Raw genomic sequence first — 72,089 nt, forward strand, 5'->3', positions numbered from 1 at the left:
AGATTTGTGCGGGGAAAAAAAATAAAACAACTCTCTATCAGACTTGTCCTATAGGGAAATGACCCAGGGGAGTTTTCTTCCTTACTCTTTTTCTTTTTTTTTTTTTTTCCCCGCTTTGATTCGCAGAGCTCTCTCGTTCCCCACTCTCACGCACGCACGGTGCAATGCACTCTGTGCAGTGTGCCTGGCGACGCAAGTTTTTCACGGCATGGAGTTGCAAGCCTGGCTGCGAAATGCCTCGTTTCACCCAGCCCTTCTCCAGGTAGCCCGCTTATAACGATCCTTTCTAAAGCACATCGAGTTTCAATACCTGCTTCTTCAGTTCCCCGATATTATCAATTTCCCGGCGTAAGCTCACCGGGGAATAAACTCACCCGGACCGAACACACGTGTGTGCTTCAGGCAGCGGGCTCCCGTTCCCGAGCGGTGCACCACCCCGAGCCGGGCCGCTCGGTACCCTCGTCCCCCGGGGCTCCCAGGTACTTTTTCCCCGGTGCCGCCGCTCTCCCCGGCTCCGCTCCGGGGCTGGCACCTCCGCTCTCCCCTTCCCCGCTGCGAACCCGCGGCTGCGATAGCGTAGGGTCGGGAACGGGTGCCTGCGTTTCCCTGCTGACAATTGACAGGACTGTGTTCCTCTGATTTATTTATTTTTTCCTAAGCCAGGGGCGCTCTGAAGGACAGTTTTTGCGGCGCCTGTTGACAAACAAGCCGTGCGCTACCTGATAGCGTGAGTCCGGTTGTTGCCCAGATGTCTGAACACCTCTCGGGGATATCAGCGCCGTTTGCAGGACAGCTTCCTCCGATGGAAGCCGGCAGGAAGGTGCTGTCTTCCTCCCCAAGCCCGCTTTGCGCCTGTTGGTGCAGCACACGGAAAGCCTTCGGAAAACACGGTGCCACTTTCCCCGCAACAGAGAGCTCTTTAAGCGGAGGAGGGCCGCATTTTTCCCCCTTTTTTTCCTTTCGTTACTTTTTAAATTTTCTCTCGAGTCCATACCTCCTCTAACTGCCCTGCCTTGTGTTTGTTTCACAGCGGGGTGCTCCGGCAAAGGGACGAGCGGGGCGTCGGGGCCGTGCGGGCACCCGGAACAGCTGCTGGGCGCTTCCCCGCACCGTGCCGCTATTACCGCACGCTGCGGTTCTGTTTCCTGCGGTAGGAGAGGTGCGTTTGATGCTGATATTTTTCCTCTCTTTATTTCTAGGACTGAGTGTTTTTTTTTCCCCGTCTAGCAGGAAAATCTCATAAACCCACGGAAAAAAATATATATATATGAACAACACCTAGAATCCCCTAAAACACCTTTTTTTTTATCTCCAGGGACATTTGGGGTGGGGAGGGGGGGGTGCGCGTCCCCGCACGTCTCCCCCGGGCGCGCCCCCGAGGGGTCAGAGGGCGGGCGCGCACGGGGAGTAGGGGGGTGTGTCCGCGTCGCGGTGACGTCACCGCCCGCTTCACCAATGGTCGTCCGGGAGCGGGGAGCCGGCAGCCAATGGGAGGCGGGGCGGGTCCGTGAGTGGCATTAAGGGCGGGCTCGGCCGGGGCTGGGGGAGAAATGAAGTTGTGCTAAAAGGCTTTTAGCCGGAAAAGAAGTTATTAGGGCATTTCTCAGTCGCAATTAGGGCTTCTTCATTAAGCCCACCCCCACCCAGTATGTGAGAGGGAGAGCCGGGCAGCCGATAAAGGGGCGGGAGGCGGCAGCGCCCGGCTGCCTGCCGGCGTGGGGAGCCGCGACGGGCACCGACCGCGCCCCCGCTGTTAATGAGCCAATTAAAGAGGGGTCCGCACCCTGGCACGGCTCGCCGCGGGCTGCCCTGCGCGGGGACAGCAGGTAGGTTCAGGGGGCCCGGCCTCGGGGGGGAGCGCAAAGAGGTGCGAAGTGAGGAGCGAGGCTGGGCTCTCCCGCCGCGGGTGGGAGGAAATAGCGGCAAAAGCCCTAAATCGGCTGGAAAAACGCGAGAGGAAACTGCTGTGGCAGAACGCGGCTGCCCTGTGCCGGGCTGCGGTCGGCAGCGCGTCCCTGCTCCAGGAGGGGAACAGCGAGGGCACCGGGGATTAATACAACAAACAGAAAATCGGGGAAATAAACAAACAACAAAAGCAGATAAGGGCACTTGGGCTGAGTTTTAAAACTGATTGTCGGTATTATTTCTGGAGGCCGCGGCGCTGAGTAGCGTGCTCACCCACCACCGCTCTTCTTCCCGCAGAGGCTCCTTACGAAGCCGCCCGCGGAGGCCCCGTTCCGGCAGCGGATCGCGGGAGGACCGGGATTACCATGACCCACTTCGAGGAGAGGCGCTGTCCGCGATGAGCAGGAGCAAAGGCCCGAAGCACCTCGTTTGGCTGCGGCGTCGAGTCACGGGCTTGTAGCTTTTTGTTTTGTTTTGTTTTTCCCGTAGTTGCTTGGAGTCTCTGAGCTGCACTGGATAAATGCCTTTTCCCCACGAGTGACTTTTCAGAGAATATACGTTCTTTTGAAGAACACCGCTCTGCTCTTCGGCACTTTGTTCCATTTCACCGAGCGGTTTCTCTGGGCGGCGGCCGTGCTCCAGCCCGATGCTCTGGGACATGAACCGCAACTGAGCGCTTCCCTCCCACCTTTGGATGAAGCTCCGGAGCTTAAATTGTAGGAAGGAAGGGGGAAAAAAACACGATGAAAGAGAAGTCCAAAAATGCTGCCCGGACTAGACGGGAGAAAGAAAACAGTGAATTTTATGAACTGGCTAAATTACTGCCCCTGCCCTCGGCCATCACCTCCCAGCTGGACAAAGCATCCATAATCAGGCTCACCACCAGCTACCTCAAGATGCGGGTAGTTTTCCCAGAAGGTAGGTGGGATGCTCTTCCCCGTGCTCCCCTTCCCATCCAGGTGCCGCTTGGGCCGGGCTCTGGGGGCCGGGTGCGCTCTGCTGCTGCTTCTCCCTCCCGTGAATGTTGTCGCTCCGTGGGTGTGACAGATCTGCTGGGGGCTGAGGGGCTTCTGTCAACACAGAGCCGACAGGAGGTTCTCCGTTCTCGTCCGTGCGATGGGCATCACCGCAAGGCAAAAGGGGGCGATCCCCCCCAATTTATAGCCCTACGTGGGAGAGCTAATATATGGGTAAATATTTACATAAGTCTATGCAAAGTCCTAAAGCCTTAGGTGCGGTGCGCAGGTATAAGGCCGACAGTGTTTAAGGCAGGCACAACGTATCGCGTTATAAACCCGCTGTGTCCCGGCCTGAAGATCGCTGGGGCCGTCTGAGGGCGTGAATCGATCTCGGGAAATTTTCACAGAATTAGTATATTCGGACGCATTCAAGCCCCAAAACGATGCGAGCAGAGGGCCTGGAGCGAACTTCACTTTGACTTTCACTGGGAAGAGCCGGGAGTCGCGTCCCCAGCCCAGCTGCTCCCGATGTGACGGGGCACTGAGCCGCCTCCTGGGGTGCCTGGAGGGGCTCCAGAGAGAGCAGAGCGAGCGTTAAGGGGCCGGGATGAAGTTCTGCTCTGCTCTCGGTCTGTCGCTTTTGTGAGATGTCAGGAAAACAAATTCAGAACGATTCACGCAGCTTTTATTTAGATTGAGGGGTTTTCTGCCTGGAAGAAATAGTAGTGAGAAAGAAGACTGGGGGGTCTGGTCTTTGTTTTTAGATAAATCTTAAAAAGAAAAAAAAAAGTTACCCTTTCGTTGAAATGAACGGGTGCATAAGAAACCCGATAATACGGACTTTGCGTTTACCTCGGGTCTGACGGTAGTGTTTTGCGAACCCAGAGAGGGCACGGGGTCTGTCCTGTTTTTTTCTGTTTGTTTTGCTTTTAAAACCCGATTCAGACCGGGAAGGAGCGGTCTTAACTCGACTTTTTAAAGGTAAATATTCGGTCGGGCCTGGAGGCGGCCCCTCCCCAGCGCTGTGCGAATACAGAGAGCCAAAGCCATGGCAATCTTTTCCAACATAGTGTATCCTGCAATCGCTTCTTTAAGCAACGGTATCTCTGAGTAACTTAGAACCGAAGAACGGGATAAGTGGGAGTTGTAACACCTGAAACCTTGAGGGGGGGGGGGGGGGAAGGAAAAAAGGAAAAAGTGAAAACTCTCTTGAAACCACGTTGCTGTTCTGTGCGATCCGCCCGCAAGGAAACTGAGCTGTCCTTTCATACTGTCAGCGCGCACTTTATAAAAAGAAAGCTACGGCCAACTCCGCTGCCCGCGCTGTTCCTAAAAGGATTATTAGCGGTGATCTGTCAGCTCCCGCCGTCTCAGCGGGCCGCCTTCCTGCGTGATTCCGAGCGGCTCTCGTCAATTACCGCCGCCGATGCAGCGGGGCTGTTTGATCAGAAGAAGCATATGGTGTTGCTTGTAGGCTGCGAGTAATCACGGGCGGAGAAGAATGGCCGGGCCCCGTCCCGGGCGGCAGCGCGGGATGCCTCAATGCCCCGGGGAGCCGTGCGGCGGGGGGCGCGGGGCCGGGGCAGGCAGCTGCGGCTTTGAGCCGGGAGGCGGAGAGTGGCGGCGGGACCTCCTCGGCCTCGCTACGGGGGAGCTGCGAATGGAAAGAAGCGGCCGCCGAGGGGGTGGCCCCGCGGTGCCGTCCGTGCTGGGGGGTCGGAGCGGCTCCGCAGGCACTTGCCAGTATCTGGGAGGCCCTCCCTCCCAGCTCGGTCGGGGCGCGTAGAGGCAGCCAGAACCTGCGGAAGGCAGTAGATGCGACAGGGGACGTTCTGCGGTTTTCCCGGGGAGGGCAGAGCTGCGAGAGCTGGGGCGCAGCCCAGAGCCGGCCGAAGGCGGAGGAGCGTAGGCTCGGCCGAGCGGTGCGGCTCCGCGGCGGCCGACCCGGAGCTTCCCTGAGCGGGGCCTGACTGGAAACGGTGGGAATAAGTGTACAGAACGACATAAGCTCCTCTGCGGAGGAAGTATCGGTGGGCGTCCGCGCGTTTGTACGTCCGAGGGGCTCCTATGCACGAAGGAGGCGGGTGGATGCCAGGGTCACTGTGAAAACAGGAGATTTCTGTCAGGGAAATGCCCGCGGTGCCACGCAGCCGCTCAGCGCCGTTTGGTTTCCGTTTCACTGTCGGAAATCGCGATGCAAAGCGGTTGGCACCGGGTGAGCGCGGGTGTGAGGGAGCGCAGTGCGGAGTTTCAGCTGCGGCTCCGCGATTCTCTCTAAGGAGTGAAACATACCTGGCTCAGGCCCGGCACGCCATTCCCCTACCCCGAACATCCCGAGGAAACTGGCAAAGATTAAATGTGTCCGATGGCTGCTGCCTGGCACTGGCCGGCTGCTGAAACTCCTCTGGCTCAGAAGGAGAGAGCCCGTTTGCTTAGGGCTGGCTTTGGGAAAGATAATGTTGAGAAGATCTGCTAGACAGCTGAGAACGGCGGAAAGAGATTTTTATTGAAGGGGGGGGGAAAAAAAGGAGAGATAGAATGAGAAAAAGATATATACCTTCCTACACCTTCCTAATAAATTCAGTCCTGTGTTAAAGTTCACGGGAAAAAAAAATCCCCAAAATGTCAATGTAACAGTGAAGGCGAAGAACGTAGCCTCAAAATTTGATGGAAATAAATCCGGGGGCGAAAATAATTTTTTAAACCTAAAGATGCGATTCCTATAAGCAGTGGGGTAATTCTTTACTGGCCCTTGCCGGTGTCCAAAAGTGAAGGCGGAAAAAAAAAAAAAAAAAAAAAAGGTGACGCTATGTATACATATATATTTAATTAAAGAATATTTCCAGGGTCCTGTTCTCCTCACCCGAATAAGCAGCTAAGGACTGTTTGCTTTTCCGCCCTATGAAGACCGATCGCTCCCACGCAGAGGCGTTCGCTTTCCCAGACAAAAGCAGCGGCCGCGTTTACGTAAACTTTCGCCTAACATTTCTATATTGAATCTTTATCTTGTTTTATTTTAAAGGGGGGGAGGGCGGGAGGTGGGGAGGGGAGACGAGCTGGAAAACAAAATCCGTTTCCCACGTGGATAGGTGATTTAATGCTGTTTTTCTTTCTGCTAAGGGAAATGATTGAGCATTGGGTTTCAGCGGTGATTTTCGTACAGAAGTTTTTCTCATTTAAGCCGCAGTTTACTCTGCCCGGTATCTCTCTGTGCTTAAGTCGAGTTTTGATGTGAACTTAAAATGTGAAGTGCAGAACTGAACTCTTAGAGTGAGAGTTGGCAAAGGCGCTGTTACGGGGGGATGCAATCAGATTTTATTGACAAACCCCTCTCCCTTCGTAGGGCTGCGTTAGTGCCGAAGGACGTTTTCAACTTGCGTGCAAATAGCGCAAACCCTTTCCTCCAGCGTTTGCTCGGAAAAAGCGATATTCGAGTTTGCGTCTTCCCTAAAACCCAGAAGTATGTGGCGCTGGAAATTTTGCCTTTTTTTTTTTTTTTTTCCCTCCATCCGCTGTGGGCACGGCTCCGTTTGTTTGCATTTCGGAGGGCAGCTCCATTACCCCCCGTGTGTGCCAAAACGCTGCGATTTCTCTCTGGCGCGGCGAATCGGTGCTGCTTCCACGGCCGCTCCCCCACCGGGGCCGTTTGTTCAGGCAGCAGAACCCTGCCTCCCTCTTACTATTATTTTTCTAAAGGAAGCGGGACGCTCGCTTCTATCCGCTTCAAACGAACGCATCTGATTTACCGAGATAATAAATCTTGACGAAACTTCGCTAATGGCATCCGCAGGCATGAGCAGCGTTTTACTTTTTTAAACGTCGCCGCTTCTGTTCCATCTGAACCCTCCGACGGCGGCTCTCTCCCTCACGGAAGCCTCATTTGGCAGAGATTTGGAGTTATCATTAACCACCGCCTGTTAAATTAAGTGAGAAATCGGCCTTGCCGGGCTCCGGGCTGGGTGCCTGGCGGTGGCATAGCGCGGGCTGCTGAACGACACCGTTCCTCGAGGCAGCCTCGCTGCACGCTGCCCCTCCGCCTTTGCAGGGAGGCTGTGACAAAAGGCGGCGGAGCTGCCCTCGGCCGGGGCGCCCCGAGGTCTCCCCGCTGCCGGAGGCGGCCTTCCCTGGGGAACCCCGAAGCCTGGATCCTCCTGCCTGAGGCTTGGGCTGGGTTCTGCGCTGAGTGCTTTTGGAAGGAGGGAGGCCGATGGCTCTGCCGTTGTTTCCTCCACCGTGAATTCGGATCGCGCTGAGGTTGGGGTAATGGTGGTAGCCACTTGGAAACGCTGGCAAATCAACGCCAAGAGGATGAGAGCTCGCGTCTCCTGTCCTCCCCCCCCCTCCCATCCCCCTCCCCCGCTATGGATAGACAAAGGAGACTATCGAGGTTGGGGTCGGGGCTGCTCTGCGAATGCTCAGGGAGGGACTGGGGACCCCGAGACCCGCTGGGCTTCCCATCGCCTCCCGGAGCCTTCCGCCTCTGCGTCTCGGCCCAATTAGCAGTGACTGAGCGCAGCCCCGCTTGCTTGGGACGTAGGGGCGTTCGGCAACGATATCGCGATGCCAGCCAGTGCCTCCATTGGCTGCTGCCATGAGGGCTCGGAGCGGCCCAGTGGGGCGGGGAGGCAGTGTCCCAGCGGCAAGGAGCAGCGGCGTTGGCCGTCGGTCCGTCCGTGGGAGGCGGCTTGCCCGGCGCTGGGCGGGATGCGCACGGGGGGGAGGAAGGCTCTTCCACCGGGCTGCCCGGTGCTGTCCTCCTACCAAAGAGAACGAGACGCTTTCTGCCACTTTCCTCGCTTTTAAATGCGGGAAAACGGCGATTTCCCGCGGGGAAGCGCTGAAAAAGTTATGATTCAGCACTCGCGGACCGAACGGCACCGGCACACTTTCAGCGCAATTTGAGCGCAGTCTCGGAGCGCTCAGTTCAGTAACGAGCGTTGATAGCAAGCCGAGCAAAGCCTGGCTCTAATGCCGCGGCTATTTTATTTTGTCACTTATTTATTTATTTTCCTTTCATTTTCTTTCTTTCTTTCTTTCTTTCTTTCTTTCTTTCTTTCTTTCTTTCTTTCTTTCTTTCTTTCTTTCTTTCTTTCTGCCTGTCTGTCTGTCTGTCTGTCAGTCTGTCAGTCTTTCTTTCAATTTTTCTTTCAGTCTTTCTTTCCTCCTAACGGTGGACATCTTCTAGGACGAATTGTTTACCTTCTCAGGAAAAAAAAATCTTCGAGTGGAGGAGGTTGTTAGATAGGAGCCTATAATCTATATCTTATTGAGAGTGTAAAACTCATTCCGAAAGAAAAGCTCGATCCATTTATTTTTGCTGCTTGCAATAACACAGCTGGATGATGCCTTGAGCTTGCGCTGCACGATTACTCATCATTCATTCGCCAAGAACCGGCCTAAATGATGCCTGTGGGATTAGGTCAATTTTAGTGGATCTACTTCGCCTCATTTGGTTACTAATTGGTTTCTTGTTTTATAAATCGAAATCTCATTTTCAGGAAATTACAAAGCCCATGCAGCCAGTCCATTGAGGTAATCCGTGGGTCGGGAGCATTTAAATGGAAATGGTTCGACAATGCATCAAGTATTAAGCAACAGTAAAACTTCGCCTCCGTTTCCACGTGAAATGCGAGCTCGCGAGCTCCTTAGATCCATAATAGATACATCGCTTCTAAGGCTACTTATGTAAATATGATAAACCAGACCCCGGCGGGGGAGGGGAGAAAGCAATTTTTATCTACAAAGGTTAATGTGGCATATCTTGGAAATCTTCCAAAATAGATTATGTTTTGCTTTGTCTTCGGCCACTTTAGCTGGGAAAATCCCTTGCCTAAAAACGGTTTAGTTATCCTTTCCCGCACAAAGCTGCTTGTTTCTATTCCAAAGCCATTATTCCGTTGGCTCTCCAAATTACAAGAGAATCTTTAGATCTTGTTTCCAGCGTAATCCTGAAGCAAAAGGGAGAGCTGATTTCCTTGTTTTGTTTTAAATAGACAATCAAAGGATTTGAGGAATTTTCTGCGGTAGGTCAAGTGCAAGATAGCTCAGTTTGCTCCCCGAAAAAAGGAAATTGGATGTTAAAGCGAACGGACGGGGAAAAAAAGTAATAATAAAAGGGGAATATTAATGGAGGGGTTTTCTCGTATAATCTCCAAAGACAGTATTTAAAGGGCGTCCGGAGAGCCCGCAGATCTGGGCTTGTCAGTGAAGAGAAGTAGTAGGCTCGAAAGTGCTGAAACGTCTGGGAAACGAGAAGCGTCTCGAGCGTTAGGGTTGCCAGAAGCTGGCTCAGGTAGACAAGTGAAAATGTTTAATTATGAAACATTAACAGCCGCAGCCAAACAGCGTGAGATTTCCAGCCGAAGCATAAAGAAGAGCTCAGTGCTCCGTGAAGAACGGCGTTCCCGAAAGAAGTTAACCTGTAATGTTGACGAGCTGTTCATTAACCCGCAGAGGTCGGGTTGTTTTCCCTTCTAGAAGGAGAGTAATTACAAGCCGTAAACTCGGATTAATAAACAACTTAAATCCTAGGCGAGGAGCGCAGCTTTAGCCCAGAACAGGGAAACTGTTATTCAGATTTCCCTTCGAGCGGGGGAAGCTCACAAGGAGCGGCCTCGACAGGGCGTCCCGGAGTGTGGGGGAAGCAAAGATACTGCGATTTCTCGTCTCCCTTTCCCTGGAAGCCGTGCGAGATGTGTCAGCTCCTGATAGACTTCGGGGGGGTCCCTGGTGGGGGACAGATGTGCCCCCGGGCAGCCCCGCTGGGTAGGGCGGCAGAGCGAGGGCACTTCGGGGGAGGGAGGAGAGCCCGGGCGCTGGGCACAAGATCACCGGGTCCCCGTTAATTGGAGCGGAGGTGTTAATGGGAAGGACCCTGTCTCCCTCTGGCACTCGGCGCGGGGTACATGCGGGCGGGGGCTAGGACGGAAGGTGCTGCTGGCTTCTGAGGGCCGTGGGTTAAGGAGAAGGGAGAAGCGGTGAGGAGGTGGGAGAGGAAAGGGCCGCCCGGGATGCCCTCTCCGTTCGGCTCGCTCGGGTGTACAGCCGAGGTGAAGGCTCTCGATACCAAGGGATGCCCGCTCTGCCCGCTGCCGCTCCGCGTGGATATCCCCGAAGAAAGGGGGCTCGCCTTCCCGAGCCCGCTCTGTAGGGGCAGATCTGGCCTTCTCCGGCCATCAATCAGCATTTCTGTTTGTTTGGATGTTTTTTCCTTCTTGCTTGATCCTTATTTAATGGCGTAAGCTTAAAATGTTTTAAACGCCCCATTTAAAATGATTTCAGCAACAACGTTGTTAAAAAGCGTTGCCCGTAAATAGATTTACTACGGCCGAGTAATTTTCCTGTGGCTCTTATTCCTTCTCACTTTGCATAAAACGAGCGGAGCCTGAAGCACGGGGCAGGTCCGGGGAGGTCCGTCCGGGGGGGGGGGGCTGGGAGGCAGCACACGCCCCTGGGCGCTCCCTTACCCACACTATGCAGCCAAGGGCCGCCCCGAGGGGCCTCTTTGTCGGGCACGCTGCTTCGCCCGGGTCTTAGGAATGAACTTCTCCGTTAACTAAAAATAGGTGTTTATTTCCCGCGGGAGTTTAGCTTAAAAACAACAACAAAACACCAAAGAGGCTCTTCTGTGCAAGGAAATCACACCCTCGTTTTTCAACGATTGTATGTATACCTGTTTTAAAGCGAGTTCGAACAAAGATATAATCATAAAAAATAAATAAATAGGAGAAAAGTTCTCTCCAGCAGGCCAACAGGAGAGAGTTTGTCACCTCGTCACTTTCCTTTCTCTGTGTGTCTTAACTGAACAGGACTGGGAGAAGCCTGGGGCCACTCCAGCCGCACCAGCCCGCTTGATAACGTCGGACGGGAGCTGGGGTCGCACCTTTTGCAGGTACCGCTCTGGAAACGACTGCCACGCGGTACTAACGATTAAAGAAATCAGTCCCTCTTCTGAGCTTTTAATTGCCACCGTGACTAATTTTTAACCGTTCACGTGTTTAATTAAAAAAAAAAAAAAAACGTGGGAGGGGAGGGACGGGACGGACGGACTCCTTTGCACAAACGCAGTTCAGGTAGAGGAAGGAATATTAGAGTTACTGTACCCATGCTTTGTGTGTGTGTGTTAGGGGGGGGGGGTTGTGTGGGCTGTGACACGTCCTTAATAGGTCGGAGTCTCTTCTACTCCCTCTGCACCCAGAAGCCCCATTTCCGTCTTCTGAAAAGCATCTGACAAACCGTCCCGTCCCACACGGCCGTTATTTACCCCGCGGGGAGGCTTACACTCCCCTCGCTTGCTTAACAGGGGCTAACATCCCGGGGAGTTAGAAACGGGGTGAGAGCGCTCGGGAATTCTCGGGTGGGCATAGCCACGGCGGGAGCTCTGCGGGATGCGGGGTCACGGCTATAGAGGGGTCTTGCCCAGGGCTCCGTTTCCTTCCAGCTTTCTGAATAATCTCAGCCCGAAAGGGAATACGTCTTGTCTAGAATAAGCCCCTGGAGGACGGTACTTTATGTGTCGGTCTGTCTGTGTCCATCTCTCTGTCTGTTGCTCCCTCTGCCGACCCTTTCCCCAGACGCTGGACGGTTTCATATTCGTGGTGGCTCCGGACGGGAAGATCATGTACATCTCGGAGACCGCCTCGGTGCACCTGGGCCTGTCTCAGGTAGGCTGGGGGCTGGCGCGGGAGTGCTGTGCGGGGGGGCACTGGCGAAGAACGCTCCCCTTCCTCCTCTTCCCCCTTTCCTCCTTCTCCTCTCTCACAGGTAGAGCTGACCGGCAACAGCATTTACGAGTACATCCACCCCGCCGACCACGACGAGATGACGGCGGTGCTTACGGCTCACCAGCCCTACCACTCCCACTTTGTGCAGGGTAAAGCGCGTCCCCCCTACGCCCCATCGTCCCGTGTGGATGTGGAGCCCTTCCCGCGCCGCTCACCGCCCCTCTGCCTCCCCTCTCCTCAGAGTACGAGATCGAGCGGTCCTTTTTCCTACGGATGAAATGCGTACTGGCCAAGAGGAACGCGGGGCTGACCTGCGGGGGCTACAAGGTGGGTGCGGGGGGCACGGCCCCGCCACGACACCCTGGGAGTGGACGGGGATTGAGCGCCCGGGGCTGGCCCGGCTCGGCGCTCCTTCATGTGGCCCTGAGCTGGAGACGTTGTGACACGGTGTAGCGCAGAATAAGGAAATGTGTTGGAATAGCTCCAGGAAGAGACGCTTAAAATAGACAAATGAGGCTGGAAGTGCACAGCAGCAATATGCAGGGAGGAAACGTACCTAAATCTATGCCTAAAGATGCGTTCTGGATCGTGTCTGCTCTGTCTGTGTAATAGATACATCTTATCCATGTGACACACGCACACATGTAAATTCTCTCACACGCATCCACTCTTCATTACAGAGCTGTGACCGCCTTGGCACTTCCTCGTCTTCCCTTTGGAGAAGAATCATAAAAGCGTAGTTAGGAGGTGGTCCAAAAACCACTTAAGTCAGTGGAAAAAAAAAGAAAAGAAAATCTTGTTGACTTTAACGGGCCTTAGATGAGAGTTGAAGTTCCGTATGAAAAAAACCCCACATCCCAACCCAAGGGAAAGCAGAAAGATGGGGGTGGAGTGAGGGTGGTGGGAGGGGGTGGGGGCCCGGGCAGCGAAGTTCACAGCCCCCACGCCCCATGCCCAGCAGCTGTGTGTCCCTGCAGGTCATCCACTGCAGCGGGTACCTGAAGATCCGCCAGTACAGCCTGGACATGTCCCCTTTCGACGGCTGCTACCAAAACGTCGGTTTGGTCGCCGTGGGCCACTCGCTGCCGCCCAGCGCCGTGACGGAGATCAAGCTGCACAGCAACATGTTCATGTTCCGGGCTAGCCTGGACATGAAGCTCATCTTCCTAGACTCCAGGTAGCTCTGAGGCTGCCTCCAAATCGATTCCTCACTCCTTCCCCTACCACCACCCGGCCCCTCCTATCCTCCCCCCCGACTGATGTTGGCTGCTGTGTCCTCGCAGGGTGGCCGAGCTCACCGGGTACGAGCCCCAGGACCTGATCGAGAAGACCCTTTACCATCACGTGCACGGCTGTGACACCTTCCACTTGCGATGCGCTCATCACTTGTGTAAGGATCTGCGCTCAGAGAACCTCACCTCGCTTTCTCCCTCCGCTAAAGGGCTTTGGATGTGTTAGGATCCACCCCTGGGCTGGGGGGAGAGCGGGCAGCACCCGCGGCGGGTGTGAAAGGAAGGAGAGGCCGGAGGCTGAGGAACTGCAGGCTCGGAGCTCCATCCCCCCCCCACGATGGAGGGGAGCGGCCACGGCACAGGGAGGCAGCTTTCACCCTTCGGCTTCTCGTTGTAGAACAAGAACTCCCCTCGCAAACCCTGAACGTTCAGTTCGTTTCGAATCTCGCTTAGGAAAAAGCCTTTTTTCTTGCTCCGGAAAGGCTGTGCCAGTGCAGTTCAAACACTTCTGTTCCCCTTCCATCGAGTCTCACAAATCTTATCTGCACGGCTAAATTTGCTGCAGCAGTGAGCCTACTTCAGAGCGCAGCTATTTATTCTATTTTGATATCACGATGACATTAATACATGCATAGATGTATAAAAAGGATATTAATTTCCGGTAAGTTTCCTTAAGGGGAACGTCAAGAGAAGAGATAAAAACCCAAAGCCACGTTGAGAGAATTCAATCTCGATGACAGTATGGCTGGGTGGGGGGGTTCACCCCCCCTCCTCCCCAAAACCCGCTGTGTTTGCCCTCGATCTCCCTGAAAAGCCTTAGTGATGGCGAGGGGGGAGGGGATGCCCGGGGCCATCCTTTCCTCATCCGTTTGCCACGCTCGGCTCTCCGCAGCCCTCCTGAGCCCCTCTCTCCCCGCTCTGTCCCGCAGTGCTGGTGAAGGGCCAGGTGACCACCAAGTACTACCGCTTCCTGGCCAAGCACGGCGGCTGGGTGTGGGTGCAGAGCTATGCCACCATCGTGCACAACAGCCGCTCGTCGCGCCCGCACTGCATCGTCAGCGTCAACTACGTCCTTACGTAAGTGCTCCGCGGGATGCGCCCGGCGGGGCGCGGGGGGGGGCACCTGCCGCGGCCTCCGGACCCGAGCCCTGGCAGCTTGGGGAGGCCGGGGCGGGGGGGGGGGAAGAGGGCACACGCTGAGCAGGGCGCTTACATCTAGATGAAGGCTTTCCGGGATTCTTTCCTTTCGGGAATGGAGATTTAGAGGTTTGGCACCCGCATATTTTCCTGCTCCCTCTCCCCTCCTCTTTTTTTTTTTTTTTCTTTTTACAGTTTAAATACACCCAGCATTAAATAAAATTTAATGCAGCATAAAAAAAAAAAAGAAGTTTTCACGTACGGAGTTATTTATACTCAACAAACAGGACATCTGTTTTTCTTTTCAAAAATCTGGGGTTTGAAGTTCTTAATTTCATCCAGAGTCTCTATCAAAGCTCCGAGGTTTCTTTTTTGTTCTTGGAGAGCGATCCTTACAGAGAACCACAGAGAAAGTTGGTGACCAGAAGGGTCAGGGAAACTTAACAAAAATCAAGATGAAATAGAATTAAGAGAAAAAAAATCAGAGGGATTGCTTAGGTACTGCATATCTCAACGCATCCCCTCGTACCTGGGGCTTGCCGGGCAGGGCTCCGGCCGTGCTGCTTTCATCGAGGCACTCAGGCCTGGGGAGGGGGGATCTCTTCTCTCTGAAGCATCTACTCTGGCCGCAGCCGCATTGCAATGCAGGGGCGAGCGGCCGGACCTTCCCAATGCTGCGGCAGAGGCAGCGCAGCAGTGTTTCCTTTCTCGGGTCCGCTCACGCACAGGTGGCGATCGCTTCGGCGGCCGAATTTAAGACGCGCTCCCCGAAATGCAGCGGCTCCTTACATTAAGTCTGAGCACCTGCACGAGGAGCTGCCCAGCAGGAAGTCAGTGCGTGGTAATGCCAGGATCCTAAAGGCAGCTTGACGTGCTAGGTTGGCTTTCTACCAGCAATTCCACGTACTTTTCCATAAGCACCTGAGATCAGCGGTCATTTCCCTTCCCTTTAAGAGCAACAGAGCGAACATAAACCCCTTATACCGCACGCCCCGAGCAGCTTGGGGCTACCGCGGCACAGCTGCTGCGCTCCCCGGGGCAAAACCTCTCACTCCTCCGGGGCGGCTGCGGGCATAGGGCCGGGCTCGGGGTGCGCTGCGGCGGAGATGGCTGCGCAGAAATAGAGCGGCTCCTCCGCCCTGGCCGACTTCCTGTCCTTTTGCTGGTCTTTGTATTTTTGTGCGTGCATGGGGGTTTTAGAAACAAGGTTATATTTAGAGCTGTTTTGAGCCGGAGTGACGTGTGGGAGGGCAGTGTGTGCTCTCCCGAACTTCCTCTCGGAGCTGCTTCGGAGCGAGGCTGCTTCTCATTGACTTGAATGTGGGGAGAGGGCAGAGCTGGAGCCCATCACGATCCATGGCTGCAACCGTCAGGGGCTGCAGGGGCATTCCGACTGCATGGAACCCCAATTCTGGTAGCGCAGGTTGGTTGAGGTCTCACCCGCTCTGATCACCTCTTCATTGGGGCTGTCCTGCCGCAAGGCTGAGCGCAGGTCATGTAGTGCTCAAAGTCTGCACGTGATTAAGGCACTTAACAATATAAATTCTCTGGCTCCTAAAGCTCCTTAAGGATGGCAGTGGCTCATTCTGGCAGCCCATGGCCAGCTGAGAGGTGTGTGGGTGCAGCTTTTGGCACAGCCCCTTGTGGTCTGCTGAACAGGCAGAAAAGAAAGGTGAACCTCTGCTTGTTGCCCCTCGTTTATGGGAACCGGAGAGAGAGAGTTTGGAAATGGTGAAGAGTCGCTCATGGGATTGCAGAATGGAATCTGGAAGGCGGGATGCCTCTCACAGTGGGTTCCTTTGAAAATAGGAAATGCTGGTGTTCAGCAAACTTGGATGAACATATCAAAAGGGCTTTCAGCTTTGGGTGGCATTTGACAGGTTCTTGAGGATGCTGAAGAGGCAGATGTCTGTCCCCTGGCATGGTGTTCTTCACTCAGGCAATGTTCTGCAAGACGTTCATTTGCTCACAGCACAAAGAGCTTTCTCTCACTCTGGGAGGAATGTGATGCTTCAGGCACGAGTGAACAGATGCTGGGTGGTACAGAGCCCTACCCGGCCTGGGGGACCTGTGCCAGTGGAGGCTGAGAGGCAGTGCCTTGCCTTAGAGCTCCCCTGAGCAATATGTGCGAGGGAAACAGAAAGAATGAGAAAGGGTTTATGAAGGACTCCTTCCCCAAACACTCATTCAGTTAAGAAAACAAAAAAGGGACCGTTTCCATTTTCTGTAAATTCTAAGCTCTGTGAAAGTGAATTCTAGAATTGAGAACAAATGTTTTCAATAAGTACATATACCAAACAGGATAGGTACGGTGGCAAGGGCATGTGAGCAACAAGAGGGAAGGTTATTTTTTGTGTAATCAGAGTGTGTCAAAAATTAATGTAAATGACCTTTAAGGGTTTCAGCATTTGCTCTTCTTTGTATTCTGCTTGGCATACGCAATCACAGACACAGAATATCTGTTTCTTTTATTTGTTCTGTACACACTCTAGCCATATTATTGATTATTAGCTGTGCATGTTTATCACATAAAGGAACTTGAGTATGAGTCAATTAATGGAGAATGTAACTGCTGAAGTTAAGTTTATATTTAGATGGCAAACAACCTTCCTTTAAACAAATGGGTAAAGCAAAGTGCAAATCCTTTGACTTTTTGAGCAAGAACAAATATTATAATAATTTGTCCCTAGAGAAATCTAAGGAAGCTTTCCTATATACATTTCCTCGTTCTTTTTCTTTTGAAAGAATAACAATAGCAGTACCATGTAGTGATAAAACCGCGTACCAATAAAATGGATTAGGTATTTAATTATGACTAATCTATGTTGATGATATAGTACACACAAGTTCCAGTTGCCCTCTTCACATTACATTGTGCATCTGGCTGATTAGAAGCACAAATTGAAGTATGCAATTCGTTTGAAAGATTATTTCACAAATAAATGCCATATTGATGAATGTTTCACATAATGATGTGGTAAATGCAATTTAGAATAAATTAACAGTTAATTGTATCTGCAGTCTTCATCATTAAATTATTACTATTTATAGCTTTGTGTACTATCAGATTTAAAATAGTTGCATCAACACTGTGATAGCATCCTGTGTGGTGAGTTGGACTTTGAAAACTCTCCTCCCTGGCATATTAAACAGGTTTTGGGGAAGTCATGTTTCAGATGGAATCACAGCTCTTCCAGTATTCTGGGGCAATTACAGTGAAATATTTCCATTGCTTTTCATAAACATCATCTTTTTGACCTATCTCTGGGACATCAGGGCTCACCTCTTTTGTTTCCTAGTCAATAGGAGCACCCATACATCATATTCCCATACCTCCAGGACCACTCTTCTTAAGCATTTCTCTCAAATCCACCAATTTGGATGCGTGGCAGAGTCCCCTCCTCAGCCCAAGGTACATGACTTGTATCTCTCAGGTGTGTGTGGAATGTGTAAGATAGTGAATAATCTGGGGAAGGTAATTCTGCGCACCCTTACTCATTTCATTAGAGGAATGACTCACACAAGTAAGAGTAGCTATCTACCTTTAATACTTGAGATAAGGCATGCTGACTTTACGCAGGTATTTTTTATTTTCTATTTTTTCCTAAAGTAGTTGTAAATAGTAGAAACAAATCTGACCTGCTGCTTTTCCCTTAGATTTCTCTGCGTTAATGGGAATTTCATCACTTCCTTAACTGTGCACAGAACTGAATCTCACCTCATCTGCTCAGTCTGCTAAGCATTTTTCCTAGGACTAGAAAGCCTTCCATCATTGACATGATTTAATTAGCAAAGTAAATATATAATAGAATTGTTTTAATCAGTCAAAATTCTCAAGGAGCACGTGCCTCAAAGAAAAAAGCATGAAAGGATTCCTCTTGAACTATTCAATGCAATATTCTGTTTGTTCACCATAGTTTTTATTACAGACTTGTCTCCCTGGAACACTGTTTATATATTTCTTGCAAATAGGAGACAGGCTTTTCCAGGTGTCCACAATACGCTTCTGCAGTTCTTCTTTGTTCGTGTAGTGGCTTTCTTAGCTACCATTTATTTAATTCACTCCAAATTTCTATGCTTGTATTTAAACCAGGTGACGGTAATGGCCAAGGCACTAAAACTGTATCCCAGTCTGCAGCCGCTGCTTTTTTGAACCAAGTTTTATTTGCTAGAGTGAGGATTAAAGGACTGCAGCTCAGATCCACAGGAGAGAACAAAACAGTCATTAGTTTAAATGCATGCCTACTGATGGTCTCAGGGAGCGTGAAATTCAGGACTACAAGGAATGTTCTGTATTCCAAGAAAGAAATGTGACTGGAAATGCTTTCTACTTCATCCTTCTCCCGTTCAGTGTGCTGGTTCTATGGCCTTTGGAAACTTGCAGCTTCCAAATGCTGAATTACAGATCTTGTAAAATGATTGTCTGGGGGAGAGACATGTTGAGCAGCAGATTTAGCAGCAATGGCTAAAGCAATTACTATTTCCAGCTGCCTGCCTTGACTCCATTGATGAAAGTTCCAGGGCCCACTACAGGGATTCTTACTCCTAAAATGCCACAGTTAATGGCTCTAGGTAAACTGCCACAGATTTCACTTTGCACAGAAGCACAGGACTGTGTCCTGGAGCACAGCTGTTTCTGCTAGAGAGAATGTTTGCACGTTATCCTTGCTCTGCCCCTCAGCACCTCGAATGGCACAAATGAGGCTTGTGAACAGCACGGGCAGCTCTGGGTGCCCATGTCCCTTTTTGCGTTAGCCCCAGTGCTCCTTCTACAAGGCACAGAGGTGGAGAGCACAGACTGTGGCACTGAGGGTTAAAGTCCATTACTCTGTGACAGTTCAGAGGGCTGAATGCAAGCAAGGCCATTGGAAGAGCATCCGATGGTTTTGCCACATCACATTTATATCTAGTCTATGAATTGTATCGGTGGCTGTGCAGAAGAAGCAGACCACGCAGCTAAGCTGCTTCCAAATGATTCTCTTCATCACAATCATGGAACACAGGCATAGACTTGGTTTAGTGATGGGACTTGGTAGATCAGAATGATGACTGGACTTGATGATCTTGAATGCCTTTTCCAAAAGGGATGATTCTATTATCCTCTCGATGTTCTGTGCACAACTGAATACTGGACTGGCTCCCACTCTCCTAACGGCAGCAGCATGTTCCTTCAGCAGTTTTACAAGCTCTGTTTCTGTTTCCTTAATCTGTTGCATGTTTGCTCTGTGCAGCATCTCTGTATTGCTGATTCTCATGTTGCTTCGCTGTAATTACCATGTGATGCAACAGGTGTGATAGGTTACTTAGCTGCTTCTGTAGCTAAGTTCCTTCTACATTAAGGCGCTCTTGCTAGCTCTTATTCATACACACACAAACACGGCATTTAGAAATATCCTAAATTAAGTGTTAACAAATAAACCTCTGTCTGTTCAACAGTGGCAAGTATCTGTTTAAAATCTAATTCTCCTTCCCTCACCTCTCTTTTGTACTTTACAGCATGGGCCAGGCTCCAGCACACATGTTCGTACTCAGTAGGTTACTTCAGAGGCAAACCCCTCACTTTGATGACACTATTTATGGAGGCAGGCATCGTTCTGTGTGAACAAGGGTACAGAGTCTGACCCCTCTGGAGGCTTGTGATGACTGCAGTCTGGAGTCAATCCCATGATCTTAAACACACTTGCACAATTTATTCCTCTTGTTGTTTTTTGCTGTTGTCCACTTAGTACAATTAAATCACAGAAGCCCTGATTTACTAAATAGCTTGAGCACATGTGCTGTGGTTTAATCCTGGCAGGCAGCTCAGCACCTCACAGCTGCTTGCTCACCCTTCCCTGTTGGGGAGAGAATCAGAAAGATAAAAGTGTGGGAACTCAAGGGCTGAGACAAAGACAGTAGAGATAAAGGTAAATCAAATGCTGCACACACAAGCAAGGCAAAACAAGGAATTCATTAACTATCTCCAATTGGCAGGCAGTTGTGCAGCCGCTTCCAGGAAAGCGGGGCTCATCGCGAGTAGGGGTTTCTTGGGAAGGCAAACACCACTGCTTTGAATGTCCTTCCTCATTCTTCTTTCCCTCAGATTTTATTGCTGAACGAGGCACCACATTGTATGAAATGTCCCTTTGATCAGCCTGGGTCAGCTGTCTCAGCTGTGTCCCCTCCCAGCTCCTTGCTGGATGGACACTATGAGAAATAGAAAAGATCCCAAATATGTGTAAAAACTGCACAGCAACAATTAAAACATCCATGAGTTATCAACATTATTCTCATCCTAAATACAAAATACAGCACTACTAGCTACTAGCAAGAAAATTAACTCTACCCCAGACAAAACTGGGACAACATGGCTGGCTCTAAACGTGCTTAGGCATAACTTTCAGTGCATGATTATATGCTTGTGTACTCTGTTTTGAAATAAATAAATAACTAAATAAAAACACAAAAAACAACAAACCTTAGGTGCACACTTAGAAATAAGAATATTTCTTCTCTTTGCCAAATAGAGATGGCTGGAAAGCTGTGTTCATTACTGTGTTGAATTGGGACTTAATGAAGAACAGCTGGAGTTTTTCAGCTACAAACCACTGTGTATAAATCTCGAGGGCAGCAATGTTGAAAATAACAGCTATTATCTGCTGAAGTTTCAGTGCAACTATGGAAACTCAAATGCCTGGTTAACTCAAGTCTGGCAATATCCCCTAGTATTGTGCAGCTACTTTGGCGTCACCTACAGTGAAGATCTTTATACTCATCCCCATGTCTACTCTTCTCATATCTGTGCTTTTGGTGAGAAAGCCAAAATGGAGAGCCTGCCCTGAAGGCAGCTTTGTTACGAGTAGCCTGTGGCTTTCAGTTCTCTCGGTACAATGTTTGGCAGCTTGTAGCTCAGACTGTTGGTACAGAAAACTCTCTGACTTAGGGCATGGTTAATGGAAATCCACCCAAAGGCATTACATGCTGTTTTTCTCTTGCTGTTTCCAAAGACTGCTTTGTACACAGAACAAATAAACAATGTTTAATGACTGTTTCACAAGGCATAACCAACTAGAATATTTGCTCAAATAAAGGATGGGTATGGGGATAAATAACCTGCTGGCTTTTTTTTTTTTTTTTTAGTTTTTTGTTTTGCTAGTGTTTGCAGCCAAACTGCTGAATATTGTTCCGCCAAACAGTTCTGTTGATCCTAAGCTGTGAGTAGGAGAGTTACAGTATCATCTTTTGAAAGATAATCAACCTCCTTAGTGATTTCTGTGAAAAACAGCAATGGGACTGCAGGTGTGGCTTCAGTTCAAAGTAAATTGTATACATGCAGCTGTGTAATTCAGCATAGGAATATGCAACTAGGGCTTCCATTATGTTATCTAACAAGTTCAAGAGAGCAGTAGGAGAGGAAGTGTACGGCACCATTAGCATAGGTATGATATACTGGATGATTTGCTGCAAATGTGCTACAGAAACGGTCACCAAAAGCACAATAAGTATCATCAATTATAATAAACTGAATCTGTTGCACAAATATAAATCAAAAGTATGGTTAGTTCAAGGACAGCTTACCTGTAGTGTTGATCCAAAGATCATTGTAGGTTGGCAGTGGAGCTAATCTGTATGTGTGCTGTGAACGTTTGTAAAAGAGCATAAAATAGCCTGGTCAGAGACTCTTCCAGGCACCTAGAAACCTTTGATAGATGTACATGCAAAGCAGTGAAAACAGATTGGCTAAAACCAGCTGTGGACCCCCTGCCTGTCTGTGACAAAGCAAGGACCAAGAGAACAAAGGTGCTAGCCAGATGATAGGTTTACATTTTATAAGAAGGTTGTAGATAGACGCTATCAAAAATTCTCTTTTTTGAATTTGATAGTTGTGAGTTTAAGCAGTAATTGTATTGTGGTTTAACTTACTGTGTGGCCCAGAGAGTCTAGGTAGTCAACCTAGCAAAGGTTATATTGTATAAATTTTAACAGTTAGTGGACTAATTTCATAGAATCATAGAACATCCCGAATTGGAAGGGACTGCCCAGGGGAGGCTGTTCCAGTGCCTGAGAACCTGCGGGTGACGAGCCTTTTCCGGATCCCCAACGTGATCCTCTCCTGATGCAGCTCCATGCAGTTTCCTCAAGTTCTGTCACTGTCACCAGAGAGCAGAGTTCAGCGTCACTGCTCTGCTCTCCTCGTGAGGAGTTGTAGGCCACTATGAGGCTTCCCCTCAGCCTCATTTGCTCTGGTCTGAACAGAGCTAGGGACCCCAGCTGCTCCTCGTACATCCCGCCCTCCAGAGCCCTTCACCACCTTTGTAGCCCTTCATTGAATGCTCTCTAACAGTGATTTATATCATAGCACGAAAAAAGTACAATGCATATGTTGAGGAGACCGAATCAGTAATTAGCAGGAAAATAACAAATGAAATGGAATACTGTGAGTTACCTTACAACCTCGTGATATCAGCTTTTCTGGCTGATGTTTAAAAGCTTAAACACATTATACATGATATGTCTATCAAAACTGGATCACCAAGACAGAGTGTGATATGAACAGAGTCCCAAACCCAAGCAAAAAAATAATGTGGATGAGCTTTGGCTGCAGGAGAGGTTTGGAAATGAGAAAACAGATTAATTTGTAAGTAAAAATAATAATAATAAAAGCAACAAAATCCCATTCTCTTCAAATGCTAAAAAAATACATATTATTTCTTGCCCTTCTTTCTTCCCTTACTTTCAAGATTCAGTTGAAAGGCATTCCTTAACATATCATGGTTACTTACTTTGTGGGCAGAGAATGGCACCTGGAGGGACAAAGTACTGTCCCTTGACTAAAGCTGAGGGACTCTAGACGAGTGAATTGGAAACACATTTGTCGCAGAAAAATCTTGCTTCTTCTCAAGAAAGTGAAAGCCTTATGACAGTAAAGGGCTAATCTGATGAAAGAGAAAGTGATCTCCTGCAAATGAGGCCTTCTCATGAAATGGGGATCCCAAACTGTCTTGGACTCAACATGCTTCTGCAGCATGGGACCAACTTGATCAGGAAAAGCAGGCTAGAATGATGGACAAGTATGTTATGAGGCATGCAGATAGGAAATTTGCCAAGAGGGAACTACCAGAATGAATAGTGAACCAATTTTTCAAGCACTTTGTTTTTTGTTAGATAAACTGTTCTCTGATCAAAAAAGCCTATCAGAAAGTCTGTCAAATGAGATATAATCCATCTTCTCAAAGAAGATAAATTTATCACAGCAAAGCTAGTTAATTTTTTGATGTGTACACTTCAGGATTTTAGGAAGGATCTTGCAACACAAGCTTTAATTGCGGGGAACACAGAGGAGCTGATCAAACATGAAATATCAATAGATTTACTGCAAACTGTTAGAAGTAAGAGCAACAAGTTTTCGGGACCACTCTTCATTGCACGGTTTTAAAGCAACTGAAGTATGGAATTACTGACCAACTATGGTATACGGTGTAACATAAGAACAGCTAAACAGGATCAGATACATACTGATGGTGACTGTAGCAAATACTTTGGAAAGAGATTTAAAATAGGACAAGCATGCAATAATGCTTCCCCAGCACTTTCTTTCAGTCTTCAAGAAGGTCAAATGAGTTCCTAGGCAGAGGTGACATCTTTGAATGTATTTGTTGTCAGTATTTTGTTGTGTTGATAGCCCACACTTCTTGCATTAGAAGGAAAAGTGAACAGCTGTTTTCTATATATTTTCTCTGTATCACTCACAGTTTACACCTCTTTCCTTTTCTGTTATCTCTTTTTCCTCTTAAGGAATCTCCTTTCCTGTTCCTCTTAGAGAAGCTGTTCCAAGACCATCATCCTTGCTGTCTCAATCTGAGGTTTTCAAATGGTGTGATTAGAGTATACAATATTCTTATCCAATCTTGTGCCATCACTTTAGTCACTGCCACAAAACACAGAATAGTCAATTTTCCTTTAAAATTTCTTTTCTGTTTCAACCATTTTTCTAGCCTAGAGCTGGTCTGAGGCTCTTATCTCTAAAACAGTACCTAGATTTTAAAGTGAAAACACCATTTTTGGTGTTTTCCTGAAAATTGTGAAGCTCCTTTTGGTGCTCACATTGCTTGCATTAGTGTACTATAGAACACTTCAAATTTAGAAACTTGTTATTTTATAATTTCTGCCAAAAAATCATCAGCAGTCTTTCTCAAATTCTTTTGTCTGAGCCTACCACACAGCTATATTGTACTATTTCAAATAATTCCTGCTCAGTTGGGTACACAATAATAATAGTACTACATGTATTCAGTCAAGTATTTTTATTCATAGAATACATCTCAAATTTATTTTAGCAGTTTAAATAAGTGAGTTTAATGTATATTTAGTCAAGCATTACACTAGTGAGGGCTTAAGCAGATTAGAAATAAATGACTCCAATTAAAGAACACGTCTGTGAAACTTGGTGTGTAATAAGCATGAATGAACTGTTTGCATACCAACAGTAAAGAAATCTTTAATTATTAACTATCTGGAAGAGGTTCAATCAAGGATTAATTGTATAGGACATAGTAAAAACATTTGCATTGAACACATGGAAATTTTGAAATAATAAAAACATGCCCTACATCAATAGTGACAGGAGTATTGCTCTCAGATAATGTGTTTTTTCTTTTTTTCTTTTTTTTCTTCTCTTGCATGTGCTAGACATGCAGCCAGGGGCAGCAGCTGAGATTTAGCTTAGTAACATTAGCTTCCATATGCATTGATAATGAGAGATTATTCCTTCAAACAAAAAATTGGTTTTATAGGTGAGACAGACAAAAATGCTGCACAAAAGAAGTGATTCCCACAGGAAAATATTTTTAACCTAATTTTTACAGTCGGAATTCAGAAAAATTAAGGTAGGGGTTCTCAGAAGTGATAAGATCTGGGCTAAATTTGACCCTACCCAAATTAGGAGTCCCATTGGCTGCCTTGAGGGTAAGCTCAGGCAAGTGCCAAGTGCTTTCAAAAACCCAGTGATAAATGATTTGCACAATGTGACACCAGCAGTTGATGGAAGGCTGAGAGTTCAATTCAGATCAACTGGCTACTAGAACAGTGTCTTAAAGGTGTCAGTGGCATTCAAGACATCTTTTTTTTTTTTTTTTTAAACACATATTAAGAAAATTGAGATGGGAAAGTCTACCCTATGTAACAGCAGTCTGTTGTACTGTTATCAGTTTGGCTTTCTCTGAAATAGACACGCTCTTACATGAATATATGAGAATTTATGTTTGTGTAGCATGAATTCCTGAGGGGATCCTCTGTACGTGTATGTGCAGATGCACTGCAGTGACATTGTTTTACATGGAATGGTTGAAAAGGAGTATTTGGAAGAAAAAAAGTCTGCTTAAAATTTAGTTTAACAGACCTTTGGTTTATTCAGAAATATTACCTAAGTGTTCAGGTGAACTTAAAGTAATGGGAAACTCCAAAAATATACAAAGAAGTCATTGCAATGTTTTAATCAAGGCTGACCCTTATGGAGATGAGTCATGGAGTTCTACAAGGTTAAACGTGCCTTCAGATAAAATGCTGCACTGGACTCTGTTCTTAACTGTTTTGTGGCCACCCAGAAAGGAAAGCACTGCAGGATATTCCCTTTAATTCCAACTGCTCATTATCAGGCAGATTATAGCATATACAAATCCTTATAATCTCCTGTCAAATACACTTCTCCATTTAGCGTGACATTTACTAAATATACACCAAACATGACTTCTAGATGATTGTGTTCCTGGGCATATTTAAAAGAAAGCACTCCCAGTATAAATGAATGTTACAGAACTAAACTCAGTTCGTCATATTTTATTTATTTTATATAAAGGTTTTTTGTCAGTGCTATATGTAACTAAAGATGATCATTATCTTTCTATGTAATTACCCTAGGATATCTTAGGCATTTTATTCACAAACAATAATAAATCCTTGGTGCATATTTTTATCTAGAAAATCTAGTAAATAAAGACCAATGTAAAAAGAGCTCCTTTTGGTGCCAGAGATGGCTAGACATGTGGTTGGGAATGACAAACTGTACCTTCTGACTGCTGAAAACTCTGCTACACCATGATTATCTAGAGACCAGGACATTTTATTTAACTCCAACTGACAGTTAAATGACTGCACTCTGAGACGAAAAACCGATCAGGGAAAATATAAAATTTCTCTGACAGTAGCTCCCTAGAAGATATCCTCAGGCATTTACATTACATGGTCTGAATAGGAAACTTCATGCTTCAATTTTCCTGAACGTATCAAATCCTTTAATTGAACTTCCTGGTTTGGATTGCTCTGTCTTTAAGAGCAAATACAGAAACATGATATAATGTACGTGAATCTCATGGCTGAAAAAGCTGTAAACTTTAAGTCAACAAGATGTAAACAGCTACTGTTGCTTATGCTATTTATGGGGATAAATAGGTGCCTGGCACTCAGCAAAGGGATCCGATATACAGATACTTCTCCAACTAGATATAGTGCTTAACCATTAGGTATCCTAGTAATAAACAACCACTTGAGAGATTTCTAGGGCGTCTTTCCAAATAATTTGGTGAGCTTTATGGGGCTATTGACTCAGTAAGTTTTAAGGAGGATCAGCAATTACTGATGGAAAAACTGAGGCACAGAGTATTTCTGAGGTCACACAACTGAACAACAGTGTAGTTTCATCGCTTCATAGCAGTGAACTTCAAGATTTTTTTCCCACTTCAGACTAGTGTCATAAAGTTTGATTTCTTATGTGAGTGAAGAGATGCATTGCTATTGTGATTGGTTCAGAAATATGATAAGGGGATTGCATACACTTCTCCTGACATGTCACATGGACAGACCAAGGCCTTAGTAAACGTTTCTGAGACACATTGTACATGAACAGAGGACACAGCAGATGAGGAAATTGTCTGTTTTGTTGTACCATCTGCTGATTTAGAAAGCCATGAACAAGACAAACAGCCAAAATCTGTTCTCTTTTCACTCATCTGCTGAATGGCGCTGTTAGCATTGCATGAGCTGGAGTGCAGAAATGTTAGAAGTTCCAAGCATTGTTTAAGAGTAGAAGAATAATATATTACAGTATTGTCGTCAGACTTGCATGAGGAAGTGCTGGGCTTTTACCACCTTCATGGCTGATTTTCACTGGATTGCAGCAACTGCAAAATAGACTGAACATTAATGACATCAACACCTTTAGTTTAAAGTCATACTTTCTGTTCTATTACACCGGCAGAAAAAAAATTAATTTTCTCAATTTCTTAAAGAAAATGCAGAGAACATTCATATATCCTCTTTTAATGCATGTTTTTGTGCAGTAGAATAAATTATAAATATGTATAATGTGCTCAGAAGAAATAATAGAAATAATAGTGTAACCAGTTAAAATCACACCTTGTTTGTTTTTTTTTCATGAACAATGTTTTCCACTTTACTTCAGTGGTATGAACATTTGTACCCATGATGTATTAATTTACTCCATTAAGGTCATCTAATGCTTTTACTTCCAGCTTGTACTTTGTTGATTACATTAATATGTTTTAGGAATGATATAGATGTAGGTTATCCCATGTTTGTCAGGACTGTACGGTCACTTGATGCTGTGCTATGATTTCTACTGACAGCATGATTGTTCCATAGTCTTCAAACTATCAATGGAGAGATACCTGAGAATAAGGGTAGCAATCTGTTTCCAGTTGTATATTGATGTTTTGACTGCTGCTGGACAGTATGAACTGAAAGATGTTTCTAATGCAATAACTTAATGTACGAAGACTGACTTTCTGCAGATTTTCTTTAAGGCATCTAACAATGTCTTTTAATGCAAAAAAAAAAATGCATTGTAAATATTTGTCTCCTCAGTGGTTATTGGTGTATTCTCAGTTACTGCATGTATAGCTTATTCTTCCTTTCTCTCTGTTCAGACATCAAGGTAAATAGGCACTTTTCTTTATGGCTTTTGCAGATTTTTCAATGGGACGAGCATTCTTTCTTCTTGTTTTGAAAGTTCCCTTCTTGTTTTGAAGGTTATGTTGCCTATGGGAGTACATATATTAGATCTTTATTCTTGAGTGTGTTTGTCCTCCTTCTCCTTCAGTTCTTTTCAGCCTGGATATTTAGTTTTCACTAATGGGTTTTGTTATTTTATTCCTTCCTCTGGATACATCCTGTTCAGCTGCTCTTGCTATCTGAAAACATTTTTCTGGGCTTAATTTCTCTTGAATTAGGGGATCTTAACATTTTCAAATGTTAATGTCTATTCTCACTTTTGTTTTAGGTTTTTTATTAAGGTAGTCTCAAAGAGCTTCCTATTTCTTAAAGAAACACAACAATAGAAAACACCAATTTTTCTCTACAGTTTTGTCTTGGGTTTCCATCACTAATTCCAGACTTCCCAAAACTATTTCTAGCAATGCTCTTTTCTAATTTTTTTTCCCTCAACTAGGCTATATAAAAAAACTCTCATTTTCCTCAATTTCTTGGTGAGTTCTATCCACAGGCCCAGTTGCTGTGTTTATGTAAGCCTCTTTTGTTTGCCAGGAATTCAGGAGCTGTTATTCTGATGCTCATTCACTGTTCCTTTTTGTCTACATGCTAATCAGCCATTATCTCTTTTTCAAAATGTTGTTAACCAGACTTTCCATCTTGCTTCACATTGTGCATTTTGGCAGTGATAGCAGGCAGAAAGCATCTTCTGTGGCTGATTTGTGAGAACTCTTCACACAAGTGTTGCAGATCCAGCTGGCACACAAGTCATGGGCAGACAGATTGGTTTCTCCCATCAAACACTTTTCTCCTTCAGCTTTTGTCCTTCTCAGTCAATGCAGCTTGCTATAGCTAGATCCATTTAGAAAAGAATGCTTTGTGCTGAACATCCAGGTACTTTAATGCAGAGAAGTACAGTTGGTGTAGGCTTTGGCCCTGTTTTCTTCATCATGTTAGCTCTAATTCAACAATTAGGATCAAAGTTTATAATGGACATTGGAAGAGCCAGTGACAAGGCAAAGTAGAAATGCTTCTGGGAGTCACATCCGAGCAGACAATGGGAAACAGGATTTTTAATCAAGAGGATTCTGTGTTTAGTCTTTTGATTTCTTTTAACTTACAGTGGAGCATGGTAATTCAGTCTGTAGATGGTTGATACATTGACCATACTGGGCCAGTTCTGTCTGGGGGGAGAAGGGACAAGAGAGGAGAAATAATACATTTTGGGAAGCATATGCTGAGGAGTCAAAGAGAACCTAGAATTTCCATCCAACTCTGGAAAGAATGGCTGTTTCCTATCATGAAAAGGTGGAGGTCTTCAATGTGTTTCTCTTTGCAAAGAAGTATCACTTTGGTCTTGTCTGGATTCAGTTTGATCCATATGTTCTTCATTTAAGAGCTAATTTCCTGTAGATATTCTGATGTTTTATAGTGATGATAGTTGCATCAGAAAATGAGATAAATAGTAGATTGTCAGCAACATACTGTTAGCAATTGAACACATGCCATATCACTCTCTCTCTCAGCAGTCTCATATAGACAGATGTAGATTATGAGGATCCTGAAGATGAGGACCTCAGAGGAAGGTGTTCATACCCACTACTTTTTTTTAATTACTTGTAGAACATGCAGGACTACTGTGTTAATGTGACTGTGTAATAGTAGATTCAGGTGTCTGAGAGCAGTAATCTGGAGACTGCAGTACTGTGGTTCGTGGAAGTTCAATAAATGACTCCAGGAAGTTGTCAGAAATTCCATCTGTAGTTTGTACACCACTAGGAGCTCTGGTTCCTCTAGTCCTTTGCTTCATAATACATACGGATATACTCAGACATTTTCATTTCTTGATGGAACATCTCCTCCATCTGACACTGAGAACCCATCTTCCATATTTTCTTTTTTTCTTTTTCTTTTTTAACTTCTGTTCTTTATCTTGGCCTGTTTTTAGTGGTGTTCTGGTATCTATCTTGGATCTTCTGAAGGGTAGCTGTGCTAGGATAGGGATGGCATTGATTCATGTCTTGATGATACAAAAAATTCCAGGTGTTTCATCTGAAAGGAGAGCACAGATGTGTTCGTTTTCTACCCAGAAACTTTACATTCAGCAACAAAAATTTCAGATTTTTTTCTACTTGTTCTAAGCAATTGGCTGCAAATACTAGTTTTTGGTGTTTATTCCAACGTGTGGTGTTCTGAGAAGGTAGCTCCTCACACTGGACATACTAAGGATTTAGGAAGGTAATATATGACATCATGTAAGATTTTTGGACAGATCTGACATACCTGTTTTTCAGATTCTCATGGCCTAGAACCATTCATTATACAATACAGTCTCTTAGATTTCAGTGCTTGGCCTTTATACAGAACTTAAGAGTGGGCAGGTAGTGTTGAAGTGATAGTCTATGGTCTGAATACTGAGATGGTGTTTCTTCCAATTGTTTTTATGACTCTGACAGGAGAAGGCAACAGATATTGGCATGCACCAAAGATGGGTATATAATGGCAGGGCTTCTCCAGTAGGATGGGAACCAAAAAATTTGGTAGGTTATAAAAAGCAAAATGGCTTGGTTTTAATCCATTCTGATTTGTGGATGTAACACATTTTGCATCTGACTTTGAGACCACAGGACCCTTCCTCCATGATTCCTTATAATCAAATTGCCAGGGGGAATGTGTATTTCATGATGAGACTGATAGTTTTTAGGACAGTTGATAATACCTCATGCTACTGTAGTTGCTAAATGTGAAGATTAGTGGACATCCTATGTTTCTGATATTTTATATAATATGAAGGTAATTTGATAAGACTTTTGATATGGACACATGATTTGCACGTTGAGTCTGAGTGTCTGGATCAAAATTCTGGAGGTAAGCACGGGAAAGATTAAAGATTTCAAAATATGCAGACAAGCTCTCTATATTCAGAAATTTTAGCTGCAGGCATGGTGTTTGAAATGCCAATACTATCGAGGAGTTTTAAAGGTAAAATTTGAAGCAACGATCACATACATTAAGAAGTAATTTTTCACTGCATCAGTAATTATGCTCAGCAAATCTCTGCCCATTATGGACTGGAAACAGTGTAGTCAGCACAGTTCTAATGGCAGTGATTTGCTTCTATGTGTTATACATATATATGGATACATACACATAATCTGCATTGTCAAAAAGCAGCCTGTTCTACCACGTTTGTTGGTTATCATGTGCAAACAAATTTTAGTGTAGAACTGGGTTGAATAAATCATCTATTCTGCAGGTTTATCTTTGGCTGTCCAAATAATCATCCTATTTCATTTATTTCAGTGACTTACCAAGTTTATCCTTCTGCATCTGCTTTTTATCTGAAAGGATTTCAGTGTACTAAGCTGTGATGTGTTCAGGTTGTGGTGAAGTTCCTTTCTAAAATAAAACCAAACTGTCACGGCTTGCATCAATATACGTGTGATTCTAGAACAAGATATTGTTGCTAGAGCTGGGTGAACAATTTGCTATTATGAGAATGAATCTTTAGGTTCAGACAGAGCATGGGGTAATGTCTGAATGAATATGTTGCCTCTTTGACTGCATAAGTGAAGCATTATTCTTTCCTTGCTCTCCTCCTTCTCTGCTGATTAACACAAAGGAAGAGAAAAGCCATGAATCCTTCCTCTTTTCCTCCAGGTAGGTAGGTGAGGGAGAAACTCTTTCTCTGTTCGTTTTAAATGAATCATTGTCAGAATAGGTTCCGTATGACTACATAAAAGCTGAAGAGCTCGTTTCTTACTCCCCTGGGTACCAACAGAAGCACAGATGTTCGCAGAGGGGTACAATTTAAAGCATATGCCCTCATTACGGTTAGGAAGAAATCATGAATAGTGCCAATTTTCCTTTATTTTATGTATTTATTAGAAAGTTTGAAGAAAATAATACTGAATGTCATGAGTTGCCGTTATACCTAGATCCTCATAGAAAACTTCTGATACTTTGTGAGTATGTGGCATACCATTTAAATTACAAGATTTTTATTTATTTAGCTGTTTCATCTGTCTGGAAAGCTCTCCCAGCGTAAAAGACTCTTCAAACAGAAGAATAAAAGCTCACAGGATGCATAGAATAAAGATTCACAAATTTACACCAATTGCCTGAAACCTTGTAAATAATGAAAAATATAAACTTAGTTCATAAATGTTTTCTATTTAAAAAAATGTTAATTTTTTTAACCATCTGCATGTGGAGGCTGTTATGTGCACCCCTACACCTGCTCTAGTGTCCACATATATACACATGTGGTAAGTTTGTAGCTGTATAGTTAAAAGTTTGAGGAAAATGTGTCCTATTACTCAGCTCTGTGATCAATGCAGAACTGTAGTAACATCCTCAGAAATTCCCATCCCATTCAATCTTTTATTACTGAGAAAGTAGATCATGTTGATAACAGTTGGATGCAAAAAGCAATCATATTTTCAGTATGAAAATAGTGCTACTGTTTAGTAAGCTGTACCACATAAATATATTAGGGTTGGTATACTGTATGGCTTTACTTTTTTTTTGTTAAAAATATCTTTCTTTTCCACTCCCGCTAAGAAGGAAGGTATGTTTCCCATTAAGATATGAAGTGAATTTGTTTTTCACTTTTGCCTTTTATATAGGGATACTGAATATAAAGGACTACAGCTCTCCCTGGATCAGGTCACAGCTACCAAGCCGGCATTCTCATACGCAAATTCAACTCCGACCGTAACGGATAATAGAAAGGGAAGCAAATCTCGCCTCTCGAGCACAAAGTCAAAATCAAGGACATCACCGTATCCACAGGTAGTTGTCTTTGGAAAACAAAATTAAATCTTTTTGAATATCTTGATTTTGACTGCTTTTTTAACCCGCACAATTAGAATGGGCCGAAGAGCATGTTTCTCAAAGGGAATAAAAGACAACAGGTTATAAGATATTGAGACAGGTAAACATTTCTTCAAGCAGTTATGTTTCAGCATGCATAATAAATCATAATCAACAACAATAACAGCGCAGGGCTCTGAGTTAATAAGGAGTGAACAGAAGGATGAGTGAAAATGTTGCTTTTGAAATACTTGGTTCGAGAGGACTGGGAGTACTGCAGTTTGAGGAAACTTGCTTTACCTTACTTTTTGATAATTTCAACATATCTAGAAAGTTGCCAGATGTTTGACAGCAGTTTAGTACTGAAATGTAAATCAAAAGGACTGACTTTTGAGGAGGGAAAGAAACAAGCTAGCTTGCTGAATTGGAACAAGACAGCTTTGGAAGGCAGAAAGCACTGGTAGGTGGCCACTGCTACCAGTAGACTTTAATTTCCCAGATTTCATTTTCATGCTTCATGTTTTAGGAGCATGCCCCTGTTTGTACAATGGGCCAGACTCTATTGGGTCTCTGACCTGCAGCTTGCCTAACAGATCTATGCAACCGTTTTGCAGACAGTGCCACAGCATTTGCACTATTACATTGCCAGCCATTTATTTCAAATAAATCTGGTTTGTGGAACGTTTCCTAAAAAATGTTGCACAACTTCAGCTCTTATTCCACTACATGATGGATAGAAATATATGCATTCATGATATAACACTGGGGAGATATATACTTTTAAAATATCAATATTTATCCAATAATTACACCGAGGACTGTAGTTTATTTGTTCTAAACTTACTCCTATGAGTGAACAATGTAACCCACGTGTCTGTATCATTTTCTTGCTTTCTTTCCTTTTCTCCTCAAAAGTACCAAGGGTAAGAGTTTCAGAGGAACTATAGGAACTCGGAAGCTTAATTTTAGCATCTAAATTTGCCAGAGGTTGTTGTCACTGTTCAAACTTTTGTTCACACATGTTTCTGAGTTATCAAAGAACAGCATTCTCATTTGAGTGCTCTACAGCAAAAAATTGTAATAAAAGTGATTTAAAGAATCAGTGAAATACATACAGTTAGTTATATAAATCATATATTTTTAAGATGATTATCTTTGATTTATTGAAATTACCCTTCGTTAGAAGTCCTCCTTTACTAGCAGGACAATTGCAACTGAAGACCTATCATATTCCCAGCAAAGTTTGCTTTTTGCAGCATGACTTTCATCAGCACCACTTCATTATCTCTGCCTCCAGAAAAACTATTGAACTAACAGTGCAATGTTGAGACTGTTGGTTTATCAGGGACTGCTGTCTGAAAGATGATGGTATTTAGTCTCCAGTTTCACTCTGCATCCCTATTACCAGCCAACTGATAGTAAAGTCACAGATTTCGTCATTCATAAGTAAGCAGCAGCACTAGTTGCCAGTATCTTGAAAAATGGTCATACCGTTCATTGCAGCACATCACCACAAGCAATGCTGGCAGCTTGGCTTTGCATCCTTCTTGTCCTTCTCAACCAGTGAATAAACTGTTGAAAGATTAAGAAAAGCTGTTGCAAAGAGCATACAGCAGGTGGTATGATCTGTGTCCCTCGGTCTCCAGCCCACATAATTTGCCAGTCAGTTGTGGAGAATTAAAATGTGATTCAGAAGCCAAGGCTGGAAAGTGAGGGTACGGGTTTTGTTGTACAAAGGAGCCTGTTTTTTGGTGCAGGAGGGAAGAAAGCAATTTATTAGTAAAATAACAGCAGTGAGGAAAGTAATCTCTCAAAGTTAAGGTCAACCAAGAGATTTTAAATATATGTTCCTGTTTTTTTTTTTTTCCTTTCTTCATAGCATTTAGTTTGCAACTTCACTCTTGATGAGAAAAGGGAATCACATGCTTTATTGGGTGATGACTGAGAATCCACTCCCTTGCCAGCTGTGTGCCCCTAGGATAGCTACATGAGATGTGAACTGCAAGAAAACCACGTTAATAAGTTTCAGCTGAATATTCACTTCTAGGGCAAAAAGGGAGTGTTTTGGTCACCTAACAAAATGTTAATGTGTGGGTTTTTTTATCCCCTCAAACCTAATGCAAAAACAGACGTAATGCAATATGGTGTTCGTAGACTTTTTCACTGAGTTCATTAAACTGAAGGTACTGGTCATCATCTGACTGATGTTAGCTTAGTAGTCTTGCAGACTCTGTGAAACCTGTCCCAGGGAGGAAAAGGGTGAGCAGTGAAGAAACTAACTCAAAATTCATGGCACAGCTCAAGGATTTGCCAAAGCACTATGAACAGTGCTCTTATAGCTCTGTCCAACTGGAGTGTAAGGGAGTTGGAAGAGGAGGTGGAAAAACTGGAGAGATGAAGACTTGACGGAGGTATGCAGGAAAAGGAAATTGTGAGTTGGTTAAAAAATACCTACAGTCTTTGCCCATAATAATAATAATAGCTAGGGGCTCCTCAAATCTAGTCCTGGACCTCATTTATTTTATGTTATTAAAAGGTAGCCCTGGACCTCACTTATTCTGTAAACAGGAAGTAGCAACAAGAGTGGAAAAACATTTTAATTGTGATCATCTGAACAGCTGCTTTGGAGTTTAGTCTCTCGTTAATGATGATTATTTGAAGAAAATATTTAAAATTTTCTATTGTCTGCCTCTAATTAAAATGTTTTATGGTCAATTTGGATAAAGTTCTATTGCTTCATGTCTTGGTTCTTGGATAAAGATCATATAAATATACATACATTTAGTATATATGTAATGAGATTGCATGCATGGAGATGTACCCATTCATTAGCTGTTGGATGGGGACTTTGGTCTGTGTTACAGCATTCACAAATTTTTGGAAGTAATAGATTTCTCCAGTAGTGTATATTAATTATTGCTAACTTACCCCACAGCTGATAGTGGAGGTAAGTTGATTTTATGGCTACTCTAAACAAATAGATTAATTCTGCAATCCACCACTACCTGGACACATCCCCTACTCCTTTTAAGAACAAGGTAAAGATATCAGGATCAGGTTGAATTCTAGTCAGCCTTTCGTTTATCATTTCTTTCTGTAGCCTAAGGCTGTGGTAACTTCTAGCACATTCAAAAGCAAAGCAAAACCCTCTTTTTATAGTAAACATAACTCCTGATCTGGTGAAGAGTCACCAGCAGTGGGGGTTATTTTAATGGACATGCTGTATTACTTTAATCTAAGCCTTTCACCATCTGTTCTGTCTATAATAGTGAATGCAAAAAGAACATATTTTACATTTCAGGATTACATTAGTAAAAAGTAAGATAAAAGTGATTTAAAAGCATGCATATGTTCTTAGTACAATGCTGCCTGCATCTGTGATGTTTTTTTCTCATGGTTAGGACACAAATCAAGAGGAAAGCTGCTAACACTAATGTAGTGAAAGTCTTTCATGGAACAAAGGACTCTGAGAGAGTTTTGTTGTATATTTAGTGTTCATAACAATAAAAATCTGAGCAGGCTGACAGAAAATTAGATGACTATAACATTTATTGTTTGAACATTTGGCAGTGTATGTGTAGAAGGCTGATGTTGCTGCATATGTCAGGATGAGTACTTAAGCTAGTCAGACACCTGTAAGAATGAGAGGTCAGGCAAAATATCACTCAAGAAATATTAAAATCATCTACTGGCCTGAGTCACTTCCATGGGTTCCCTTACAGTAAGCATGTCTTAGACTTTAAATTGATATTTTCCTATTTTCTTGCCCCTTCAGCTCTTCTGAAGTGTTTCTTGGAGTAAAAGGAGCATCTGTGATGGCCAGTAGCTCCTTTCTGTGTCAGTGCTAATCCTGCTGGTGTGCCCTCACTGTGATGGTACACTGAATTAACACTTTGGAAGGCATTTCTAGAGAGAATGATTAAGAAAAGCTGTTGCAAATCTCCATTTCTGAGAGAACTGGGATTGTTTAGTTTGGAGAAGAGGAGGCTCAGGAGAGACCCTATAGCTCTCCACAACTACCTGAGAGGAGGTTGTGGAGAGATGGGTGTCAACGACTTCTCCTGCGTAACCAGAAACAGGACTAGAGAGAATGGCTTCAAATTGTGCTAGGGAAGATTCAGGTTGGATGTTAGGAAAAATTTATTCTTCAAAAGAGTGGTCAGGTGCTAGATCAGGTTGCGCAGGGAGGTGGTTGAACACTGTCCTTGGAGCTGTTCAAGAAATATTTAAATGTACTAAGAGACATGATTTAGTGGGAAATATTGGTGGTAGTTGGAGGTTTGGACTGGATGATCTTGGAGGTCTTTTCTAACCTTGGGGATTCTATGATTCTGTGATGTCTAGTATCTGGAACAGCTGAAGGACCATTTGATTTATTTATTGTTGTTCTTTACATTAGAAGACAATTCAGAAAACGTCTAAAGTTATTTCAGATGTTGACTGTCTGAAGAAGTTCTTCATTATGTTTAAGTTCTGTCTGCTGGTTAAACTTTGCCAAAGAACAAAGCCAATAAATTCTACTGAGAGTAGACAAAGGGCAAAAATGGCAGAGAGAAAAACATTTTTGGTGAGGCAGGACTGGGATTAAGAAAAAAAAATGTTTTCACTAATTTTATTTGGCCAGAATTTTCATTAAATCTAATTCTGTTTTCTACGGTCTTTCATCACTTGGCATATGGGAGCCTAATTCTGACATGAGAGATAGTGTTTCCACTGCCATCTCAGTAAAGCAGTATCTTAGATCATCCTTTCATTTCTCCCCCCATCAACTTGTCACGCATGCCTTTATTTGGAGTCTCCACCTGTCAACATCAGATTCCCAGAAGAGGCAGTCGTAGGACTGCAGCAGTAGAGGCAGTTAGATGATGCCAAATTGAGATGTAATTAACTTTGAAAGGAATTAGACATATTTTTGGCCTACGTCTGCTTATGTTCTACCTTAAGAATATAAGCAGTTGTACCAAATGTCGGTAGATGTTGGCCACAAGCAGCTCACAGTGCTAATTTAATTCTGTCCATGGCCTAGCAGCTGCCAAGGGTCAAATCTCAAATCATCATCATTTACATCAAGTACAAAGAAAATGCATGAAGCATTGTTGGTCTTGACTACATGGTTATATGACATTACATGGTGCATTTCTGACATGCTGAACATATACCCTTTGATATGGTTTCCCATTCTTAGAAAAGCTTGTGCAACTGAATCACTTCTGGTTAAGACTAAGACTTAAAATACATGTATATATATTTTCAGTTAAAAGAGGAAATTCCTCTCAAAAGAAGCTAAGTTGGGCCCTAATGTATCCTTAGAAACAGAGAACTGGTAGAAGAACATTTAGTAGAGCCAAATGAAATTCAGAATTTTCGATTTGAAAGAATCTTTGGCATTTATTATCCATTTATTACTATCATAATTTGTCAAAATATGAACATTCATAATAAAATGATTGGAAAATATTTTTTCTTATCCTTCTCCTGAAAGGAGTGCATACTCCGAGTTTTGTTTTTAATAAGAAAATAAATCAACTTTCAATATTTTTGTACTTAGATTTACATTTATATTATCTTACATGTCTGTTTGAAACTTTTTAAATTAAAAAAAAATCTAGTTTATGAAAAACAATTCAAAATCCAAAAAAATTACTATAAATAATATCAAAAGTAAGAACAGGTACAAAAGCAGTGTTTGTTTTATGAATTTCTATTCCAGCTAAAATTCTATAGTTAAAATTTTGTTAATATATTTTTTAACTGAAAACATCATTTTGTCCGTATATTTTGTTAAAACGCTTACAGTAATTTAGTCAGTATTTATGAAGATATATTTGTGACTAAGCAGTTTGAAAATGTTAGATTAGGATAGTAGAAAACTTCAGTGTTCCAGCTGATCACTTAAAACTATGATGGCTGAATAGAATTTCTAGTTATCTTGAGTTGCTGAAATGTAAGAGTCCTTTCGTGGCTATCTAACTATATTACTTTCATTCAAAGTTAGATGTATTCTTTCATTACTAAAATATTGCAATGACTATGGTGATACTAACTTGCTGGCCTCCTCCACAACTACCAGTAAGCCTTCTGCCCACAGGTATTCTACCAAATAATAACAAAATATAATCGACCTCTTCAAAGCCATGATGCTTTTTTCTTGCCTTTAAATAGCCTACCTTGTTGACAAACAGTATTCACAAATATGAACTGGAATACTGGAGCAATACCCAATTAAATTCCAAAACTGAAGTAGTTCCACTACTGATGTTGCACAGATGGTTTAAGTTTCTGAAAGTCAAACATCTGGTCAATACTTTCAATTGGTAAGTGCATAAAACCTTGATCCTGGCTGATAATGAGGAGTTTCATAGCAACTCAATCTAATGAAAAGGAAGGTAAGTTTATGTTTTAAGGAGAGAGGCCTAATGCCCATTAAAAGAAAAAGCAGAGTGGGCATCTGGAAGGTGAATGATGGAATGGGAGAATTCCAAGGTTTCATGCTGTAATACATTGATTTGTGACATGAGTATGCAGTACTGAAGAGGTGAGCATGTACGGCTTTGGTCTCATCCCAGACCATAATCATGGGTGAAATTGATTTAAAGATTTTCCATGCAGTTTGACATTTCCAATGAATAAAAAGATTAAAAAATGAGATAGCTAAATCCTAGGAGGTTAAATAAAAATTCTTTTTTTTCTCCCTAGAAAATATCCAAAAGTTTCAAACACTTACTAAGAATATCTAGAAATTTATGAAATTTTACTTAACACTTATTTCTGTCACAACATTAATGCTGCTATTCTGTCTGCTTTTCAACTGCCTGCTAGCTTTTTTTTTTCTGTCTTGGGATGGCTCTGCTTAAGTGAGGGTGACAAAATGCTTGCTCTGTCTGCTTTAGCTATCAGTTTTTGTTGTTGTTTTCTGGCAAATATTGCTGGATTTTTCTTATTCCCACATTGTGGCAGATCTGTGATTTCTAGCTTCCTACTAACCTGCCGTCACTTTAGAGCTTTACTCTGTAATAGTCTGGGGAGTCCCTGTATCCACAGGAAACTTTCTTGTCCCAAATAATAGCAGGAAATAAGTTTCAGAATATGCCAGGTAAGGAAAAAAATGTGGAAAAGAGGAATCTGGGAGAAGGAACTCACAGATGCATTCAGTTTCAATTTGACATGAGAGTATGTTCTGCGAGTGGTGTTATTTTAAAAGTGTTTTTGCAGAAGAGCCTTGGAGCACCATTGCTGCACATAAGCAGCAGCTTTCAAGGCAATGAGAAAAACCTGGATATATTAAAAAAATATTGACTTGCCACACTGATGTTGGTGATCCTAATATCACACATCATAAAAGAGATGGCTATTAAGGGCTGACATGAGATGTTTTAGATGTTCATGAGGTCTGTCCTGTCATCTGTGAGCTCATTACAGGGTGTAATACACGAAAGGATGAAGAGTCCCATCAGAAGGTGCAGACGTGTGGGCATGCTCATGGAAAACGCCCTATCCTGTGCATACTCTATATTTTCAGTGCCGATACTTGCAGATTTCATCCAGGCTCAGTAAATTCCCTGCTGTTTCTCTTGTTTTTCAGTATTCTGGATTTCACACCGAGAGATCTGAATCTGACCATGAGAGCCAGTGGGGTGGGAGCCCCCTCACCGACACAGCCTCTCCCCAGCTGTTGGAGCCCACGGACAGGCCAAGCTCCCAGCATCATGATGTCTCCTGTGCCTACAGACAGTACTCAGACCGCAGCGCTCTCTGCTATGGTTTTGCACTCGACCACTCCAGGCTGGGCGATGATAGACATTTCCATACTCAGGCCTGTGAGGGAGGCAGATGTGAAGCTGGCAGATACTTCCTTGGCACACCGCAGCCAGGGAGGGAAGGCTGGTGGGGCTCCCGGTCAGCCTTGCCCCTGACAAAGTCATCCCCCGAAAGCAGAGAAGCGTATGAGAACAGTATGCCCCACATAACTTCAGTGCACAGGATTCATGGTAAGAGATAACGGGATTTTCAGAAGTGGCACTGTCTCAAATGAAGCAACAGTTTCAAAGACATGATATAAACATGCAACTCTCTGTGCGGGACAGAGGAAATGATGCATGTTCCTGATTCAGAGGTCATGGGTATAGAAATGAGAAATAATTATAATTCAAGTTGTTTAATGGTCTACTTTACTTGCAGCAAAATATACATAGGTTGCTCCAAAAGTAAGGCCTCCTATTTATTTCCTTGGAAACTGCAGCAGATAAAATTAGCACAATAACAGCAGAACAAATTCACATCTACAGAACACTATTTTTCAACATAATCAACACCACTGGGTATCTGGCAGGTTGCACCCGCAGTGCATTGGCACAGTTTAAGAAGCTGAAACTGATCAAAACTTCACAGGGAAAGGCTGATCTTGTGTTTGGATAAATCCAAAGGCCTTTAGGTTTATAATGTAGTCTGAGAGATGAAAGACTGCAGCTAACACCAATATCAGAGTTTAAGGTTGTAAGGGCAGATGTAACATAAACCGCTGCTTTTCTATTAAAATAATCTGTCAAACACAGGTTGTATCTAAAGAGTTTGTAAGAATTAATTAGCACAGTTCCATTGACTTGCAGAATAAGTCTTTTGGAGATTGAGAACAGTACTATTTTACTCTAATCTGAGGAAAATTATCCTGAAAAGCAAAGAATCTACCATGGGCGTTTCTGGTGACTGTCACAATTCACTCGTCTCTGTATGGTTTTCTGTCTGCAAAATAATGTTCAGAGTGCATGTTCTTTAAGATTGCTTGCTTCCTTTGACTTCAATGTTTGTTGCCTTTCTCTCTTTCCCAGGGAGAGGACATTGGGATGAGGACAGTGTTGTTAGCTCACCTGATCCCGGTTCTGCAAGTGAATCTGGTGACCGATACCGTGCTGAACAGTATCAGAGCAGCCCACATGAGCCCAGCAAAATTGAAACTCTAATAAGAGCCACCCAGCAAATGATCAAAGAGGAAGAAAACAGGCTACAGCTACGGAAAACAACCCCCGATCCACTGATCTCCATTAACGGCACAGGGAAGAAACACACTATCTGTTTTGCAAACTACTCCCAGCAGCAGTTGGCGGGGGATATCTGCCGCATCCAAACGGTTGCCAACACTCCACCCTGTGAACACATCCAGCAACGGGATGGAAAGATTATGAGCCCTCATGAAAATGACTATGACAACAGCCCCACAACACTGTCTAGGATAAGCAGTCCCAATTCTGACCGAATATCAAAATCTAGCTTGGTACTAGCTAAAGACTACCTGAATACAGACATGTCCCCTCATCAAACTCCAGGTGATCGCCCAGCAGCTTCTCCAAATTATTACAACTCCCACAGGCAGTACTTTGATAAGCATGCTTACACATTAACTGGGTATGCCCTGGAGCATCTATATGACACTGAAACCATTAGAAACTATTCACTAGGCTGCAATGGATCACACTTTGATGTGACTTCTCACTTAAGGATGCAGCAAGATCCAGCACAAGGACACAAAGGGACATCCGTTATAATAACCAATGGAAGCTGACACTTTTTTTCTAAAAACTTTTGTGCTTTAAAAAGTAACCTTAGAGATCTAATTGGAAGATACTATATGTTTTCATGCCCTTGTCATTACCAGCATTTGATATATTGCAGTGCACTAGAGAGACTAACCTAAGGTTTGGGAAAATGAGTTGGTTAACATATGTTACTTTTAAAACATAAAAATGCACTGGCATGCAGGGTTAGAGGGAATGGAGCTAAACTCAAAGTTGGTGCCATTTGAGATGTAAAAGATGGAAGAGGTCTAGGTAGGGAGCACCTGGGCAGGCTAGCAGAGCCATCTATGCGCATTGTGTAAGAGGTGTTTGTTTGGAAACGCTGCCCAGGGCAGATATTCTGAACTGTGTGTGTCCCACAGATCCCAGATAACAAAACTGCTATGCACTATCACAGAAAGTTGGAATGTGTTCCTTCAAAATACACATCAAAATGTGTATATCTGGTGATCTTTTTATTCTGTAAAGGCCAAGTGTGTTATGCTGCTCCGTGGTATAAAGCATCCATGGCCAACCAATACAAAATCAAAAAGGGGAGAAAGAACTCCTCTGATTTGTTATTTTCTTGTGTACTTACATGCATAGTTATTTACATACACTTGATTTGAAAGGAGTCAAATGAGCAGTATCCTCATAATTAGAATAATCAAATACCCCAACTGTATTTAAAAGAAGGAAGGAGGGTCTTTCTCAGTGCAGTTTTGAGAAATGCATAGGTCTTGTTTGTCTTAATGGAGAGATGGGAGATTGCCCTCATTTTTGAAAGGCTGCAAAAAAGGGGGAAGTGGAGTGAAATGGAATAAAATCCTTGGGAGAAACAGAGAGAATAGACTGGAGTTAGGAGTGGTCAAAGGTATACACATTTAACACCGTGGCTATGTATGCCATTCAGTAATAATTACAGCATAAGAAAAAGTGGCTATAAATGGCCAAACAATTAAGAATTAAACTGAAACACAAAAGAAACTCAATAGAATCAAAAAATTTTCTGTAAAATACAAAAGCAACTGCATAACTATAAGAATATGTCAGGGACAGATAAAATCATTATGGAGGTTTGTCCTAATTTTGAAAAAGCTTTGCAGCAAATTAAGAAAGCATAGAAGGTTGTAAGTACTCTGACATAAAGTGAAGTAATTGGTATGGCTTTGAAAAAGAAATATACATTCTTTTCTTGCTTACAGCAAAAAAAATTAAAGGATATCAGAACATATTAGGAATATCAAAATCAGTCATATATACAGAAAAAAAAATACTGAGGGAAATTAGGGTTCCAAAAAATTCAACTGCATTACAGATGTTGATATTATCATGGCCTGTCCTGGAGTTATAGAAGATATCAAAAGAGGCAGAAAAAAATTCTGTGATTTTTAATAATCTCATGAACAAAGAGTCACTAATTGATTTAAAAAGTGTCAATAAAAAACATATGCTAAAAAAGTAAAATAAGTTATTTGTAGGCAAGATTATTAGACCTGTGCTTCTTTTTATGGCATTTATATGACATCTCAAAGTTGACTGCAACAGGAACAGGACCACCACTCCTTATAATACCAAAATGCAGGTAAGAGGACTTGAGGTGGTTACTAAAATGAAATTAACACTAAGTCAAGTTTCATTTGTAACATTAAGAATTTCAACATGTGGGATTGAGTCATCAGTGGAACTAAATATAAAACAGCATACTATGGATGGGTTAAAAATATCTATTTTCAAATAAAACTAATGAGAAGCAAAAGCTAAATAATAACATTGTAAGCCACGTAAGTATAGATGTACTTGAAAGTAGAGGAAATTAATTCTCTGAATGTGGAATATTGTGCATAGTTCTGATCACTCCAAGGCAGATTGTGAATCTTGAATTGAGTAGTACCTTACTCCATAAGCAATCTCTGCTGACTGCAGTGTGATCACTCCTGGTGAAATGTACATCGAACACAAGGAAGAGCAATACAGTCTGTTCTTTATTATCTAAAGCCCATAATAGAAAAGGTGGAGCAGAGCTCAGCAAAAAGATAAAGAGACTGAAAGATCTAATAAAAACTTTAAATAAACTGGGTCTGTCATCTTTGTAACGGAAAAAAAGTATGGGGAAATGTCACTGGTGTGTAGTAAGCTCTGCACAGAAGAGAGATAAATAATGTTCTAAAAGTATTTGAACTAGTGACAGAAATGAGAGACAGGGCATTGAATGTTAGCCAAAGTAAAATGAGAACAAAATGATTTGGCAAGAAACGTATTTGACTAACTGCCAAATGAATAACAAAGGTCTAGAGATCTTTGTTTGTTTGTTTGTTTTAAGATAAAAATAAGGCAAATAATTGAAGGGAAGAAAAACATTGACAACCCTTAACTCAGAGGAAGGAATGGACCAAAACGGACTTCTTTCAGCCCAACAATTGTATATCTTTCTAAAGCATAGGAACAACAAAGTATTTTTGATAAATCCAGTTCTGGATAAATATTTATTTCACTTACTCATAAGAATAATATGGATGAACTTGTATTTGGAGTCTCATTGTACAGTATTAAAATACAATTTGCAAAGCGAATTAGAATAGAGGTACATGGTATCGTATTATCCTTACTAGTACATATAAAAAGAAGTCTAAGTGTCAATATTATTTTGTATTACTGAGGAGTTTCCTAAACTGTTTGGATGAGTGGGATTTTGTCAGCACTAAAGTTTTTTGGGGTCATCAAGCACCCTTGTTATCAAACTTTTAAATAGAAGGCAATAGGGTTCTGCAGATCAGCTGCAGGACCCTGCCTGTGGTCTAATGGCCACAAGTAGTCAGGAGAAGACACTATGGGCATTCTGACAGGCACTTTGAAGAAACAGAAGACTTATAAAGCAGACAGGCACAGCATAGGATGTTCGTATTCTGTACGATTTCATCTAGGAAAAAGCCAGTGTGCTATGCAATAAAAAATCCCATTGTCATTTACTTTAAGTCCAAAATAAAACTTTCAAAACTGTTGTTACTCATCCTATTTTCAACAGTACCAGTCCGCTACAGTGACAAATGCAACAAAATGCACTGTAATAAATAGGATACCTGATATATCAGTAGAGAGGTAGACGGGTCTGTTCCTGCAGCTATGTTCTGCTACAAGCAAAGGCTGATGCTCACTTCCCTCCTGGAGTTTCCACAACTGTTACTCCTCAGCACTTCAGTAGATGCCTTTTGTTAGCTAATTTGCTGTTCTGCTGCTTTAGATAGCCAGGAATTTCTTCTTAACTGACAGAAAGCATTGAATGTCGTAAACATAGACTCTGCATGCTACATGCTACATGAATGCAAATTTGCAACCTTAATTATAGCATATAATATCACTGCAGCTCATATAACATTTACTTTTAAGTATGGTATAAAGCTTACCTTTTCCATTGCATATTTATTTAATTTGAATTTTCTTTTAGTATCCTTCAAGGATATAGTGTTTTTTTTTCCCTTCCTTTTCTAAATTAAATGAAGTATTTTCGAAAATCAAAAAATGCAAGGTATTTGTACCAAATACATTTCATATGTATCATATTAGCTAAAGGTTACCAGTTTAAAGCAGGTATGTAGGTTGTGAATTGGTACAAAAATAAAAATTGACGTGCTGTGTCATTTCTCTAACATAATAGTGCTTTGCTATTTACAGCAAATTAATATTTTGTAGCTACTCCAACAATAGAGTGACGTCAGCTTGCTCACATCATTTCTCATTGACATCAGTGGATGGTACATTATGATTTTGGTGTATCTCTTTTAAAGTGGAAAAAGACCTACCTAATTTTTTTTTACAAAATAGCACTCCAGAATGCAGTTGTGAATGATTCTTTAGTTGGAAGAAGAACCTTACTCAGCAACTTGTCCCATTAACTTACATGGGAATATCTGTGGAGTAAGGTACTACTTAATATGTGTAAGGGCCAAAAATGCTGACTTCTTGTGAGCTGGTAATGGGTTTGGGTTTTTGTTTGTTTGTTTTAAATCTCAAAATATGAGTATGGAAACTATGAAAAGTGATAGCTGTAATGGCTGTGGTTCTATAATAGAGTTTATTCATGCGTGCTTTGAAAACATGAGCGCATCTCCCTGTGGAAGAGACTCAAATGTCTTTCCTTAAGCTTCATAAGGCTTTGCTGATGTGTCCACGATACTGCCATAGGTTACACATTGAAACTCTGCTGTTTCAGACACTCTTAATTACTTTTATCTGAATCTTGTTTTTATTTCTGGACTTGCAGCATTTATTCATTAATGTTCCTAAATTCATCCTGAATGAATTGGGGGAAAAAAAGTATTTTTGGAAAAGGAACGGCCACTCCAGAAAACAAGACTGGCTGTTGTGAAGGCCAGTTAGCCTTTCTGTCAAGGAACATATCTGAGGTGTACGCTTGGGTTTTAGACCCTCTGCAGAATCATGGCATACAGTCTAGTGATGAGACCTAGTTATGTCTGTAGTGAATGTCAACAAATGGATTCAGGCTCCGGTATTTCCCTGAGCTGCAAATTTACTTGAAACACCTGAGGGGCTAAAGGCAGTGCAGGCATCGTTGTCAGGAACAATGGTGGACGAGCAACCTTTTCTGTAGGTATACTGGAATAGCTCCAGACACCTTCATAGTGTGAAGGAGAACTTATTTTGTTTTATTTGCAGGTAACATTGGTGGTTAAATATTCTGGCTGTATGCACTGAGAAGCAAGAACAAAGCAAAACAACAAAAATCCAAACCAAACCTAAAGCAAAAAAAAACCACATTTTTTTCTGTAATCCAATGGTATGGCATTGATATAGCCTGCTAGAGGAGTAGCTGAGTGTTTAGCAAAGTCTTTTTATTATTCAGAAGACTAAAAACTGAAATAGTCTTCTGTTTGGAATGATGAGAACACTAGTGCGACTCCATTTCACATTTCCTTAGAGCATTCATTAATGAAAAAATTATGTGAGGTTAAACTTCACTGTGGCATTTAGCATATTTGTACAAGAGTCCTGTGGATAAATCTGGCTCTAAGTTGCTAGGAATGCATCCTTTTCTGAAAAGAAGTAATTTATGACTCCATCTATGAAACTGTATTTGAAAAGAAAGATCAAATACAGGCAGAAACAAAGCTTTTCTCTGATCAGATTCACTATTTAACTCCCTTCTCACATGGAATTATCAAGATTTCCTGTTGTTCTAGGATTCAAAATGCAGCTTTTAAAGGTGTTTATTTATTGCAATTTGGACTGTACATTACTTTTTTTCCAGATGCCAATACAGTGGGAATTTTGGAAATGCAAGAAATAGTCTTGCTTGCACAACATAAAACATAGGCACTTTTGCATTTAAAGGAAATAAAATCTATTAGAAAAGTTCTTTTAAGGCACCAAAACATTTTCCCAAGGTAAATATTTCAATACATAAAATATGCTAATCTAGCAAAAAAAAAAAAAAAAGCACTTGAGACATACTGAAATATTTCATGTTTGCTTTAAACCAATGAGTTATACTTTTGGAAAAAAACAACAACATGAATTGCCAGCATTTTAAATACCATGCCTTGCAATGTATAGGGTCTAGTGACATTGTAGCATAACATCTGTAATTGGAAGATTTCCTTTGGAATGTAATGTAGGAAACACAATTTAGCTTTGTCAACAATATCTTGCAAAGTGTTCCCATTTATAATTATTTATATTGTAAATAGCTTTCTGAAGTAAATTTGAAGTTAATGTGCATAAGATGTATTTATTATGTGAAGATTTTTTTTGTTTAAAATATAGCTACCAATATGCAATTTTTGTCTGTTTTTCTACATTTTTAAATTAAGAATTGTCTCGTACAGGATACACATTCAGGAATTAATTTTAATTAATGAGACTATTTTTCAAACTTGGGAGGGTTTGTGGGAAAAGTCATTCATTTTGATACCTGTCAGTCCTAACGTACTCTTTGTATCTTGAATGCAGTTTATCAAGGTATGAAGGGACACAGATAATATACTACTACACTATTTAGGAAAGATGTCCGAATTCGCTCAGGTGTTACTCTGTCAGGAAAAGCTGAGTCACAAGGGTTAAATCAAAATTACCTGTCTCCTCCTTGAACACTCTACCTTGCTTCTTGAAGTCACATGCCACCACCATGCCTCAGCTTGCTGTGTTGTGACAAAGGAATGGGTAAGCAGTTATGCCAAATTGCATTCAAACCCAAGTTGGTTATTACTTGGCTTCACGTACCTATACTCTGCAGTCAAGTCACAATAACGTGAGCTGCTGTTCACTTTCTAGACCAGTCTCTGAGCCATCATGCCCTATCCTTTCAGTCTCTCTCACTGAAGCTCATTCCTTGAGGTGAACAAACAGGAGATTGATGGTGTCAGGGGGCAGTGAAAGCCCCGTTCTGCAGCTGAATGAGAAAGCAGGTTTCTCAGGTGAGGAAGTACTTGATCACATATTTTCCATTCACAAGATTCAGTTTGAAAACTAAAAGCATTGGGGATAGGGATGAGGTACATAGAAGAATCAGTTTTGAGTCTAAGGTAAATTAATTTCAAAAAGAGAAAATGTAGTTGTGTCACTGCAAGTACATGAGCACTCAGTTCTCAGAGATGCTCCTTGGATTTGATAGTATTTTGCAGTGTAGTGTTAGATGTTTAACTGCTTTCATGCTTTAAGTATTTCCTATAGAATAGTTTAGGCAGCTTCCCTCTCTTTGGCCTGAATTTGGCCCTGATCCTCTGTGCAGGCAGGAAATGGTGTAATCTTTTCCCAAATAATGCTGCTTAGCTGTGCAAAACACGTGTTGGGTTTCTTTCTTTTCTTTTCTTTCCTAATGTGCAGGTGAAGGTTTTCAGAAATGCCCATTATTGATGTACCTCTGCCTTTGAAACCCATGCTGAAAAAGAAACATTGAGATCATGGGCCTGTACTGTCCTACATAGTTCGGCTGTAGTCCTGGTTTCTCCATGCTCAGGTCTGCAAACAAAATTGGGTCTTGTGTTGGATGCTTATGTGTTGAAAGTTCATCAACATCCACGATTGCTCTCCAATCTCTCTTCTAGTGCAAAAAGTCCCCACAGCCCACTGGTCTTTGTTCAGTCTCAGCTCCTATACTCACTGGCAAATTGCTCTGCACTGAGGAAATCTGCTGTCATAGCCACTGTAATAAAAGTGTGTGATACCATCAGGAACTTCCTCTATCCCCATATGGTGGCCATCAGAGGCTTCAGCATCAGCAGTTTCATTTGATACATCTTTGACTTTCAGGAGGTCACAGATAGCCTGCTGCTCTGCAGCCCAGTGTGGCTGGGACTGTGTGAATTAAAAAGGGCTATCCACCCCAGCACAAAGTCCACCAGACTACATGCTCTCTTCATGGATGTTAGCAGGAATTTCACTGGGCACGCACATAACGTTTGCATCTTCTAATAGTTTGCCGTGTTTCATAGGGAAAGACTAGTACTGCCTTTCTGAGGCACCATGGACCTTTGGCTGGAACTAAAGGACAGTGCCCTGAACAGCCCTATTGCAGCTTGCTATGTTTCACCATCTCCAAAAATCTAATGCGAAGCCATTTCATCAGGAGTAGAGCAGGATGAGACATTCAGGGCTGCCTGAATCCTAGCTTCTAGCCACTGCAGTGAGTGAGCTTGGCTCCCCATGAGAAATGCGGTCTCTAGAACACGTGTGTCCCAATGTGGTCAGAAGCCAGGTGCAATGGTATGCATGCATGAAGACAGCTGGGCGTGACCAGCATCAAGCAGTGCTCTCACTCGCAGCCACTCTCATTCTGCCTGTAGTCTGCTGTCGCCTTTCTCCTACAGTCCTCTCATTTTGGCTCCTTTGGGCATTATCCCTCCTATTTCCCTCTCCTCCCTTCTGCCCCAAGCCCTGGCCTGATGTATGACTTCTCAAATCCTGTGATCTAGCTTGCCCACCAAGTGTCCTCTGTTGATCTTGAAAATCAAGTTTCCTTTCCACGAGGAAAATGGCTATTTGGCAACAGTTTCCATCACTGGCACTCTCTCTTCCCTTTCCCTTCTTTATGCAGCTGGTGTAAACACAGCACTGAGGATTCTGCAAGCTCTTTCTCACAGGCATTAGTTCTGCAACAAGAATGCTATTGGTTGGGGTAATAGAGGTGATGAACTTTTCAGAAAAGCAACAGACAAAAGATGATAGATGCCTTCAGCATACAAAGTACATCTTACTTTAGCTGCACTGCAAAATGTAGTCACTCTTGGCTTACAAATAGAAAATAAAGATAAAAACTGAAACAAGAAGATGTATGTCTGAATTGAAAATTAACAACAAAAACTTTAAAATCTCATATTTACATGTGCTAAATTATATGCAAATATTTAAATATTCATTATTACTGTTTATCTCATTATTATTCATTTGTTCCTTATTAATATCATGAGCCATCATCAGCTTCATCCTTTTTATCATGTTATCAACATTTGTTACTCTCTTTAATCTATAAATAATAAAAAATACTAAAAATAGTATTAACATAAAATGGATATCAGAAACTTGGATCTGAGAAATAAAAACCTAAGAGGAACAGTCTATTCCAATCTTCTAACAGGCTACAGCCCCATTATTTGGTACCCAGTGTATCAGGCAGTATATCTCATATAGCTGCCATTGTTTGTTCCCAGCAATATTCCTAAAATTATCAGTATGAGATTCTTGGAAATTATACCAAAAACTTGTGTGTTATTAAATGTGCTACATTTGCTTATTTTTAGTTTAGTTTAGCTTTGTTTTGTTTCTGAAAATGAGAAACATGACAAAATGGCAAAGCAAGCTGAAGGTTCTTTTTTAAGCTCGACAATTCCTATTTCCCCTTGAGGGGCAGTACCAGAGATCATTTAATTCAGTTTCAAAGGGCAGACTGGAATGTTTCTATGACTTCTTTTATCTCCTTTGAAGCTTGAGGTGGTTATGAACCGGTCATCCTCCTGGCATTCAGAGAGCAGTGCAAAGGGGCTGAAACAGTAGTGAGCATCTCACCACTATTCAAAACCATTTATTTACGTTAGTATGGTTGATTTTGTGAGGCACAGCAGGGTACAGCAGGTTAGGCTGCCCTTTCTCCTGTGCTGTTATCTTTACAAATGATAAGAAATAAAAGGAATGAGGCAGCAGAAGATGCAACTCTATGCTTTGTCTCCCACAAATGCACTTTGATACTTTTTATCTGGAAAACAGATTGAAGGTTCAGTGGACTATTTTCATCACAACAGAGTGAATGCTTGTCCAGTAGAGTCCTGCTTGTGTGCAGCCAGACGAGGTGAGTTGTACCAAAGTGTGCTTTGGCACTGACAGTGGGGTGGCTGGTGGCAGCATGTTTGGGTGTACGCGCCTGCCAAAATCTTACCCATGAGGGTCAGTGTTTTCCTGGTTGGTGATGTGTCCTATCGAAGGACACCAGTATTTCTGTGTGCTGAGCCTTTTGTTGCTTTCCTTTTGCCTTCACATCTATTTGGTGCCCAGGGTAGGGAGTGCTGAGACTGCAAACTTCTTATGTAGTCATAACACGAATCAAATCTATTTTTCATTTGAAGCTTCCTATATCTGATTCTGACACGAGACATTTCATCAGGTTATGAATTATTTTTACAAAAGCAGGACCATGTCTTGTCTGTCTGGGTTCTCTGCGGGACAGCTGTGGCATTTTTTATTTTTTTTAACGAATACCAGTGAGAGGTATCCTTTGTGTTTTTAATTTGGAGTGCACCAGCGAGGTGAAAAATACAGCATTAGTGTTACAACTATTTTAGTCAAGGGCAAAGCTGTGCATTTTGATGTCATGTTTCTGCCTTTTCTTTAATCACAAAGGCAGATCCTTTCTTCTGTGCCGCTTTCTATTTAACCTCCAGAACAACTGTAAAGTATTAGAATGGCTCCAGTGTCCTCTCCAGCATGAATATTTCTTGAGCTCAAGAGAAATGCCCATGGTTTCATTAGGCTGGTTATCTGACAGACTGCTCATAGAAAACAGCTGATTCTTATTTTTTTAACTGAACAGCTTTGGCTTCCTGTGATCAATCTTCCTGGCTACAGCAGTAAACATGCTAAAGTGCAGGTGCCAGCAAGCTTTGAGACAGTCTGAGGCATGAATGCTGACCCACGGTTGTGCTTTGTTGTGCTTTGTGTATCATCAATAGCCTACCTTGTGTAGGACTATTTGGTCTATTCGTTAACATAGGTTTTTAACTTAATGCATGCTTATTTACTTATGGAATTAGATTCAGTGTGGGAGAGATGCAAAACAGCCAGTGGTTTAGGAGTTTAGTAAATAATCTAAGCTTTGTTCAGTCTTGCTCTGGGTCAGTCTGCTGCATGGAGTAATTCCATATGGCAACCTGATTTGAGCTTTCTCAAAGTAAACCTTAAAATGGATTTTGGCAAAATCCATCCAGCCATCAGGAACCCATTCTCAGTTTCTGCTGAGGATTTCCTGATAGCTTTCTTCATTTAAAAAAAGAAACAACAAAACACAACAGAAAAAGAGAAAAACTTTAAAACATTTTACTGTCTGAAAACACCCTTTCCCCCTTCTTAACCATCAAAAAGCCCTTTTGACTGCTCTCATTTATGCCATGGGGATTAGGCGGTGCAGACGCCTGAGGTGACTTGGCCTGCTGCCTCCCTCTGCACAGGCTTTGTGCAGTGCCGTGGAGACGAGGGGTGAGGTGGGACCTGCTGCACAGCTGCTTGCTGTCTTTCTGCCCCACGCGCTCCTGCAGTCGGTGATGCTGGGGTAGATGCAAGGGGAGCAGAGGGCTTGGAACAATGAGAGAACCTCCTGAGAGCTACCTCCAGTGTGCAGAGGCAAGCGGTAAAATGCTGGCTCTAATGAAGCCAATACTTTCATCTCACTACAGAATGGACAAAAACATAAAACTATTTTGAAAAGAATACTTGAAGAGGCGCTGCATGCCTCCATCAACAGGTAAGAGAAAGTGTAAGTAAACAGAGAGATTTACTCCTGAAACAAACACAATTAAAAAAAAATGTGTAGGGAAACATGTGCACACACAAAATCCTCTCCTGTTATATAGCTGAGTGATGTCAAATATGAATTAAAACCTTGAGATAAAACTTGGTATAGATGACAGAAATTCTTACAGGGCTGTTTTGAAATGAGGCTCTTAGGAAAAGCTGTTGATTGAAATCAATACCACAAGACCTGGAATCTGAAAAGACCACTTCTGAGACCTGAGAGGGTCAGAGCGCACAAGTGTCAGTTGATAGTATTGAGGCTGCAATTGCCTTCGCCAAGGAGTTTTGGTGTTTGCTTTAGAGACTTCTTGCAGCTGGTGGCTGAGCACACATTTAACACTCCCACCTGGCCTCACCTCACTGGGAAAGGGAGCTTTGTAGAAACTTCTGTAGCTTGAACAATTCCCTTGACTCCCACGTTAGTGTGTCACAGATCCTGTATATTAATCAGTAATGTTTGATTAACATACTGTATCAAATTATTTTTTTTTCTGGACAGAATTTAAAAAGGTTTGGGGTTCTGTTTTCTTCTTCTATTCTTTAGACACATTTGTTCACCTGACTTTTTGACAAGTTGTAATCTACCAAAAGAAGCTTTTCAATAAGACTTTGTTAATATATATATTTTTTCAAACAGGACCACTAGATCCTGTTCCAGTAGTAGTTTATTTGTTTTATTAATCTGTATGTGATCAGATAATAGGTTCACAGACAGTAGAAAAACGCAGATACTCAGATATTAGAAATTACTTTAAACATTTCCTGCTGTTTGATCAGAAAGAAATGAAAAAGTGAGTAGAAAATAAATAAATATGTATATTGCATTTCCATTTTTAAATGATTACTTTTACCTGCACCAAAATTGCAGTGTTATGAAAATAATTAATAATAAAAGAAAGTCATCAATAATAAGAAATTCACTTTTCATTCATATCAGAATGAACATACTTGGGTTACGAGGTACTTTTACAAGGAGTATTTTTAAGGGTGATTGTTTATGCTCACTTAAAAACACGCTAATTTATGAGTATATGAAGAATTTTTTCAAATTATATTACATTGTATTTGCATTGCAAAGAGGCGCAGAGGAAAGTTCTACTCATGTTTCCATATTAATTAATATCTATTTTAAATTTTAAAATTCTCAGCAGAACATTCCAACTCACAGAGGTAAGTGAAGATGAAACAACTTGCTCCAGTTAAAGATCTCCAAATCTCTTTTTAGTTGTCTTGGTTTCTTGTGAGAATGAGGTTAATGCAACCACGTTGTCTCTGTGTTCATCTATCAGTCAGTCCATCCTCAATATTTTTGTAACTCTTCAGCCTAATTCAACCAAGTTTTCAAAAAAAGCGTCAGTCTAGATTCTCACAGATTTTATGAGAGGAAAGAGACCTCCTGTGATGTGCAAGGGAAAGTGAAGTAGGAGTTTTCCTCTTATGTATCATCAGTGCATGGAAACTCAACCATATGACACCATGTCCTTATGGACATGTTCAACGTGTTATCTTCTTACAGAATTATGTATTTTCTTTCTAAAATTATCTTGGTATTATCCATTCAAATACATTTGGAATATCACTTTATATGTCTGAGCCTCATTTCAGGGAATAGTTTGTCAACATGGTGAAATATCTTGAGTATCTTTTGAGGTGTCAGAACCCCAAAGGATGAGAATCTAGCTCTATGCATACGCTAAGCTGTCCTCTATGGGACCAAAGCTCAAGTGAAAATTCTTTCAAAGAAGATCCATATAAAAGTGTTGCAGGAAAAAAAAAAAGGTCTAATACTGAATTGTAAACTGATTCAATTTTTTTAAAGAAATTATCTGCATCAGGACTGTGAACAAGAGAAAATATTTTATGCACATTATTTAGCAGTTCCCTTACTTTTACTATATTCTTTCAGTTCAGCAGATTATTTCAACCTTGCTTGTGAGTTATTTGGGGTAATAATGTATGTAGAGACATAATGCATATGGAAACATCTACTTTTAATATCTAAACAAAACTGTAGAGGATTTTCACTGTGATATCAGACATTGCTACCAAAAAAAAGCATAAATACCACGAGGTGAAGAACAAGGAGAACGCATGCAAATTCACAGTGATGAATCCCATATGGTTTGTACTTATAATTTTATTTGCTACAGACAATATAAATTATGTGCAACATAATGGAGATTCAAATGACCCAACATCTGCATGATACTACAAATTACACTGCACTGAGTACACAAGAGAAAAGAGATCTTTACCAGTATCTAGCTTAAATGAAACAGTGTAAAAACCAGTGTCCAAGAATCAGTCCCAGATTAATGATGAGCAGATCCTTTCAAGTACAGAGGTTCAACTACATTTCAGTGTATGTACATTATACATGTGGGTTTTCAAACATTTTCCATTTGCTTCCACTGTCAGCCAGAGGCAATAATATTAAAGTAATAATAAGCACCTGAGGTGACCTGAGGTTTTGCAATGATTATGTGAGTGTGTCTGAGTTAAGATCTTCAGTGTCTATACCACTGCTTTGTATTCTACATATAGTCTGTTGTCCTTTTTCTTAAGGGCTTTCTGCTTTGCCAGTTTTGGATCTCCACCCCTTGCAAAGTGGGTATGCATTATTTGGCTGCTATATTTGTCACAGCGTTGGCCAGTTTGAAGCAGCTTGATTGTTCTGCCATGGACTGAATAGATTTTAATTTGTAATTTATTTTGTTTCTGACCTTGTAGTTAAATTCAGATTGGAAAATTTCAGAAGTCAGAGGGAAAAAAAAATGGAGCTCGCAATAAAAATGTGGCATGAAGAATTACAGAGTAAGTATAATTCTGGCTGAAGATTGATGGATGTGTGTAGAAGGATAGACATAAGATCATGATGTGAAGTTGGAAGCAAGGCAGATGCCTGTCTTCCTTTAACTTTAAAAAGAAAGATTTAGTGGGCTTACAGGTACCTAGTATGTTTTTATTTGTATTGGCTGATTGGTTATCTCTTGCACAAGAAAAATAATTTTAGTGATGTAATATCTGTGCCCACCACTCTGCACTTCAATCCCAAAATATTTCACTGACTCCAGCAATCGTGTTTCTCTGAGCAACCAGTGAAGCACCAGGTCCTCAGAGAGGAAGAAATAATGAATTCAGCATTTTAAAAATAATCTTTGTTTTATGACTGGGAAGTAGCAAAAGGAGACTAGCATTCAAGTCTGATTACCTACGAAATAAAGAGAAGAGAAATAACAATTTCTCTTTCAGTCAGAGCCTCTGCTGCAGGTTCTGTTAAAGCATATTTTTAATATCTTTATTAATAAAAGGTTATTCTCAAATTATCCAGAGAGATATATGCCTATTGAGGTGTGGTGGGATGGCTCTTACAGCTGGTGAGACATTGTGGGATGGCTCTCATGACTGGAATGTAGGAATAGATGGGTATAAACTCTAACTATAAACTATAGGAAAGACAGGCAGGGGAGAAGGGGAGGGGGTGTTGCCCTCTCCATCAACAACAAGCTGGAGTCCATAGAGCTCCACCTGGGGATGGATAAGGAGCTGAGAGAAAGCTTATAGGTTGGTCTAAAGGGAAGACAGGAGAGGGAGACTTCACAGAGAGGGTCTGCTACAGGTCAGGTCGCCCAATCAGAAAGACTGAGTGGATGAGACCCTCTAACCATATGTGAGCAGCTTCTTGTTCACAAAACATGATTCTCATGGGGGACTTCAACCACCCTCATATCTGTTGGAAGAACAACAGAGCAGGGCACCAGCAATCAAAGAGGTTCCTGGAATGAGTTGATGATAACTTCCTCTTCCAAGCAGTACAGGAACCCACAAGAAAAGGTGCCATGTTGGACCTTGTCCTCAGCAAAGAGGAGGGGTTGGTGAGTTGCTTGAAGCTCATGGGCAGCAGTCTTGGCTGCAGTGACCACAAAATGGTGGAGTTCAAAATCCTTAGGGTGCCAAAGGTGGTGCGTAGCAAGCTTGCTACTCCAGACTTCAGGAGAACAGACTTCAACCTCGTCATGGAACTGCTTTGCAGGGTAACACGAGATAAAGCCCTGGAGGGAAGAGGAGCCCAAGAAAGCTGGTCAGTATTCAAGGACCATCTCTTCCAAGCCCAGAAATAGTGCATCCCAAGAAAGAGGAAAGCTGGTAAGAATGCCAAGAGGCCTCTGTGGATCAACAAGAAGCTCCTGGACTTAATTTGGTGCAAAAAGGAAGTCTATACGAAGTGGAAGCAGGAGCAGTTTATACGGAAGGACTACAAAGAAATTGTCTGAGCAGCCAGGGATCACATTCGGAAAGCTAAAACTCATAGAATTAAATCTAGCAAGAGACATAAAAGGGAACAAAAAGAAATTCTACAGATACTTTAGCGATAAAAGAAAGGCTAAGGAAGATATGGGCCCTCTCTCCAAGGAAACTGGAGATGTGATCATGAGGGATAAGGAGAAAGCTGAGGTGCTTTATGACTTCTTTGCCTCAGTCTTCAGTGGCAAGGGCTCTAGCCACACTGTCTAAGTTGCAGAAAGCAAAGGTAAAAACAGGGAGAAGGAAGATCTGCCTTCTGTAAGGGAATATCAGGTTTGAGACCATCTAAAAAACATGAAGGTGGACAAGTCCATGAGACCCAACGAAACCCATCCATGAGTTCTGAAGGAACTGGCAGATGAAGTTGCCAGGACGCAATCCATCTTATTTGAAAAATCCCATGACCTGGCAGTCTGGTGAAGTTACCACTGACAGAAAAAGGGGAAACATAACCCCCATTTTCAAGAAGGGAAAAATAGAAGATCCAGGGAACTACAGGCCAGCCAGTCTCACCTCTGTGCTTGGCAAGATCATGAAGGAGGTCCTCCTGAAGGCCCTACTGAGGCACATGGAAAATAAAGACGAGGTGATTGGTGGTAACCAACAAAGCTTCACCGAAGGCAAATCACGCCTGACAAACTTGGTGGCCTTCTATGATGGAGTTACAGTGTCAGTGGATAAAGGAAGGGCAACTGACATCATCTACCTGGACTGTGCAAAGTGTTTGGCATTTTTGCATGACATCATGTTTGCCAAATTTGAGAAGAATGGATTTTAATGGAGGGATCACTTGCTGAATAAGAAATTGTCTGGATGGTCACACTCAGAAAGTGGCAATCAATGGCTCAATATCCAATGGAGACTTGTGACCAGTGGCATTCTTCAGGGATTGCTGCTGGGACTGGTGCTATTTAGCATCTTTGTAGGCAACATGGACAGTGGGATTGAGTGCACTCTCAGCGAGTTTGCAGAGGACATCAAGCTGGGTGGTACAGTTGACATGGTAGAGGGAAGGCATGCTATCCAGAGGGACCTGGACAGGCTTAAGAGTTGGGCTTATGCCTACTTCATGAAGTTCAACAAGACCAAGTAGATCAAGTGCAAGGTCATGCACTTGGGTCGGGGCAATTCTAAGCACAAATACAGGCTGTGCAGAGAATGGCTTGAGAGCAGCCCTGAGGAGAATGCTGACTGATGAAAGACTCAGCATTAGCCAGCAGTGTGAGCTTGCAGCCCAGAAGGCCAACCATATCCAGGGCTGCTGAATCAAGAGAAGCATGACCAGAAGGTCAAGAGAGGTGATTCTGCCCTTCCACTCTGCTCTTGTGAGACTCCACCCGGAGTACTGCATCCAGTTCTGGGCCCTCCAACACAAGAAGGACATTGAGCTGTTGGAGCAGGTCCAGAGAGCCACAAAGATAATCAGAGGACTGAAGCACCTCCCCTACAAAGACAGGCTGAGACAGCTGGGACTCTTCAGCCTGGAGAAGAGAAGGCTCCAGGTGGACCTCATAGCAGCCTTCCAGTACCTGAAGGGGGCCTACAGGAAAGCTGGGGAGGGACTTTTTATTCGGGGAGGTAGCAACAGGATGAGGGGAACTGGCTTTAAACTGGAAGAAGGTAGACTTAGACCAGAGATTAGGAAGAAATTCTTTTCTGTGAGGGTGGTGAGACACTGGAACAGGTTGCCCGGTGAGGCTGTGGATGCTCCTACCCCAGAGGCATTCCAGGCCAGGCTGGATGAGGCTTTGATGACCTGATCTAGTGGGAGATGTCACTGCCTATAGTAGGGGTGTTGGAACTAGATGATCTCTAAGGTGCCTTCTAACCCAAACCACTCTATAATTCTATGATTATTTATATTTTTATATAATTTTCTTTGTGATGATAAGAGAAGACATACTGTCCATTTTTTTAACATTGGCTTTATGGCTAGAAGATGACAAAATGAAACAAATTAACAGACTTCCAAATGCAGCTAAGATTGAGAAAGAACTAGTTAAAGACCAGTATTGCAGCCTTTGTTCCCAATCCTTATCTCAACTGCACCAGTGTAGGTGGGAGTCTGCCTTCATTGCAATCAAAAGTCATCCACCTTTGCATGGTTTTACAGCAAACTGAATGCAGTACATCACACAGAGATATTCCTAATTTAAGATGGTGTAGAAGCAAACAAGGTGGCAAAATTAACTTTTTTGACAATGATATCCACTGCAGTCACTGATTCTTAAGATGTTGTACAGTTATCATGAATCAAACAGCAGTTGGTTTTAATTGATGAAATTATTCTTACTAATTTTTCAGCAGTAAAAGATAGATCTTAAGCAAGTTAGGTGGCTGAGTTGGAAAGAATTGTTTTTTTTTTCTTATAAATGTACGAAGATTTGTCTTCAATTCTATAAGCAGAAACATGACTTCTTCCTGGCCTTGCTTGGGTGTGCAGGACTTGCTGGGTCAAAGGAAGAATGATATTTGCTTTTTTTAAAAAAAAGAAATACAACACTTCTAAAAAAAAATGTTCCAGAAAGATCAGGTCACAGCTTCCACATAAGGTGTTTAACATCTTTTGTAGCAATACTGACAATGATTGGCTGAGCTTTCAGACATAGTGTGCCAGTAATGGTACAAAAACCTAAAATCAATGGCCATCTCAGATGCAGAGCTATTGCTCATGAACAGATAGATATGTTCATGCACAATTGCTCTGAGAGGCCCTAGACATGTTGGGGTCAAATTGGTAAAATAGGTAGCAACTGTACTCTCACAGCAGCCTCCAAAGGAGAGAGGCAGATGTCTATTCTATCTTGCAAACACATTCTTTTACAATGTGTTACTTCATCTCTTTTATTGCACGAGAGGAAAGTGAGAGACAGAGAATCAAGGATAACACTAATGATAGACCATATGGAATCCATAAACAATGTTGTTCTAGAATACGATGGCTTTTAAAGAAGGTGGAGGCCCTACTGTACTTCAGCCAGACATTACCTAACTCCCCAGGTGAAAGAAGGAGAATAGGCGAGAATAAGGAGCAGACAAGGGAGCATGTGATTCAGAGCAGGGCTTTCTGGAAGATATAAAGAGCAGATTGAATCCCTCTAAGGGTCTGAGTTACTTTGTATTAGAATAGACTGCTCCTGCTTCCTTATAAAGACTACTAAAGAAAACACTATTTTGAAACTGGATTAAGAATTGGACCCGTGTTTTGCGAAATCCAGAAAGCAGTTTTGTGTGAATGCGTAGTACTCCTGAGGGGGGAAATGACTAAGACAACATCCTGCAGTTTAAAATGCTCACTCTTTGGTTAAAGAAAGCCAGCAATAACAATTTAGACTTAGAGCTGTCCTACAAAAATGGATAAGAGGACTGCTACACTGCCACTTTCAGAGTCTAATAGGCTAATTTTGGAAGGCACCATACTCAGCAAGTTACCCTGCTGAAAGTAGTCATTGCTCTTGGTGGTAGCATCTGACCCATCTTTGCCCATGGACCAGAGAGTGGGACAGCTGTCTGCAGCCAGAAATCTAGAGGATATAGCTATTTCTCTTCATATTGTTTCTAACTGGCCAATGTTTTAATGGCATGAGTGTAGGGAAGAATGATAGCGTCTGTCTTCTCCAGCATATGTGAGGGTTTCACATTTTGGCCTCATTGTATTTGACCTCATTTAGGACAAGAATGCTTTTATCTAAATCAAAGCCAATTTCTAGTATTAGTCTGAACTTGTGAAGACCCCCAGTGAACAAAAATACCACCGGAATTAGGCAATACATTCAGAATGTATTTTGAAGTTTTAAGCATGTGCTTAAGTGCTTTTCTGGCTTTACTTTAATGAAAGATGGAAATGTAATGTGGAAATATGACCGAGAAATTCTGTTTCATCAAAACTGGAATGAATCCCAGTGATGAACAAGAACTAAAAAAGAAGTACTATGTTGAGATTTAAAGTAACTTTCCTCTACGGTTATTCTCTTAATTTTGCTGTTGCCTGATGCATGGCCACAGCAAGAATACTACAGTGAGTCTCCTTGTCGCATTTCTAACATTAGGTAATACCTGATTGGACATAGTGGACAGTATGACCCCAGTGACTTCTTTCCTGAACATTCAAAACAATGCCTTCAGTCACTTCTGAGACCAAAATGCTGCACCCTGGACTCAGATATGCTTTCTCCAAATCTAGAGTAATCTAGGCAGACTACTTTTAGTATATAGTGCCTATTCACTATGTGAATTTTTCAACGTGGTTTGTAATACTTGGACATGCTAGAGGGACAGTACAAACAATAACTGAAGTATGAAAGTAAAGTGGGATATTTCTGGTTGCTCATCCAAAGTTTATTTGACTTCCTTGATAAGTGTGTAGGACATGGAAATGGGTAACAATAAATGGTTGATAATATAGAATGAATAAACCCTTAAGCTTAAGACTTTAAAGACCATCCAGCTCCAACCCCCTGCCATGGGAAGGTTTGATACTCACTAGATCAAGTTGCCCAGGTTGCCTATGCTCAGATGATCTTTAAGGTCCCTTCCAACATAAGCTATTCAATGATTCTATTACTATTTCTGTTTTAGTGTATTTCTGTGATTTACGTAGTAGCAGAATAAAATAGAAGCAGATCAAGGGAGAGATCTTAATCTGATGCAAAACATTATAGGTATGCTGAAATCAGCTTGTTTCTTTGGAGAAAAGGGCACGGACACCCAACTTGATGAGTACTGAAAGGGTTTCCCATTTGGACCCTGGATGTAATGGGAGCCTGTGATTTTCTGCAGCTGTGAACAAGTTGCCAAGCAGAACCAGCTGCTCAGCCAGCCCAGCCAAGGGCAAAATGAGGTTTCAGAGCAGAGCGCCCTTCGTGATGGCGTGGGGAGAGGCAGGAGAAGTCTGAAGGGGAAGACAGTCAAATGCTTGGGGAAATAATGGATGACTCTAGAAGGAACAATATTTGGTTGTTTTCCACGGGATCTTTTGGCTGTGTCACAGAGGAGTCTGGGTTTTGTCTCTCCTCACAGGTGGAAATGACAACTCAGGAGGAGGCAATTGTGCCAAGACATGCAGGGACCGTGTGCTGGGAGTAGCTGTGTGCTCGTGACATGTCTTTTTGCTTTGGAGGCTGATGGTTTTTTTGACAGCACTTGTGAGAAGGGTGCTACCACTAGCATGGCAGAAACAGCAGTGTCTCATGAAGGCTGCTGTTCTGGGTCTGTGCTCTGTGGGTTACACTGGGTGTTGACAGATGACTCTGATGGTCCTCCTCTTCTGTATTTACTAGAGCTATAGATTCTGACTGTGAGCCAAAAGTTAAATGGGTCCAAATAGATGAAGGGTAGGTCAGTCAATTGCTAATGTATGTGATGGTCTGGATGCAATCTGGATGGCGGGGATGAGGGGAAGATTATCTGTGCACTCTGTTTCTCATGTGCAGCCCTTGTCAGTTGTTGTAAAATGTGACACAGTGAGTTTCAAAAAATTCTCATGATAGCAACCCGTAACGTGTTTTTTTTTAACGTAACAAAAGATAGGTGGCATCCTCTATTTAAATGAAAATATTGCACAACTAAGCATCCCGAAGTACAAAAAACATAAAATGGCAAATATAAATGATTAGCTCTGTTTAGCATGCATGCCCTGGACACCGATGAAAATCCAGTGAATACTACATTAGCATGGAGAAGCACAGGAGAAAAAAATGGACCATGAAGATGATATATACTAAATTTTTTCCTACTGTGACTTTTAATATCACCTTTTTTCTTCACAGCTCAGCAGGAGACCAGAGCTGTGCTGAGCAATTGCCACACAGCATGGTAAACTAACACGTGAGTTTTCTATATGTTAGCTCTAGTTTAGCAGAACTTTGTAGAACAACAACCCACTAGTAGATCACAACTCATTTTGGCAGGCCATTTTGTGTGCATTATTGACCTTTTCTTGCTGTCCATAAATCCTTGACAATGCTGACACAGAAACGCACCAAGTGACCTTTCAAAAAATGTTGGAAATAATCCATTCCAGCTGCAGGCTGAGGACACTGACCATATTCAAATATAAATCTCTCCATCAGCACCATGGACTGCTGGCAACAGCAGCATTCACACTCCCCAAACCGATTCTCCACACCATGTGGTGTGATGGCCTGATGTCACTTCTGAAAAAAATTCTCACTGGTTGAAAGCAAGAGGAAACCCCCTTTTAAGAGCTGAATGCGTAAGGAAAATGTAGGATAGCCCTATCCTTTCTCCAAAAGCTGCCTAGTAACTAGAACATTCTCCCTTGACAGCTCTTAGTGTAAAATGTTCTTAGCACCTATAAGTTCCGTGGTCCTCAGACTGAAGCCCGGAAAAAAGTGTACATTTCCTTTTTTTGAGCTGGAACAATTTGCTCAGTTTTCAAAGCACAAGAATTCCTCTCAGAACTCAATTTGCAGAGAGCAATGTTTGTTTTTTGCATTCTTCTAAAAGAAAAAATCAACACCTTCTGAAGTGATTCACCATCTCTGATAAACTATTGCAGTTCTGCAGTGGACCTGACAAGATAGGACTCCTGAATCAAGTACTGGGATTGGCTAGGCTATGCTAAAGCCTAGTTACAAAGGACCTCCTGTCTGTGGATATGAGTTGCTTTGAATGACATTTTGATAACCATTTTTTTTGTAGGCCGAGAGCACTGTGTGTTTGTAGACTAGATTAGCTTGGGGCACTTCGTTCATGTTCCAAAATTAATTAATTCTGGTTTAAAACCATTGAAGAACCTCCTGTATAGTTTTCCTATCTAAACAAATAAATATGTCAGTATAAGTGAGATAAGTATCATACTTCTAAATATCAGTGCAAACTTGTGCATTTCTTTGGTTAAACTACACCAGATCTCTAGCTGCCAATCTCAGAATAAGATGCCGATGGGAGATTTTGCATGTTGCAAGGTGTTTTCTGAAACGTATGATGTCACTTTCTGACGTGTATAAAAGGAAGTTCCATTTAGGTAAACAGAAAAGATAAAATGTCCCTCTCTAGCTGCTTCTGTATAGTAGCTGACAAAAAAAAATCCCATATTGTATATGTAATTGATCTTGAAAATCCCACTGGATCTTTGTTATGGAAACTAATCTTATTAATAATGTTTCACGTTTCCAGTCCAAAGTAGTACAACCCTTTTTAATTGGTTTTCAGGAGTTTCATTGATGTGGATAGCCAGAAAAAGGGCTAAATATATAAACTGAAGTTTGTAAAAACTTTTTTCCTTTTGTTTCTTTTGCATTAAGCATCCTGAGTAGTAATACTCAGAATAGTCTTTTGCCAGCCCCCTTGCCGAAGTCTGTTTTCCTTTCAGATATGTTGTCACTTATGGACTTGGTAATGCAGGTTTGGCTTTGCTAATATGCTTTCTCTCAGCTTTCCTTTTAATTTTGGGAAAAGAAGTAGTCATAGCATGTTCTGCATATAGGAGTACTACACATTTCCTTTCCAGCTGGCTAGTAGATTTTTTTGTAATTATTGTTTCTACATTTGTTTCAAATTTCCCTGTGTCCTTGAAGTAAGGAATAATAGTTTTGAGAATCAGTGCATGGGTATTAAACTCATCTGTGCAAACGGGAATTCTAGCAGCTTGGATGAGATTCTAACACATTTTTTTCCTCTTGTAAGGCCAGGGACCATGTAATGATCTAGTCCAGACTTTTGTATAAGGCCATAAACCTTACCATGGCTCCACGGCTTCTTTATATAGTTTACTCTCTTAAGCCTAAATATTAAGCAATGGATAATCTGATAAAAGGCTTCTGAAAACAACTTATCCTGTCTCAAATATTCTGGATCCCTCAGATCTTAAAGAAAAACAAAGATTTAAATTTGTGTTTGAATTGACAGTATACTTTTTGCATCAAATGCTTCAAGAGTGTTTCATTAACTGAATATCTGTTTCTTTTCACAGTGTTTTTATGTAGACCAATTATTCCCTTACATCTCAAGATAATTCTTCATATATTGTGTCTATACTTACTGGTAAAGAAAATGTTCAAACTTTATTCATACTGTGATCTGTGTATGTCTTATATCTCCTTGTGCTATTGGAGATCTTTAGCTTCAATTTGAAAAGATCCTCACATGGAAGGGAGTGGAATATCTAAATTGGAATTGCACATTTTCCTTAAAATTTGTTTTGTTCTTATCACTCAATACTGAACTCACTGAAGAAACTGGTAGGATTGGCAGAATGTTTCCATAAAAGAAAATGAAATATAGAGGTTATTTTCATCCTTCCTACCACTCAGACCTCTAATGAATTTGAAAACTTCATGAAAACAGGGGATTAAATGTGGAAAGAAAGCCATTGGTGGATCTGTGTAGCAGAATATCACTAAAGGTTCGTGAGCTTGCTGATCAACCCATAGACACAGCTTCTTTAAAGAGATCTGCAACCCTCATCCTATTTTTATTTCAGCTTCACGCTTCTGTATTGCACTTATGAAGAAGAATCTACTCTGGGGTCTTGCCTTTATAATCCAAGCTTCCCTTTGGAAGACTATTTAAACTATGTTCCCTTTTTTTTTTTTTTTTTTTTACCTTTGCTCTTTCTCCTACCTCAAATGTCAGTAATTAATCTAATTAGGAAGGGGTTTTCCCCTTTGTGTCTTGATCATTTGCATCCTCAACCAGTCATAAGGCTGATGACCCAAAGAGTAAGGATAAGCAGCTGTCAGCTCTCTAGAGGGTAAAAAAGTCAGTACTCTGCTTGGCCAGCCTTCTAGTGCTATATTATCCTGGATCTGCTCTTTGGACTGGTTGGCTGTGCAGCGACTCAGAGCTGCAGTGCCAGAGAGCAGAGAGGTCAGTGGTGCCAGGAGCAAGCACCTTGGACAGAGGTTGACACTTTCAGCAGTGCTATTAGGGGAGCAATGCTGCTAAAGCACATGGTTCTGCACCTGTCTGGATGAACTGCAGCTTCAGGATGAAGCCTCTTAGTGCACCCACAAACTGACATACCCCCCTTCACCAACGCTGTGATGCCTACAGGTGTGTCCAGATTTTGTGTGAGACAAAAGAGTTATTATTGGGGGGAGTTAATGAGCTTGAGATAAACAGTCAGCTGACAGAGCCTTGAATCTCATTGAGTTTCTTATCCAGATAATTCTTTTGAAGGAATTAAAAAGATTGTTTGAGGAACATAAACCGTTTTCAGAACTGATGAAAAGATTTTCTCTGTAGTAAACTCCCTAAAAATATGTTAGTACAAAGGAATAGCTTCTTATTAAATCATAACAACAGATTTTTATTTTTCTTAAAGTAGCAATGAGATAATTTAGTACAAGTTGACTGTAACTGGAGATACAAATACAGCCTTAACATTGTCTAAAATGCTATTTATATTTTTTGTATATCGTGTGTAGATGATTTAGGTTTATCAAATGTTTAACTGCATGCTTATCTGAAACTCTTGGACATCAAGGCAAGAGTTCTGTTTGTTTGTTTCTTTTATGCCATTTATGTTAAGCTGTAATAATTCTACTTTTATAAACTAAATTACCCTTTTAATACATTCAAGGGAGGCCAGGTTGCCCTTTCTTTTACTTCTTAGTTCTGCTGAGCTAGCCATTGACTTTTGTAATAAAGAATGAGTTTCAAACTGAATTTATACAGGGAATGCTTTTTTAAAATAGTTTTTGTACAGTTCATTTCTGGGCACCCCTGTACTTTTAACAATAAATCCTCAGACAATTTTATCAAAGTACAGTTCTAAAACAACAGTATCTAGGAAAATGATTTTTTTTTCCCACTTTTTAGTAAATTGCAGCACATTTACTACTAGTTCTGCATCTGTGTGAGATGATCTTGCAAGAATTAACAAAGTCTTAGTGACTTAAACCAGTGGCAGATGATAAAGTTGTTACTACATCTAATGCAGTCTCTTTGTACTTATTATCATTAGAAATAAGGAAAGATATTCTATTTTGACTGGAGTAGTAGGAAAACACTAGAAAAAATGAAAGTCAGGATTTCATCCACAATGAATTCTGGCTTTGGGTGGCTCAAAAGAATACAAATGTTGAAAGCAAAATTTGAAAATATTCAATGCAATGTAAATAAAGTTGCTTCTCATGTTAGAATGCTAATACCATCAATGGGAATACATCATCAGTGTTTGCTCTCTCAAAAGATTTTTGGCAAACATTTCTTTTGAGCCCACTAGTTTGTTTATTTGTTTATTCACATTCTTTGATGGAGACATCAGTCCCCAAATTTTGACAGCTTCCTCTGATTGTCTGCCTAATGGATGTTTGCCAATATTCTGTTTTAAAGCACCTAGCATACAGGGGTTTTGTATCTGTGAATATTATGAATTCTCAGGGTTGGGTGCTAATGTTTATTCTGTTTTCAGTAGGGCAAGTAAAGCAAAATATTGGGGAAAAATACTCTTTGTCCGCTGAAGTGAACTATCTGAAATTACACTCCTTTTGCATAAAACAGATAAAAAATTACTTTAAATATTTAGAGTTGAAAACAGAGAACTAGATTAAGTAAATCTACTGGAATTTTTTTTCTTCTTCAGCTCTAAACCTTTCAGCAGTTCCAGGACTAAGGTTGGGAATATTGCTTATAGAGTAAAAATACTAGCCCCAGGAATAAACTTGAAGAGTACATCTAGAATACTAAAGGTCTGAGGTTTATAAGTGAAGGCCTCCAGAGAAACTTGGGCGAGAAACAGATTTCAGGGAACAAGAATCAAAGACGTGGTCACTGAATTCTTCACATTCACAAAGCCAAAAATGACCATAGAATAATAGCAAACTCATTTAGGTAACAATGAAGCATAAGCGCTGATACAAAGGTTAGATCTAGTCCACTCAGAGACTTAAAGTGCATTCATTTGCCTTATTTATACAAGTGCTGCTTAACATTGGTGAGCAGGTAATAAAAGAGGACTCTGCCATGAGGCAGCTTTCATCTGCCATAGAACTCATATTCATGCCACGGCTCCCATCTGCAAATGCAATGAGACCTCCGTTTCTTTCCAGCTTAACATCTAAGGTTTAGGCAAGATTTATCTGCAACAGACCGGCCACCTGTTAATGTTTTCTAACATCTAAAACTTGTAATATCTTCTCAATTATTCTTATTTTCTAAGTTATTTTATTTCTCTAAGAAATACTTACAGTTTGTGTGTTTTCATTATATTGCTGTATGATGTATTCTTGATTATTTGCTGAATTTTGTAGTAATTTTCAGTAATGTGCTTTGAAAACTTTCTTTAATGAGACCTGGTTCTTTGAGATCTATTAGTTCTTAGCTCATGAGTGGATTAAAACAATACTCAAAAACAGAACAGGAGACCGAGGTTCTGTCCATGTTCTCACTCCTCCATCTCTCTGAGAACCCCAGCAAACAAAGGGAATGCTGAAATCAGCTGGCAGTAGGGCTTTGAAAGGTTTATCTTGACCACCAGCCTGGAGAGCTAATTGTTCTATCTTGGGAACTGTTTGCTCTACGCAAAGCGAGAAAGGTGGGAAGTTCACATGGATGTTCCCTACAAGCTTGTAAGGATTCATCCTCTGAGGAGTAAGCGTGAAGTGAATTTTAACCTCATGAATAGTGTGTCAAAAAGGCTATATCCCATGGCATGTACCAAGTAATAGAGAAGATATTGGAAGCCTAAGGTGGTCCTTTCTTTATTGTTCCTACTAGAGTTTCTCTGTTGCATTTAAACTGTTTTTTAAAAGTGTTATCATTATGCTTTATGCACTAATTTTTCTCATAGTCCATGGACAGTATTTCTAAGATCTTATATTTATGTAATGACATCTTTCCCCTGACCTACTTCCCATCTGTGGGACTGAGCCGGAATTTCCAATGAAATAAACTATGGTATGCTGCCCTAGCGTTACATGGAATTGGCTGGCTTTACTAGGCTCAATTCATATCAGATCTTCATACTCTTCTACTGAGATAATACTTTAAAAAATAGAAATAAAGTTGGATAGACTAGAGTACAAGCATAAATGCAAAAGAGCTGATGACTTCATTATATTGGTCAGTAATGACTGATCTCAAGCATATCAAAAAGCTGCCATGTGGCTCTTCTTTTCTAGTGGTATCTAGATAGAATTACCGAATGCTAGTCCCACTTCCCCTAAGGGAAAGGGAAACACTGATAAGAAAATTCAAGGAATTCTTTTTGTCCCATGGAGAGAATACTAGTGCCATCAATTAATGTAGAAGCTCGGTGGCCATATGGTTTTGCTCTGAGTTTTGTAATGCTTCACTGAGATGTCTGCTTATGTTTTATATGTCTTGTCAAGAAATCACTCTCTCTTGCTTTTGATACAAGATATAAAGACATGTCCTGTTCAGAGTAGGGAACCTGTGCTGTATTACAGTCCGTTCCACATCTAAGTTAGTTAAGGGCAGCAGTTAGTTAAGGGCAGCAGAGGCCAAATAGGACACAGCATCTTTCCCCAGTGTAGTTTTGCCAATTGCTCTTTGGAATAAAGTATAACAAATGCTAACCTTAACTTTTGCAGATTCTTGGGCTCTCCATGTTTCTGTTGCTCTGCAGTTTCAGTTCCCACAGTGCCAACTACTGTCATGCTGTCTGTATAGGTGTCATTCCCCAGCTGCCTGAGGAGTTGCAGGGCTATCTTATGCCTCCATATATTTCATGTCACTATTATTCTCCCTCTGGGAATACTTGGTCACATTGTTTTGTCCTTTCACACTGTTGACAAGTACTATTAACTTAGTCCTCACAATAGCACGATTTGTTGGAAACATTACAATTGGGAACTTGCAGATTCTACCACTTAAAAATAAGTGAGGTCAGGCTTGCTGAAAATTCCTGCATAGCTCACAACTCTGTACAACTCAGAGTAAGTCTTGGACAAGTAGATTCATGATTTCTGATTCTTTCATACTGGAATAAACTGATGTTCATAGCTTAAAAACAGTGGAGTAGAGCCACATGAGACTTTCCACTTCAGTACAGCAACAGCTAATTCCATTACCCAGTGGAAACCTCAAATTGTGTACCTGGAAATAGGCCATAGGGAAATAAGATGGAATATTTTCATGGCCAAATCAATATTTTAAAATCATCTGTTTCAATAATTAACATTTATTTTTCTATCTGGCTTTAAGTCCACTTTGCACCTAGCCCCCTCCTGGAGCTGGCCACAGAAACTAAACTTCTTGTTCACGGAATAAGTAAAAAAGATATAGAAAAGCGTGTAGGATCACTGCCTTATTAATTAAAGGAGCAAAATGCTATCTTAAAAAACTCTCCTATGCATGGCATGCCCTTATGAAAGAATTCCTGCGAGTACTTCCATAGACAACCAGTTAAACCTACTTAATATGTTTGATTACAAATAACTTTTTTTTTTAAAAACAGCTTATTTGTAGATTCCATTTAAAGTCTTGGAATGTGAGCTACTGAAGAAATTGTGACATATTACTGGAAGTGAAGGCTGTGGATATCTACAGTAAATTAGGTGATGAGTACAGCAGAATAGCAGAGTTGCAAGGAAATGTGCCTTTACTCTGTGAAAGGTTTGGATGGTGAACACCAAGTAATGATGGGAGTACTCACATGAACAATAGGTTAAAACTAATGATTGTGATTGATTACGTATCCAGTAAATACTGTCCATCTTGTGTGTTGAATGAAGTAATAATGTGGTTCATAAGGACCCTCTCATAACGTGTATGCATAAAGATTTTGAATTAAAATTGCATAAGTAACTTTGTATCTGATATCTTCTGAATTCTAATTTCTTTACTTAGTAACCTTATTGAGCTTACTAAATTAACTGAATTTAATCAGTTGTACCATTTGGACTAATAAAATAGGAGGGCAGAATACAGACAAGACTTGGATTTACTTTAAGTCAAGGGATCAAAATCTTATTGTCCTTGGAACTCTATCCAAAGTTGAAAGTTATGTTCTTATCCTGATTGAAAAAATAACCATCTTCAAAATAAGGACAAAATGTGAGAAAAGGTATTGAATTTAACGCTGAGGTAAGAGAACACAGGCTGAAAGGACTGTTAAAGAAACTGACATTCTAGAACTCATGAAGTATACAAAGAACAGTTAAAACTTGTAAGACAGCAGAAGCAGTGCCAAGTTAGACATCACAAAGGAATTCTCAACAAAGAAACAAACATTCTTTAGCTTTATAAACAAAATGGGGGAGGCTATTCTCATCTGGAAGTAGTCAGAATGGATGTAAGCTTGTCCCACAACTAAATATTTTGCTTCAGTTTTGAGTAAGTACACACTAATTCTTGTATGTTCATGTTAGTTAACAAGTCAAGTGTAGCAGATGTAAGGTAGCTTATCTTTAGTAAACTGATACTGTATTCTGTGAGAAATTGCTGGTTAGCATAGGCAGAACAACTGGTTCAAGCAGAGACAATGTTGAGTGATTATTAAAGTATTAGGGTGTAAGGAAGATGCTAGTGGTACTCATGCGG

At 41.9% G+C, this 72,089-nt stretch overlaps 1 protein-coding gene across 1 annotated transcript; it reads left to right on the top strand.

The window, feature by feature from the left end:
* SIM1 (single-minded family bHLH transcription factor 1) lies at positions 2,517-43,018 on the top strand. Its single transcript, XM_021393052.1, has 11 exons — positions 2,517-2,823; positions 10,673-10,755; positions 11,438-11,527; positions 11,628-11,736; positions 11,829-11,914; positions 12,565-12,764; positions 12,871-12,977; positions 13,749-13,896; positions 32,565-32,730; positions 40,334-40,739; positions 41,577-43,018. The coding sequence occupies exons 1-11, from the start codon at positions 2,649-2,651 to the stop codon at positions 42,305-42,307; spliced, it is 2,301 nt and encodes a 766-aa protein (XP_021248727.1). The 5' UTR covers positions 2,517-2,648; the 3' UTR covers positions 42,308-43,018.

Source organism: Numida meleagris, chromosome 3 (assembly GCF_002078875.1).
Source record: "Numida meleagris isolate 19003 breed g44 Domestic line chromosome 3, NumMel1.0, whole genome shotgun sequence".
NCBI classification, from domain to species: domain Eukaryota; kingdom Metazoa; phylum Chordata; class Aves; order Galliformes; family Numididae; genus Numida; species Numida meleagris.

Excerpts from the sequence above, each read along its gene's own strand:
- SIM1 (XM_021393052.1), top strand. The coding sequence starts at position 2,649 with ATGAAAGAGAAGTCCAAAAATGCTGCCCGGACTAGACGGGAGAAAGAA. Across the intron at positions 11,528-11,627 it reads TGCACCTGGGCCTGTCTCAG|GTAGAGCTGACCGGCAACAG; the intron begins GTAGGCTGGGGG and ends CCTCTCTCACAG. Across the intron at positions 32,731-40,333 it reads GGACATCACCGTATCCACAG|TATTCTGGATTTCACACCGA; the intron begins GTAGTTGTCTTT and ends CTTGTTTTTCAG.